Below are 64,935 nucleotides of genomic sequence, written 5' to 3'. Positions count from 1 at the left end.
TGTCGTCAAGTTGAAAATCTACCGCTCCACTTCACCAGTCTGTTTATACCAACCAGAGAGACTAAAAACTCTGCGTTCTACCTGCTTTGCCGTATGTGCCTGATTCATTTTGACCAAAACGTTTCCCATTTGAAGATGTAAACATCGTGACATTTGATGGTGAACACTGAATAAACAATAACAGAATTACATCGAGTCTACAGCACAGAAACAGGCCATTCGGCCCACCTGGTCTATGCCGGCGTTTATGCTCCATACGAGCCTCCTCCCACTTCTCTTCCTCTAACCCTATCAGCATATCCTTCTATTCCTATCTCCCTCATGTGTTTATCCAGCTTCCCCTTAAATGCATCTATGCTATTCGCCTCAACTACTCCTTGTGGTAGTGAGTTCCACATTCTTAACACTCATAGGGAAAGAAATCTCTCCTGAATTCCCTATTGGATTTATTGGTGACTATCTTATATTTATGGCCGCTAGTTTTGGTCCCCCCACAAGTTGAAACATTTTCTCTACATCTATCATCGCAGTAGGGACAGCACAGGAGGCCACCATTCTGCCCATTGTGCCTGTGCCGGCTCTTTGAAACAGCTTTCCAATTAGTCCCATTCCCCTGCTCTTTCCCCATAGCCCTGTATTTTTTTTTCCCTTCACGTATTTATCTAATTCCCTAATGGATCTGCTTCCACCACCCTTTCAGGCAGTACATTCCGGATCATCACAACTCGTAGCATTAAAAAAAAGTTTCCTCATGTTGCCTCTGGCTCTTTTGCCAATCACCTTAAATCTGTGTCCTCTGGTTACTGAACTTTCTGCCACTGGAAACAGTTTCTCCTTATTTACTCTATTAAAACCATTCATGATTTGAACACCTCTATTAAATCTCCCCCGAACCTTCACTGTTGTAAGGAGAACAATCCCAGCTTCTCCACATAACTGAAGTCTCTCATCCCTGGCTCCATTCTAGTAAATCTCCTCTACATCCTCTAGGGCCTTGACATCCTTCCTAAAGTGTGGTGCCCAGAATGGAACACAATACTCCAGCTGAGGCCTAACTAGTATTTTATAAAGGTTTGGCATAACTTCCTTGCTTTTGTACTCTATGCCTGTTAATAAAACCCAGGATCCCATATGCTTTACCAGTCTTCTCATCTTGTCTTGCCACCTTCAAAGATTTGTGTATATGCACCCCCAGGTCTCTCTGTTCCTGCACCCCTTTAAAATTGTACCATTTTGTTTATATTGCCTCTCCTAATTCTTCCTACCAAAATGCATCACTCCACACTTCTCTGCATTAAATTTCATCTGTCATGTGTCTGTCCATTTTACCAGTCTGTCTATGTCCTTCTGAAGTCTGTTACTATCCTTAACATTGCTTACTACATTTCTGAGTTTCGTGCCTTCTGCAAACTTTGAAATTATACCCTCTATACCCAAGTCAAGGACATTATATATCAAAAAGAGCAGTGGTCTTAATACTGACCCCTGGGGAACACCACTGTATACTTCCCTCCAGTCTGAAAAACAACCGTTCACCACTACTCTCTGCTTTCTGTCCCTTAGCCAATTTATCATCCACGCTGCCACTGTCCCTTTAATCCCATGGTCTTTAATTTTGATAAGTGTATTGTGGTATTTTATCAAATGCCTTTTGAAAGTCCATATACACAACATCAAATGCACTATCCTCATCAACCCTCTCCATTACTTCATCAAAGAACTCAAATTAATCCAACATGATTTTCTTTTATCAAATCCGTGCTGACTTTCATTTATTAGCCCAGACTTTTCCCGGTGCCAATTAATTTTGTCCTGGATTATTGTCCCTAAACGTTTCCTCACCACCGACATTAGGCTGACTGACCTGTAATTGCTGGGTTTATCCCTCTCCCCTTTTTTGAACAGGGGTGTAACATTTGCAATCCTCCAGTCTGCCGGCACCGTCCCCATATCTAAGGAGGATTGGAAGATTGTGGCCAGAGCCTCTGCAATTTCCACCCTTCCTTCAGTAACCTCGGATGCATCCCATCCGGACCAGGTGACTTTTCTATTTTGAGTACTGCCAATCTTTTAATTACTTCCTCTTTATCTATTTTTATTCTAACCAATATTGGAAGGTGAACAGCCAGAGGTCGTGATGCATATCGGTACCAACGACATAGATAGAAAGGAGGATGAGGTCCTGCAGGCAGATTTAAGGAGTTAAGAAAGAGATTAATAAGCAGGACCTCAAAAGGTAGCAAACTCCAGGTGTGCTAGCGAATATAGAAATAGGAGAATAGAGAAGATGAATTCATGGCTAGAGAGATGGTGCAGGAGGTCTTTAAATTCCTGGGGCATTGGGACCTGTACAAGCCGGATGGGTTGCACCTCAACTGGGCTGGGACCAATTTCCTTGCGGGGAGGTTGGGGAGGGTTTAAACTAGCTTGGCAGAGAGATGTGAATCTAAGGGCAGATTCAGAAGGGATAGAAGCAGAGCTGGAAATGGAAGGCAGAAAATTAGTAAGAGAGTTTCTTAGACAGAGGAAACAAAGGTTAGAAACTAGACAACAAAGGAGTTTGGCAGTGCTTAATGCAAGGAGTATAATGAATAAGGCAGATGAGCAGAGGGCACAGATAGACACGTGGAAGTATGATACCTTAGCTATTACTGAAACAAGGCTTAAAGAGGCGCAGAAAAGGCAGCTCAACGTTCCTGGTTACAGGGTTTTCAGACGAGATAGTGCAGGGGATATAAAAAGGGGGGAGGGTGGCAATATTGGTTAAAGAAACAATTATGGCTGTGAGAAGGGATAATATGTTAGAAGGATCATCAAATGAGGCCATATGGGTTAAGCTAAAGAACAAAAAAGGGGCAGTCACACTACTGAGAGTGTACTATAGACCTCCAGTCAGAGGGAGATAGAAGAGCAAATATGTAGGTAAATTTCTAAGAAGTGCAAAAACAGTAGGGCAGTAATAGTAGGGGATTTTAACTACCCTAATATTAACTGGGACATTAACAGTGTGAAGGGTAGAGAGGGCACAAAATTCTTAAATTGTATTCAGGAGAACTTTTTTAGCCAGTAGGTAGCAAGCCCAGCAAGAGAGGGGACAGTTCTGGACTTAGTTTTAGGAAATGAAGCTGGGCAGGTGGAAGGAGTATCAGTGGGGGAGCATTTTGTTGGTAGTGATCATAATTCAGTTAGTTTTAGCATAGTTATGGAAAAGGACAAAGATCGAACAGGAGTAAAACTTCTCAATTGGGGAAAGGCCAATTTTACTAAGCTAAGAAGTGATTTAGCAAAAGTGGACTGGTAACAGCTACTTGAAGGTAAATCAATGTCAGAGCAGTGGGAGGCATTCAAGGGGGAGATTCAAGGGTTCAGAGTAAACATGTTCACACAAAGAAAAAGATGGGACTCCCAAATCTAGAGCCCCCTGGATGTCAAGGAGCATACAGGGTAAGATAAGGCAAAAAAGGAAAGCTTATGTCAGACACCGAGAGCTCAATACTACAGAAAGTCTAGAGGAGTATAGAAAGTGCAGGGGTGAAATTAAAAAAGGAAATTAGGAAAGCAAAGAGAGGGCATGAAAAAATACCCAAATATGTTTTATAAATACATTAAGAGCAAGAGGATAACTAAGGAAAGAGTGGGGTCCATTAGAGACCAAAAAGGTAACCTATATGTGGAGGCGGAAGGTATGGTTCTTAATGAATACTTCGTGTTTGTCTTCACAAAAGAGAGGGACATTGTAGTTAAGGAGGAGTGTGAAATATTGGATGGGATAAACTTAGTGAGAGAGGAAGTATTAAGGGGATTAGCATCTTTGAAAGTAGATAAATCACCAGGGCCGGATGAAATGTATCCCAGGCTGTTAAGCAAAGCAAGGGAGGAAATAGCGGAGGCTCTGACCATCATTTTCCAATCCTCACTGGATACAGGCGTGGGAGGACTGCTAACACTGTACCATTGTTTAAAAAGGGGGTGAGGGATAGACCAAGTGATTACAGGCCAGTCAGTCTAACCTCGTTGGTCGGCAAATTATTGGAATCAATTCTGAGGGACAGGATAAACTGTCACTTAGAAAAAATGTAAGGAATCTTACAACACCAGGTTATGGTCCAACAGTTTTATTTGAAAATCACAAGCTTTCAGAGCTTACCTCCTTTGTCAGGTGAGTGAGGGGTTCTGAAATCGCATATCAAATATTAGGCTGGGAGACAGTCACAGCAATCAAAGGTGTCGTTGGTGTTCAGACAGGTTGTGGAGATTCCAAGCTTGTGATTTTCTAATAAAACTGTTGGACTATAACCTGGTGTTGTAAGATTCAGACAGGTTAGCCACGGAAAACATTACATCCCAGTATACGGAATACACAATGGGTCAGATTACACAACAGAGAGAGAAAGAGACCCGAAAGGCAGAGAGAGAGAGAGAATGATCAGTTGTATTAAAAACAGATAACTTTTTATTTTCTCTCCCGCTGGTGGGGTTACGTGTAACGTGACATGAACCCAAGATCCCGGTTGAAGCCGTCCTCATGGATGCGGAACTTGGCTATCAATTTCTGCTCGATGATTTTGCGTTGTCGTGTGTCTCGAAGGCCGCCTTGGAGAACGCTTACCCGAAGATCGGTGGCTGAATGTCCTTGACTGCTGAAGTGTTCCCTGACTGGGAGGGAACCCTCCTGTCTGGCGATTATTGAGCGGTGTCCGTTCATCCGTTGTCGCAGTGTCTGCATGGTCTCGCCGATGTACCATGCTCCGGGGCATCCTTTCCTGCAACGTATGAGGTAGACAACGTTGGCCGAGTCACAGGAGTATGAACCATGTACCTGGTGGGTGGTGTCCTCTCGTGTGATGGTGGTATCTGTGTCGATGATCTGGCATGTCTTGCAGAGGTTGCCGTGGCAGGGTTGTGTGGTGTCATGGACGCTGTTCTCCTGAAAGCTGGGTAATTTGCTGCGAACGATGGTCTGTTTGAGGTTGAGTGGCTGTTTGAAGGCGAGTAGTGGAGGCGTGGGGATGGCCTTAGCGAGGTGTTCGTCGTCATCGATGACATGTTGAAGGCTGCGGAGAACATGGCGTAGTTTCTCCGCTCCGGGGAAGTACTGGACGATGAAGGGTACTCTGTTGGTTGCGTCCCGTGTTTATCTTCTGAGGAGGTCTATGCGATTCTTCACTGTAGCCCGTCGGAACTGTCGATCGACAAGTCGAGCGTCATATCCCGTTCTTACGAGGGCGTCTTTCAGCGTCTGTCGGTGTCCATCGCGTTCCTCCTCATCTGAGCAGATCCTGTGTATTCGCAGGGCCTGTCCATAGGGGATGGCCTCTTTGACATGGTTAGGGTGGAAGCTGGAAAAGTGGAGCATCGTGAGGTTGTCCGTGGGCTTGCGGTAGAGTGAGGTGCTGAGGTGCCAGTCTTTGATGGAGATTCGTGTGTCCAAGAAAGAAACCGATTCTGAGGAGTAGTCCATGGTGAGTTTGATGGTGGGATGGAACTTGTTGATGTTATCGTGTAGTCTCGTCAGTGATTCTTCGCCGTGGGTCCATAGGAAGAAAATGTCGTCGATGTATCTGGTGTATAGCGTTGGTTGGAGGTCCTGTGCAGTGAAGAAGTCGTGCTCGAACTTGTGCATGAAAATGTTGGCGTATTGGGGTGTGAATTTGGTCCCCATGGCTGTTCCGTGTATTTGGGTAAAGAACTGGTTATCGAAGGTGAAGACATTGTGATCCAGGATGAAGCGGATGAGTTGTAGGATGGCGTCTGGAGATTGGCTGTTGTTGGTGTTGAGTATTGATGCTGTCGCAGCGATGCCGTCATCGTGGGGGATACTGGTGTATAGTGCCGAGACGTCCATCGTGGTGAGAAGTGTTCCTGGTTCAACTGGTCCATGGGTGCTGAGTTTTTGTAGGAAGTCTGTAGTGTCGCGACAGAAGCTGGGGGTTTCCTGTACGATGGGTTTCAGGATCCAGAGAGGTTCTCACACAGGGTTCCGTTGCCTGATACGATGGGACGTCCGGGTGTGTTGGCTTTGTGTATCTTTGGGAGGCAGTAGAAGTCTCCCACGCGGGGAGTACGTGGGATGAGAGCGCGTAGGATGCTTTGAAGGTCTGGATCGAAGGTCTTGATCAGTTTGTTGAGCTGGTGGGTGTGTTCTTTGGTCGGATCTGCGAGTAACCGTCTGTAGTGTTCCTGGTTGTCCAGTTGTCGGTATGCTTCTTTGCAATAGTCCGTTCTGTTCTGTATGACGATGGCTCCTCCTTTGTCCGCTGGTTTGATGACGATGTTGCGGTTGGTCTTGAGTGCGTCGATGGCGTTGCGTTGTGCTCGGGTGACATTCTGGACTGTCTTGTGAGTGCGGCTGATGAATCTGGCATTGACGCATCTCCTGACAGCTTCAGCATACATGTCAAGCTGAGGGCAGCGACCCTCCGGAGGAGTCCAGTTTGACTCTTTCTTCTTCGGTTGCTGTACCGCGGATCCCTCTGTCTGCTGTTCACATCATGTCACTTAGAAAGGCAGGGGTTAATCAAGGACAGTCAGCATGGATTTGTTAAGGGACGGTCATGTCTGACTAACTTGATTTAATTTTTTTGAGGAGGTAACAATCCCAACAAGAGGGTTTGAGGGGGGGGTGGAGGGGGGTGCAGTTCTGGATTTAGTTTTATGGAATGACGCTGGGCAGGTGGAAGGAGTATCAGTGGGAGAGCATTTTGCTGGTAGTGATCATGATTCAGTTAGATTTATCATAGTTATGGAAAAGGACAGAACAGGAGTAAAAGTTCTAAATTGAGGAAAGGCCAATTTTTTTTTTATTTATTCGTTCATGGGATGTGGGCGTCGCTGGCGAGGCCGGCATTTATTGCCCATCTCTAATTACCCTAGAGAAGGTGGTGGTGAGCCGCCTTCTTGAACCGCTGCAGTCCGTGTGGTGAAGGTTCTCCCACAGTGCTGTTAGGAAGGGAGTTCCAGGATTTTGACCCAGCGACGATGAAGGAACGGCGATATATTTCCAAGTCGGGATGGTGTGTGACTTGGAGGGGAACGTGTAGGTGGTGTTGTTCCCATGTGCCTGCTGCCCTTGTCCTTCTAGGTGGTAGAGGTCGTGGGTTTGGGAGGTGCTGTCGAAGAAGCCAATTTTACTAAGCTAAGAAGTGATTTAGCAAAAGTGGACTGGAAACAGCTCCTTGAAGGTAAATCAGTGTCAGAGCAGTGGGAGGCATTCAAGGGGGAGATTCAAGGGGTTCAGGGTAAACATGTTCCCACAAAGAAAAAGGATGGGACTCCCAAATCTAGAGTCCCCTGGATGACAAGGAGCACATAGGGTAAGATAAGGCAAAAAAGGGAAGCTTATGTCAGACACCAAGAGCTCAATACTGCAGAAAGCCTAGGAGTATAAAGTGCAGGGTAAAATTAATAAGGAAATTAGAAAAGCAAAGAGAGGGCATGAAAAAAATACTGGCAAGTAAAATCAAGGAAAACCCAAAAGATGTTTTATAAATACATTAAGAGCAAGAGGATAACTAAGGAAAGAGTAGGGAATATTAGAGACCAAAAAGGTAACCTACATGTGGAAGCAGAAGATATGGGTATGGTTCTTAATGAATGCTTTGTGTCTGTCTTCACAAAAAAAAGTGGACGTGCAGAGATTGTAGTTAAGGAGGAGGAGTGTGAAATATTGGATGAGATAAACATAGTGAGAGAGGAAGTATTAAAGGGTTTAGCATCTTTGAAAGTAGATAAATCGCCAGGCCCGGACTTCAAGGGTTAAGTTACGAGGAGAGATTATGCAAATTAGGGTCGTATTTTCTAGAGTTTCGAAGGTTAAGGGGTGATCTTATCGAAGTTTATAAGATATTAAGGGGAACAGATAGGATGGATAGAGAGAAACTATTTCCGCTGGTTGGGGATTTTAGGAGTAGGGGGCACAATCTAAAAATTAGAGCCATACCTTTCCGGAGTGAGATTAGAAAACATTTCTACACACAAAGGGTTGTAGAAGTTTGGAACTCTCTTCCGCAAACAGCAATTGATACTAGATCAATTGCTAAATTTAAATCTGAGATAGATAGCTTTTTGGCAACCAAAGGTATTAAGGGGTATGGGCCAAAGGCAGGTATATGGAGCTAGATCACAGATCAGCTATGATCTTATCAAATGGCGGAGCAGGCACGAGGGGCTGAATGGCCTACTCCTGTTCCTATGTACCTATGTTCCTAACTATATCCCAGACTGCTAAAGAGAAGCAAGGGAGGAAATAGTGGAGGCTTTGACCATCAATTTCCATTCCTCCCTGGCTACAGGCATGGTGCCGCAGGATTGGAGGACTGCTAACGTTGTACAAAAAGGGAGAAAGAGATAGACCAAGTAATTATAGGCCAGTTAGTCTAACCTCGGTGGTGGGCAAATTACTGGAATCGCTTGAGGGACAGCATAAATCGTCATTTAGAAAGGCACTCCTGTGAAGTGCTTGGGGACGCTGAACTACGTTAAAGGCACTAAACAAATGCAAAGTGCAGTCGTTGCAAACAAACAGCACTAAATACAAGTGACCTTTCATAACTTTATAAGGAAACAAACTAATTATGGAGACTGAAAAATTCCCCTTTTCTGAACAGGATATCCTCATGTTTCTTGATCAGAACTCACTATTTCCTTATAGCTTTACCGTAAAACTGAAAAATAAAATTGTCAGTGACCTAGCAAGTACAAAGGTTGCAGGATGAACTCCAGGAGCAAAACCTGACAGTTTGGATGAAGTGATGGTTTAGACAGATGAATCAGCTAATTATAGTAATCTACACAGTAATCTTTAATGCATCACACCTAAATAGTTTGAAAATGAATGTGCATAAGTAACTCTGGTTATTGAAAAGTTGCCCATGTGCTCAGAACTGAACCGATGGGTTTTGTGCTTTTGTATTGTTAAATTGGCTAACTTCTGGGAGGGATGTAGTTTAGCTGTATGAATGATGGGTGTTGTGAGGCAGCAGACAGATATGATGCAAGTTGTTCTGGAAACTGATTCATCACATAGATACTCTTAAAGTAGGTTCCTAGTCAATATTCACACCATGATTTTTTTTTAAAAAGTAGATTTTACTTTTGGGCAAATTTTACAAATTACTACAAGCTAGTTGACATTTCTGACTAGTACACTGGATATACTGGTTGTTGATGGTGAAAGACTTCTTCCCTCCCCTCCATTCTTTAAACTCGAGTTTTCAGGGTTTATACTGGACTTGCACCCTGCATTTCTACAAAGTACACAAGGGAAAACCACATTTCCCCGCCCCCAATGGATGCTGCAATTTCTAGTCTAATTCTACTTTTTTTTTTGTTTAAAGCACTTGGGGAACAGATTAAGAGCAACAGCAATTTGAATTTCTATAGCGAATGATGGGCAATTGTCCATGAGGTTCAGGGCCCATTCTCACCAGCCCTTGGACTTCTAAGCAAGCCTTGTTCTCTCAGCAATCTTTCCACCAGTCTTCTCCATTTTATTTTTACTTTCAAGTCCCAATATGTCACCAATTGAATCTCCTTTCAATTAGTGAATGAAATTGGTGAGAAAGACAGCTTGATAAAAAAAACCCCACAAAACACGGCTCACATAACATTATGACTTCACTTGCTGTCTAGGATCATTGTGGAGAGGGGCCCATTTTAAGAATTCAGGCTAGTGGCAGGGAGCTTCAGCAACTGCACATATTTATGAACAGTGCCCCCACAATCTCAATGTGTGCGATTGCCAGAGCCCTTCAAAATAAAGGATGAGTTTCTAGCGGAAACCCCAGGCAATTTTATGGAGCTCCTTCCCAAATTTTAAAACAGCCAGAGTTAAAAAAAAAATGGAAATAAAACTTGCATTCACATGGCATCGGAGCAGGACACCCCTTTAAATGCTTCACAACTGTAGTGTAATTACATTACATAAGCAAGTCAATAGTTAATTGCTAAGTGGATTTTCCTGACCAATTCTTGCCCTACTCCCACCACCTCAGCTATTCCTATCTCAGAACTATCTTTAATTTCTCACATTATCCCTTCTATTGTCTCAGTACTATCACAGCATCCATTTAACAATGTTTTCCATTTAAGTATCTAAGATTTTTGTTAGGCAAGGGTATTGAGGGATATGGAACCCAAGCTACAGATCAGCCAATGATCTAATTGAATGGGTGAAACAGGCTTGGAGACAACACTGCTGCTCCTATGATACCATTCTATGCTGTTCTGTTCCTTTCTAAAAGATGTTCATCTCTAATTCCTTCCAGTGCTGATGAAGGATTTGAAACATCAGCTTATCTGTTCTCTCCATCTATGCTCACTGATCGGAGCATTTTCAGCACTTTTGTTTCTTGACCCTTTTATTTTTGCTGGCCCAAGTCAAAACCCTTCACTTGACAAGATACAAAATATGTACAGTTTGGATTAAAAAGTGCTACACAGACTGACTTCCAGAGCACCACTGCATAAGGAAGTGTGATCTGGCCAGTGTGAGTGAAGTATTATTTAGAACAATTTGCTCATACCATTTAGTTGTGCACAGCAAGGGATTAGGATGAGCAGGAACTTGCGAGCTCTACTCTCTAATCTACTTTCAGTTTCCAAACTGAGGGAGTTGCAAAGAGTGATAATTTTGAATATCCCAAAATAGGAGTACTATATAGGCCTTCAGCCCATTTGATATTATCCTTCCTGCATATCAAGCACACCATTTTCCCATTACAGCACTAGCTGTTTTAGAGGAGCTGAGTCATTCTTGGCAACTCTGTAGGAAATACAAATGTTAATGCCTACAAAAGAGCAGAAGAACTGGTTATTTATACAGCACCTTTCATGTGCTCAAACCACTGCTCAACCAATACCTTACTTTTGAGGTGTGGCAGCCAATTTGTGCACAGCAAGACATCACAAACTGCAAATGAGAAACAGATTCATTGAACGTTTTCAGTGGTCTTGGTTGAGGGATGAATATTAGCCAGGATACCAGAACACCATACTCTGAATAGTGCTGCAGGAACTTTTGTCCACCTGAACTGGCAGATGGGACCTCAGTTGAACATCCCATTTAAAAGACAGCAGCAGTGACCATGCCGCATTTCCAACCTAGATTTTTTAAAACTCGTTTATGGGATGTGGGTGTCGCTGGCGAGGCCAGCATTTATTGCCCATCCTTAATTGCCCTCGAGAACGTGGTGACGAGCCGCCTTCTTGAACTGCTGCAGTCCGTGTGGTGAAGGTTCTCCCACAGTGCTGTTAGGAAGGGAGTTCCAGGATTTTGACCCAGCGACGATGAAGGAACGACGATATATTTCCAAGTCGGGATGGTGTGTGACTTGGAGGGGAATGTGCAGGTGGTGTTGTTCTCATGTGCCTGCTGCCCTTGTCCTTCTAGGTGGTAGAGGTCACGGGTTTCGGAGTTGCTGTAGTGCATCCTGTGGATGATACATACTGCAGCCACAGTGCGCTGGTGGTGAAGGGAATGAATGTTTAGGGTGGTGGATGGGGTGCCAATGAAGCGATCTGCTTCGCCCTGGATGGTGTCGAGCTTCTCGAGTGTTGTTGGAGCTGCACTCATCCAGGCAAGTGGAGATTATTCCATCACACTCCTGACTTGTGCTTTGTAGATGGTGGAAAGGCTTTGGGGAGTCAGGAGGTGAGTCACTCCCCACAGAATATCCAGCCACTGAAACTGCTCTTGTAGCCACGGTATTTATATGGCTGGTCCAGTTAAGTTTCTGGTCAATAATAACCCCCAGGATGTTGATGGTGGGGGATTCGGCAATGGTAATGCCATTGAATGTCAAGGGGAGGTAGTTAGATCCTCTCTTCTTGGAAATGGTCATTACCTGGCACTTGTTTGACACGAATGTTACTTACCACTTATCAGCCCTAACCTGGATGTTGTCCAGGTCGTACGGCATGCGGGCACAGACTACTACATTATCCGAGGGGTTGTGAATGGAAATGAACACTGCAATCATCAGCGAACATCCCCATTTCTGACCTTATGATGGAGGGAAGGTCATTGATGAAGCAGTTGAAGGTGGTTGGGCCTAGGACACTGCCCTGAAGAACTCCTGCAGCAACGTCCTGGGGCTGAGATGATTGGCCTCCAACAACCACTACCATCTTCCTTTGTGCTAGGTATGACTCCAGCCAATGGAGAGTTTTCCCCCTGATTCCCATTGATTTCAATTTTACTAGGGCTCCTTGGTGCCAAACTCGATCAAATGCTGCCTTGATGTCAAGGGCAGTCACTCTCACCTCACCCCTGGAATTCAGCTCTTTTGTCCATGTTCGGACAAAGGCTGTAATGAGGTCTGGAGCCGAGTGGTCCTGGCAGAACCCAAACTGAGCATCGGTGAGCAGGTTATTGGTGAGTAAGTGCCGCTTGATAGCACTGTCGACGACACCTTCCATCACTTTGCTGATGATTGAGAGTAGACTGATGGGGCGGTAATTGGCCGGATAGGATTTGTCCTGCTTTTTGTGGACAGGACATACCTGGGCAATTTTCCACATTGTCGGGTAGATGCCAGTGTTGTAGCTGTACTGGAACCGCTTGGCTCGAGGCGCAGCTAGTTCTGGAGCACAAGTCTTCAGCACTACAGCCGGGATGTTGTTGGGGCCCATAGCCTTTGCTGTATCCAGTGCACTCAGCCGCTTCTTGATATCACGTGGAGTGAATCGAATTGGCTGAAGACTGGCTTCTGTGATGGCAGGGATATCAGGAGGAGGCAGAGATGGATCATCCACTCGGCACTTCTGGCTGAAGATGGTTGCAAATGCTTCAGCCTTGTCTTCAGCACTCTCGTGCTGGACTCCGCCATCATTGAGGTTGGGGATATTCACGGAGCCTCCTCCTCCCCCCATTAGTTGTTTAATTGTCCACCAATTGGGGATTCTAGGAGTGGGGGGGGTGGGGGGGTACAGTCTAAAAATTAGAGCCAGACCTTTCAGGAGCGAGATTAGAGAACATTGCTACACACAAAGGGTGGTAGAAGTTTGGAACTCTCTTCCGCAAATGGCAATTGATACTAGCTCAATTGCTAAATTTAAATGTGAGATAAATAGCTTTTTGGCAACCAAAGGTATTAAGGGATATGGGCCAAAGGCAGGTATATGGAGCTAGATCACAGATCAGCCACGTTCTTATCAAATGGCAGAGCAGGCACGAGGGGCTGAATGGCCTACTCCTGTTCCTATTTTCCTACCATTCACGACTGGATGTGGCAGGACTGCAGAGCTTTGATCTGATCTGTTGGTTGTGGAATCACTTAACTCTGTCTATAGCATGTTGCTTCCGCTGTTTAGCATGTGTGTCGTCCTGTGTTGTAGCCTCATCTCATTTTTAGGTATGTCTGGTGCTGCTCCTCGATAGCTCAAGTCTTAGGGTGGCATTAAACCTTCTGCCTGAGGCAAAAGATCAGCTCCTTGGATCCTACACAAACTGTCTCATTGTATCAGGAAAAATTCCAACATCTAACCTATATTAGTGAAGGGTATCAGACAAATCTCCCCCCTTCACACACGAGAGATTTGTCTAAGCTATCATACTACCTAAATATTTTAAAAATGATCCTGTACTAACCAGTGAAAAAAATATTGATCACCCAAGCAAAAACTAACAACTTACATTTATATAATTCCTTTAATGCAGAAAAACATCAAGGTTCTGCAGAGTTGTAATCAAAAATAAACAGACCCTGAACCAAAAGGAGAAGATATTAGGAGAGGTGAAAAGTGGGTTTTGAGGATCTAAAAAGGGAGGTGAAGAGGCTTCAGTAGTGAGTGTGTGGGGCCTGGATAACTGAAGGTACAGGTGCCAATGTTAGAGCAAACGAGCAGTGTTTTGGGAGATTTGAATTTATGTTGGGTGGAGGATGGGAAACAGGCCAGGAGTTTTGGAAGAATCAGAGTCTGGATCGGACAAAGCACGGATGAGGGTTTCACCAGCAGATAGGCCAATGCAGGGATGGAGATGATATCACAGAGGTGGAAGTAGGCAGCCTTGGCGATGGAGCGGATACAAGACCATAAGAGATAGGAGCAGGAGTAAGGCATTCGGCCCTGTGAGCCTGCTCAGCCATTCAATGAGATCATGGCTGATCTGATTTTTACCTCAACTCCACTTTCCCCCATATTCTTTGACTCCCTTGCTGGTCAAAAATTTGTCTAACTCAGCCTTGAATGTATACAATGACTCAGCCGCCACAGCTTTTTGGGATAAAGCATGCCAAAGATTCACAACCCTCCGGGAGAAGAAACTCCTCCTCATTTCCATCTTAAACAGGTGACCCCTTATTCTGAGACTATGCCCCCTAGTTTTAGATTCCCCCATGACAGGTAACATCCTTTCAGCATCTACCCTATCAAGTCCCCTCAGAATCTTATATGTTTCAATAAGATCTCCTCTCATTCTTCTAAACTCCAATGAGTATAGACCCAACCTGTTCAATCTTTCCTCATAAGACAACCCTTCCATACCCAGAACCAACCTAGTGAACCGTCTCTGAACTGCCTCCAATGCAAGTATGTCCTTCCTTAAATAAGGGCACCTGAACTGTACACAGTACTGCAGGTGTGGTCTCACCAGCACCCTGTACGGTTGGAGCATGAGTTCTCTGCTTTTATACTCCATCCCCCTAGAAATAAAGGCCAATATCCCATTTGCCTTCTGGATTACCTGCTGCACTTGTACATTGACTTTTTGTGTTTCACGTACGAGGACATCCAGATCCCTCTGTACCGCAGCATTGTGTAGTATTTCTCCATTCAAATAATATTTCGCTTTTTTATTTTTCCCCTCCCAAAGTGGATGACTTCACGTTTTCCCACATTATATTCCATCTGCCAAATTTTTGGCCCACTTAACCGGTCAATATCCCTTTGCAGACACTGTGTCCTCATCACAACTTGCTTTTCCACCTATTTTTGTATCATCAGCAAATTTGGCCACAAGACACTCTGTTCCTTCATCCAAGTCATTGATATATATTGTAAATAGTTGAGGGCCAGCACTGAGCCCTGCGGCACCCCACTAGTTACAGTTTGCCATTTTGAAAATGACCCTTTTATCCCGACTCTTTGTTTTCTGTTAGTCAGCCAATCCTCTATCCATGCCAGTATAGCTAACTGGTCTATAGTTACCTGCTTTCTATCTCACTCCCTTCTTGAATAGGGGTGTTACGTTTGAGGTTTTCCAATCCGCTGGAACCTTTCCAGAATCTAGTGAACTCTGGAAGATTACAACCAATGCATCCACTATCTCTGTAGCCACTTCCTTTAAGACCCTCGGATGCAAGCCCTCAGTTCTAGGGGATTTGTCAGCCTTTAGACCCATTAGTTTACCTAGTACTTTTTCCTCTAGTGATTGTTTTTAGTTCCTCCCTCCCCTTTGCCCCTTGATTTTCTACTATTATTATTAGTGTCTTCTACTGTGAAGACAGATACAAAATATCTGTTCAATTGCTCTGCCATTTCCATGTCTCATCCTTTAATGGATGAATGTTTACTTTAGCTACCCCCTTTCTTTTTAATATACTTGTAGAAGCTTTTACTGTCAGTTTTTACATTTCTTGCTAGTTTACTCAATTTATTATCTCCCTCTATTATTCTTTTAGTCATCCTTTGCTGGTTTTTAAAGTTTTCCCAAGCTTCAGGCTTACTAGTAATCTTTGCCATGTTGTATTTTTATTTTAACCTAGTACCATCCTTTACTCCCTTAGTTAGTTCACCCTTTTTATGGAGTCTTTCCTCCTAACTGATTTTTGTTTGAGTCAAAAAATATCTTTAAATGAATCCACTGCTTATCCACCATCATACCATCTAATCTGTTCACCCAGTCCACTTTAGCCAATTCCACCCTCATTCTTTTATAATGGCCCTTATTTAAGTTTAAGTTTAATACAGTAATTTCAGATCCAAGAGCCTCGCTCTCAAACTGGATGTGAAATTCTATCATGTTATGATCACTGCTTCCTAAGGGATCCTTTACTTTGAGAGCATTAATTAATCTTGTTTTATTACCCATTACCAGATCCAAAATGGCCTGTTCCCTGACATATTGGGGTCAGAAGTTAAGCTCTGGGGCAAATAGGACATCAAGGTCGTGAACAGCCGAGGACGAGGACGAGGAGAAACAGAAGCGGTGGTGAGGGTAGAGTTTGTGGTGAGGACTGATGACTGCACAATTTGGTCTTCCCAACATTTAACAGAGGAACTTGCAGCTCATCAACAACTGAATGTCAGGTGAGTAGTTTGACAGCAGAGGTAGTGAAGGGGGTCAAGACAGGCAGAGCTGATCCCATGTCTGCATACAATGCCACCAAGGGGCAACATCTCAATAAGGAAGAGGAGGGGGATGACTAAGGATGGATCCTCAGATGACTTGAGGTAATGCTGGGGGTGGGGGAGTGTGTAAGAGAATGAAGATTGGCACGAACTTAGGAAGTGACATCACATTCAAGGACTTAAATTAGGGCTGGAGATAGGGCCTCAGTTTACAAAGACAAAGGGGGCACAGGTGGAGGTTTTTTTTGGAATATAAAAAAGGGTGACAACAATTTTGAAAGGGAACCATTTCCTTTAGAATGACAGCTGACATTAGGGCCAGGAAGGGAAGTTTTGTCATCAGCAATTAGTGGGAATATGGTCATGGGAACAATAGATGGGGCATATGGACAAGATCAGCTCAGAGCATGAGGGGAGAAAACAGCAGAGCTAGTTGAACAGATGGTGACAAAGTCATCCACGAGCTCAACAGCAGGACCACAATAGAATAGTGCAACACAACTTAATTGTCAAGAGACAAAGACCAAGTCAGACACACAATTATCACAGCAACACTACTTTGACTACCACTGCAATACGAGTATGAGAAGGTTTGATATCGTTTATAGAGTGGCTCTCATACAGATGTATCAGAATGCCTTACAATTGAGGTATAGGACACAATGGACAATAAGTATGGAAAAAGAATAAGGATCCAAAAAAGGTATTGATGCAGGGTTTTGAGGACACTTTAAAAAGTAGGAAAGTTGATAAGGTGGAAGAAACTGGGTAAAAAATTCCAGAGGTAGGAATGAGTGGCTGACATATTTCCAATTTTACACAAGCTGCTGGATGTTACATGTATCAGAAACCAAGCAATAGCATGATTACAGCAGGGTACATGCTTTGACCAGGGAATCATCATCCCCATCGCACACCCTCCAATGTGAAAATACAATGAGTACTATGCTTTTCACATCAAACCTACCCAAATTACAACAGCAAATGAAGGGGAACTAGAACTAGTTACTAGGTTTTCTCTCAATGCTGATAGCCCAGATATCCATGGAAGGATGCAGAAGAGATTCATTATGATCTCAGGATGAGACGCTTTAGTTATGGGGAGAGACCAGAAAAGCTGAAGCTCTTGTAGGAGAAAGTCGAGGAGAGCCAATAGTGGCTTTCAAAATTATGAAGGGTTTTAGGTAAATAGGGAAAAAATGCCACATCCAGTCGTGAATGGTGGTGGACAATTAAACAACTAACAGGAGGAGGAGGCTATGCAAACATCGCCATCAATGACGGCGGAGTCCAGCATGTGAGTGCAAAAGAAAAGGCTGAAGCGTTTGCAACCAACCATCTTCAGCCAGAAGTGCCGAGTGGATGATCCATCTCAGCCTCCTCCCGATATCCCCACCATCACAGAAGCCAGTCTTCAGCCAATTCGATTCACTCCACGTGATATCAAGAAGCGGCTGAGTGCACTGGATACAGCAAAGGCTATGGGCCCCTGACAACATCCCGGCTGTAGTGCTGAAGACTTGTGCTCCAGAACTAGCTGCACCTCTAGCCAAGCGGTTCCAGTACAGCTACAACACTGGCATCTACCCGACAAAGTGGAAAATTGCCCAGGTATGTCCTGTCCACAAAAAGCAGGACAAATCCAATCCGGCCAATTACCGCCCCATCAGTCTACTCTCAATCAGCAGCAAAGTGATGGAAGGTGTTGTCGACTGTGCTATCAAGCGGCACTTGCTCAGTTTGGGTTCCGCCAGGACCACTCGGCTCCAGACCTCATTACAGCCTTGGTCCAGACATGGACAAAAGAGCTGAATTCCAGAGGTAAAGTGAGAGTGACTGCCCTTGACATCAAGGCAGCATTTGACCAAGTGTGGCACCAAGGAGCCTTAGTAAAATTGAAGTCAACGGGAATCAAGGGGGAAAACTCTCCAGTGGCTGGAGTCATACCTAGCACAAAGGAAGATGGTAGTGGTTGTTGGAGGCCAATCATCTCAGCCCCAGGGCATTGCTGCAGGAGTTCCTCAGGGCAGTGTCCTAGGCCCAACCATCTTCAGCTGCTTCATCAATGACCTTCCCTCCATCATAATGTCAGAAATGGGGATGTTCGCTGATGATTGCACAGTGTTCAGTTCCATTCGCAACCCCTCAGATAATGAAGCAGTCAGAGCCTGCATGCAGCAAGACCTGGACAACATCCAGACTTGGGCCGATAAGTGGCAAGTAACATTCGCATCAGACAAGTGCCAGGCAATGACCATCTCCAAGAGAGGATCTAACTACCTTCCCTTGACATTCAACGGCATTACCATTGCCGAATCCCCCACCATCAACATCCTGGGGGTCACCATTGACCAGAAACTTAACTGGACAGCCATATAAATACTGTGGCTACAAGAGCAGGTCAGAGGCTGGGTATCCTGTGGCGAGTGACTCACCTCCTGACTCCCCAAAGCCTTTCCACCATCTACAAACGCACAAGTCAGGTGTGTGATGGAATACTCTGCACTTGCCTGGATGAGTGCAGCTCCAACAACACTCAAGCAGCTCGACACCATCCAGGACAAAGCAGCCTGCTTGATTGGCACCCCATCCACCACCCTAAACATTCACTCCCTTCACCACCGGCGCACTGTGGCTGCAGTGTGCACCATCCACAGGATGCACTGCAGCAACTCGCCAAGGCTTTTTAGACAGCGCCTCCTAAACCTGCGAACTCTACCACCTAGAAGAGCATGGGAACACCACCACCTGCACGTTCCCCTCCAAGTCACACACCATCCCGACTTGGAAATATATCGCCGTTCCTTCATCGTCGCTGGGTCAAAATCCTGGAACTCCCTTCCTAACAGCACTGTGGGAGAACCTTCACCACACGGACTGCAGCGGTTCAAGGCGGCGGCTCACCACCACCCCCCTCCAGGGCAATTAGGGATGGGCAATAAATGCTGACCTCACCAGCGGCGCCCACGTCCCATGAATGAATAATAAAAAATATTTCCACTGGTGAGTGTCAGTAGCTAGAAGACATGAAGTTAAGATCACCAAAAAGCATAAAAGGGAGACAAGTAGAATTAATTTTCAGAGGATTGTTAGGACATGGAATGCCTGAATAGAAACAGGGATGGGAGCAGAATCAATAATTCTTAGAAAAGGAAAGCCCATAAATATTTGGAAAAGAAAAATTGAGGGTATTGGAAAAGGGATTAAGTGGATAGCTCAACCAATATCGGTGAAATGGGTAGACTGGCTTCTTGTATTGTACAAAATGTTTCCATGAGCAGAATCAACGCAAGATAAATCCTCTTCACATTAGCTAATGAATGACCTTGATACTAACACGACCAACTGCATGTTATTCTCCATATGGCATAGTTTAACTTGCATTCTATTAAAATATTGCGTTATTTAATAAATTTAAATCCACCATGGCATTCAGCACTTGGGATATTGTTCGATACACAGAGATTATTAAATGATACAATTTTCTGTAAGAGCAGGTACAGCACAGGAAGCAGCCATTGTGCCTGTACCAGCTCATTGAACGAACTATCCAATTAGTCCCATTACCCTGAAAACTCTCCCCCCCCCAGTATTTATTCAATTCCTTTTGAAAGTAGAAGAATCTTCTTCCACCGCCCTTTCAGGCAGTGCATTCCAGATCATAACTCAGTGTAAAAAAATGTTTCCTCGTGTCCCCCTCTGGCTCTTTTGCCGATCACCTTAAATCTGTGTCCTCCGGTTACCGGCCCTTCTGCCACTGGAAACAGTTTCTCCTTACTTACTCTATCAAAACCATTCAAGATTTTGAGCACCTCGATCAAATCTCTCCTTAACCTTCTCTGTTTTGAGAACAACCCTAACGTTTGCAGTCTCTCCACATAACTGAAGTCCCTCATCCCTGGTACCATTCTAGTAAATCTCTTCTGCACCCTCTCTAAGGCCTTCATGAGAGAAGGAGGCCAAACAAGAAAGTGCTAGGAATTGTCAAAGTATTAGCAGACCACCACATACACTTAGCATCCTCCATCTATTAAATGGGAATGTTTGTATTAACCTGGTTAATACATGGATTAAAATAGATACACATCCCAAGCATTCTAGTATTAAAGTGGACAATAATTTATCTATTTTCAGTGCCATGGGAATCATAGAAGTTACAACATGGAAACAGGCCCTTCGGCCCAACATGTCCATGTCGCCCAGTTTATACCACTAAGCTAGTCCCAATTGCCTGCACTTGGCCCATATCCCTCTATACCCATCTTACCCATGTAACTGTCCAAATGCTTTTTAAAAGACAAAATTGTACCCGCCTCTACTACTGCCTCTGGCAGCTCGTTCCAGACACTCACCACCCTTTGAGTGAAAAAATTGCCCCTCTGGACCCTTTTGTATCTCTCCCCTCTCACCTTAAATCTGTGCCCCCTCGTTATAGACTCCCCTACCTTTGGGAAAAGATTTTGACTATCGACCTCATCTATGCCCCTCATTATTTTATAGACTTCTATAAGATCACCCTTTAACCTCCTACTCTCCAGGGAAAAAAGTCCCAGTCTATCTAACCTCTCCCTATAAGTCAAACCATCAAGTCCCGGTAGCATCCCAGTAAATCTTTTCTGCACTCTTTCTAGTTTAATAATATCCTTTCTATAATAGGGTGACCAGAACTGTACACAGTATTCCAAGTGTGGCCTCACCAATGCCCTGTACAACTTCAACAAGACATCCCAACTCCTGCATTCAATGTTCTGACCAATGAAACCAAGCATGCCGAATGCCGCCTTCACCACCCTATCCACCTGTGACTCCACTTTCAAGGAGCTATGAACCTGTACTCCTAGATCTCTTTGTTCTATAATTCTCCCCAACGCCCTACCATTAACGGAGTAGGTCCTGGCCCGATTCGATCTCCCAAAATGCATCACCTCACATTTATCTAAATTAAACTCCATCTGCCATTCATCAGCCCACTGGCCCAATTTATCAAGATCCCGTTGCAATCCTAGATAACCTTCTTCACTGTCCACAATGCCACCAATCTTGGTGTCATCTGCAAACTTACTAACCATGCCTCCTAAATTCTCATCCAAATCATTAATATAAATAACAAACAACAGCGGACCCAGCACCGATCCCTGAGGCACACCGCTGGACACAGGCATCCAGTTTGAAAAACAACCCTCTGCAACCACCCTCTGTCTTCTGTTGTCAATCCAATTTTGTATCCAATTGGATACCTCACCTTGGATCCCGTGAGATTTAACCTTATGTAACAACCTACCATGCGGTACCTTGTCAAAGGCTTTGCTGAAGTCTACTGCACAGCCCTCATCTAACTTCTTGGTTACCCCTTCAAAAAACTCAAATTCGTGAGACATGATTTTCCTCTCACAAAACCATGCTGACTGTTCCTAATTAGTCCCTGCCTCTCCAAATGCCTGTTGATCCTGTCCCTCAGAATACCCTCCAACAACTTACCCACTACAGATGTCAGGCTCACCGGTCTGTAGTTGCCAGGCTTTTCCCTGCCTCCCTTCTTAAACAAAGGCACAACATTTGCTACCTTCCAATCTTCAGGCACCTCACCTGTAGCTGTTGATTCAAATATCTCTGCTAGGGGACCCGCAATTTCCTCCCTAACCTCCCATAACGTCCTGGGATACATTTCATCAGGTCCCGGAGATTTATCTACCTTGGTGCGCGTTACGACTTCCAGCACCTCCCTCTCTGTAATATGTACACTCCTCAAGACATCACTATTTCCCCAAGTTCCCTAACATCCATGCCTTTCTCAACCGTAAATACCGATGTGAAATATTCATTCAGGATCTCACCCATCTCTTGTGGTTCCGCACATAGATGACCTTGTTGATCCTTAAGAGGCCCTACTCTCTCCCTAGTTACTCTTTTGCCCTTTATGTATTGGTAGAAGCTCTTTGGATTCTCCTTTGCCTTATCTGCCAAAGCAATCTCATGTCCCCTTTTCGCCCTCCTGATTTCTCTCTTAACTCTACTCCGACAATCTCTATACTCTTCAAGGGATCCACTTGATCCCAGCTGCCTATGCATGTCATATGCCTCCTCCTTCTTTTTGACTAGGGCCTCAATCTCCCGAGTCATCCAAGGTTCCCTACTTCTACCAGCCTTGCCCTTCACTTTATAAGGAATGTGCTTACCCTGAACCCTGGTTAACACACTTTTGAAAGCCTCCCACTTACCAGACGTCCCTTTGCCTGCCAACAGACTCTCCCAATCAACTTCTGAAAGTTCCTGTCTAATACCATCAAAATTGGCCTTTCCCCAATTTAGAATTTTAACTTTTGGGCCAGACCTATCCTTCTCCATAGCTATCTTAAAACTAATGGAATTATGATCACTGGTCCCAAAGTGATCCCTCACTAACACTTCTGTCACCTGCCCTTCCTTATTTCCCAAGAGGAGGTAAAGTTTTGCCCCCTCTCTAGTCGGGCCATCCACATACTGAATGAGAAATTCCTCCTGAATACACTCAACAAATTTCTCCCCATCCAAGCCCCTAATGCTATGGCTGTCCCAGTCAATGTTGGGAAAGTTAAAGTCCCCTACTATTACCACCCTATTTTTTCTTGCAGCTGTCTGTAATCTCCTTACATATTTGCTCCTCAATTTCCCGTTGACTATTTGGGGGTCTGTAGTACAATCCTATCAAAGTGATCTCTCCCTTCTTATTTTTCAGTTCTACTCAGACTCAGTGGGCGAACCCTCGGATATATCCCCTCACTACTGCCGTGATGTTCTCTCTAATCAAGAACGCAACTCCCCCTCCTCCTCTATCTTTCCTATAGCATCTGTACCCTGGAATATTTAGCTGCCAGTCCTGCCCCTCCCTTAGCCATGTTTCAGTAATAGCTATAACATCCCAGTCCCATGTACCCATCCATGCCCTGAGTTCATCTGCCTTGCCCATCAGACCATCTGTCCGGTCATGTTTTGTACACTCTCCCTTACTGCCTTTTGTTTCTGTCACCACTTTATTTCCCACTGACTTCCTGCATCGGTTCCCATCCCCCTGCCACATTAGTTTAAACCCTCCCCAACAGCACTAGCAAACACTCCCCCGAGGACATTGGTTCCAGTCCTGCCCAGATGCAGACCGTCCAATTTGTACTGGTCCCACCTCCCCCAGAACCGGTTCCAATGGCCCAGGAATTTGAATCCCTCCCTCTTGCACCATCTCTCAAGCCACGTATTCATCCTAGCTATCCTGTCATTCCTACTCTGACTAGCCCGTGGCACTGGTAGCAATCCTGAGATTACTACCCTTGAGGTCCTACTTTTTAGTTTAACTCCTAACTCCCTAAATTCAGCTTGTAGGACCTCATCCTGTTTTTTACCTATATCGTTGGTGCCTATATGCACCACGACAACTGGCTGTTCACCCTCCCCCTCCAGAATGTCCTGCAGCTGCTCCGAGACATCCTTGACCCTTGCACCAATTAAATGCATCCGTCAATAGATTAGTTAGATACGGTGCAAATGCGCTTCAGGAAATGGGATGGCAGATGCATTTCAAATATAGCTTTACAAGCACTAACCCCAAAAGTGTTACTGGAAGGATACAAAAGGAGTTTAAACAAATGCATTGAACATTCATACACATTTCTCTGATTGCACAATTAAAAAAGGGCCATGGATCTGTGTTTTATATATTGCCAGAGTAGACATTCTGTAGATGATGCCCCACAACATCTCTTCCACAGGACAGGCCTCGGGGGCATTTATCTGCTGACAGGTCATGAGTTAATTCTTCTTTTAATAAGTTTTTTTAAAAAAAAAAATCTAGGCTGACACTTAGTGCAGCACTCCCTCAGTATGAGGGTCAGAGGTGCAGTCTTTCGGATGAGATAAGATCTGCCCGCTCAGGTGGATTTAAAGATCTTACAGCATATATCAAAGAGCAAGGGAGTTCTCCCTGGTATCCTGGCCAACATTTATCCCTCAACACCTAAAAACAGATCATCTCATTTATCTCTCTGCTGTTTGTGGGATCTTGCTGTGTGAAAATTGGCTGCCGCATTTCCTACATTACAACTGTGGCCACACTTCGAAAGTACTTCCAAAGTGCTTTACAGCCAATGAACGTCCAGAGATGGTGAAAGGCACTGTATAAATGCAAATCTTTAAGTTTGTTGTCACAGTTATCAGCTGGTACCATTACCTCTGGAGTTCCCCCAAGGATCCATCCCTGGCCCCCTCATCTACAGACTGCCACTTGGCAGCATCCAAAGACATGGGGGCAGATTCCACATGTAGGCGGACAACACCCAGCTCTACTTCACCACCACCTCTGACCCCTCCACTGCCTCGGTGGCCAGACTGCTCATCTCATCAGTCCTGGTTGTAGTTTGCACCAGTTAAAAACACTGGAAGACTGAAGCCATCATCTTCAAACCCCACCACAAAGCCTGTTCCTTCACCAGATTCCAACTTCCTCCCGACCACCATGAACCAGACTGTTCATAACCTCTGTCCTATGTGAACTTGAGTTGAGCATACAACCATTTGTTCTGCATCACAAAAAACCACCTACTTTCACCTCCATACATTACTTGCCTCTGCCCATTGGCTGCTGAAAAATCCCTCATCTATGCCTTTTATCACCTCTAAACTCTACAATTTCAATGCCCTCCAGGCTGGCCTCCCATCCTACACCCTTCATAAACTTCAGCTCATCTAAAACTGATGCCTGTACCTTATCCCACACCAAGTCTTGCACACTCATCTACATTGGCTCCTAGTCCACCAACTTAAATCTAAAAAATCATCTTGCGTTTAAATACCTACATGGGCTCACCTTCTCAAGCCCTTCTTGCATCCCTTACTATCTGCCCCACCATTGGCAGCAGTGCCTTCAGCTATCCAGGCCTTATGATTGACATTCTCTCAAACCTCTCCCTCCTTCTCTAAGGGGCTCTTCCACCTTGGATCAACCCAACAACGTTTGGTTTGTTGTCCACTTTTATCCAATTACCCTTCTGTGAAGCACCTTGGGACACGGTTCTACATTTAAAAAAAAGGATCTGCAATATTTTAGATTTTCCTTGTGCTTTATGCAGCCTATTTTCTATGTCGTTCCACTTAATGTTGCCTTGTACAGAGTAGGCAAGAGAGTGAGATTCAGAAAGGGACTGTGCATGCATGGGAACAAAAATACTAAAATCAGGTGACTTAGAACATTTATAACCCAAAAGATACTCAAATTTCAAACGTTTACATTTTATTAAAACAACTTAAAAATATTTAACCTACTGAAAATTCTAACCTCACTACAGACTCATACATGAAAAAAAGATTAAGCATTCTGGTGTGTTTTTTTTTTAAAACTATCAAGTCTTCAAACAAACTTTAAATCACACCTTCAGCATTGTACACATTAATTGGTGCCAATAGTACAACTGGTCAATGTTACATGCAATAGGACAAGAGCTTCCAATCGCAAACTTGAAAAGCAGCTGAACTGCACTGGTCTTGTTAGTGAAGATGCATTCATTGCTTGCCCATATCCTGCCACCTGACTGCACTCTTCCCTCAACCCCCTCAGAAATGCTACAAATGCACCATTGCAACAGAAATGTTCTACATATGCATTCCTTTTATGAAGCCCAGTGCAACTCGCCCATTACAAAAGCAGAGTCATACCCATCTGGCTTAAATGCCTGTTATAAATGCCAACTTGCATTGGAATTCTGCTTCATTAGCAGTGTTCCTAAAGCCAATGCGGTATTGGAGGAAAGCAATTCAAACTAGATAATTGCATATATACCTTTAGTTTCCTCAGAAAGCAACTTCTAATAGCTAGTGGTTGGATGCTTGAAATGCTAGCTTTCAAAGGCCCAGGTCCATGTTATCTCATTGTTGGCCATCAGGATAGCAGTTGGAGCTCTGTGTCACTCATTTTGCTCAGGATGTTACAGCTTAACAGTTAAGAAGTCAGACAGCCAGTTTAAGAGGATTTTCCATTTCTGGAAATGCTTGTAACAAAATGAACTAGAAATTTTGACTCTGTTCCATCTCTTTCAATCCTGGCAGCTTGTTCAACAGGAGATTCTCAAATGGATATCTGATGATTTCTATATTAAAAACCACGTGCACACCTCAGTACAAGATTTCATTCGCAATACTTATTTGCAGCCTTGTGTTCAGGTCAAACTGGTCAATGAGTGATTCACTAACATACCCCCAGATCATTCTTCAAATTTGTGCATTATAAAAGCTTTCAAAATATTTCAATTAAAAAAGTTGTGAATGTGAGCAGTGTCAAATATGCACATTTACAATTGTCAGTATTGAGCACTCCCAGTTCAAATGCAGGTTAATTTTTCCTCCATTGCAACAATGCTTTAATTTCCAAAAGCAACTCCTATACTGTGAATATATAAGCTTACCATCCCAGTGAGATTACAGTGACAAATAAAGGGCAGCATCCAACTGTGAGCCAGCAGCCAAGAACTTGGATTGAACTTTAGAACCCAACTAGTGGGACTGGATTTAAAACCATGCCCCCAAAAAGAGAGGACAATGCACCAATTATTAATCCTCCTCCACACCTCCCCCAAGCCCTTATTTCAAGCAAATAAACAAACATTCATTTTGAAAAGCTGTGCAGCAACAAGTCCACATACACAGGAAAAAAATACATCAAATGCAAAGACTAGTAAATGCTCACCAACCCAATTACATGGTTACATTTTTGGAAGTTAATCAGCATAGATTAGTGAGTGATAAAAATATTTAACTCAAAGCAGTTTGTTGACATCAATATAAGCCACACACATTGAAAATTCCTTTGGCGATTTAGTTTCTGAAGGGGAATGCAATGATTCATTTGGTTCGTAACTACAATTAACCTGAACAGTGCATCAGATGCCATCTCTGCAGCACCTTCAGTTATTACAGCAGAGTTTGGAATTAAAGACAAGTACCCCAGATAGTCAAAAGGTGAGTAGCTGCCTGTACATCACTTCTCTCAGCTATGTACAAGTGGCCATGTCCCTTTATCCAAGCCAGTTATAAACACCTCAGTGGAGAACATGGACCAATGCCCACCAGACAACAGTTATTACTGCACAGGCCCCATTATTAATTACAGCTACCATTTTAGTGTTTGGCCACCTCAGGAAGTCCACTGTAATAGGTGCACTCTACTGGATGCTGGTAGTGAGGCAAACACTAATCTGGAAACAAGATCACCAGGCAGAAGAGTCATTTCACTTGGTTCCATTTTATTGCAGCAACACAACTAATGATTCCAAATCCCAATTAAGTTGGCTGGCCTGTGACATATTCCTAAAACAAAGTCAATGGTGACAATTTGAAAATGTGATACTGCAACTATAATTACATTATATATGGCCCTAGAAAGCCTTGTATGACCAAGAGTCTGAACACAAAGGCCAAATGTCCCCAACTTAAGAATATCAGCTTGACCTTCAAACAAAATCATCTTCCAAGGCAATAGCAAAACCAAGTAGGATCAGTTAGATCTTTTCACTTCTCCAGATCTTCATGGCTCAAAAGAATAATTCACATCTACTTCATGGAGTCTGTAACTTTCCTGGTTTACCTGTTTACACAAAAAACGATCACTAGAATCATAGAAAGGTTACAGCATGGAAGGAGGCCATTTGGCCAATCATGTCTGCGCCGGCTCTGTGCAAGAGCAATTCAGCTAGTCCCACTCCCCTACCCTATCCCTGTACCCCAGCAATTTTTTTGCTTTCAAGTACTTATCCAGTGCCCCTTTGAAAGCCATGATTGATTCTGCCTCCACCACCCCCTCAGGCAGTGCATTCCAGATCCTAACCGCTGGCTGTGTAAAAGTTTTTCCCTCATGTCATCTTTGATTCTTTTGCCAATAACCTTAAATCTGTGTCCTCTGGTCCTTGACCCTTCCACCAATGGGAACAGTTTCTCTCTCTACTCTGTCTAGGCCCTTCATGATTTTGAACACCTCTATCAAATCTCCTTGCAACCTTCTCTGTCCCAAGGAGAACAACCCCAGCTTCTCCAGTCTATCCACATAAAGGCCCTCATCCCTGGAATCATTCTAGTAAATCTCTTCTGCACCTTTTCTTAGGCCTTCAATCTTTCCTAAAGTGCAGTGCCCAGAACTGGACACAATACTTCAGTTGTGGTCAAACCAGTGTTTTATAAAGGTTCATTGTGACTTCCTTGCTTTTGTACTCTATGCCTCTATTTATAAAGTGGAAGATCCTGTATGCTTTTTTAAACTGCTTTCTCATCCTTCTCTGCCACTGTCAACAATGTGTGCATATATACCCCTAGATCTCTGTTCCTGTACCCCTTTTGGAGTTGTACCCCTCTAATTTATATTGCCTCTTCTCATTCTTCCTACCAAAATGTATCACTTCATATTTTTCTGCATTAAATTTCATCTGCCGTGTGTCTGCCCATGCCACCAGCCTGTCTATATCCTCACTGTTTACGACCCTTCCAAGTTTTGTCTCATCTGGAAATCTGGAGCAAAACTATGTAGTGTTCTACGCAAAGAAATTTAGAACACATTAGTACTGCATTTGCACGAATAAATCCAGGTAGATGAAGCAAGTAGATTTGTATCCAAGTCTCTTGCGTCAGCCACAGTCCAAGTATCTGCAGTTTAATGCACATTCTATTACTACCAACTCTAAAAGAGCCACATTTTAACAAAGCTTTTGAAAACAACCATATCCTGGGTGAAAAACTGAATTCTAGAAACAAACTGCAGAGACTTATTCCAGCTATCAATTCTACCCAGAAGCCCATTAGACAACCAGAAGAATTGCTCAGTGTACATCTCTCCACAGACTGAACCCAAGGAAAATAATCCTTGATCTGCTATATTGCATTGTAATTCTATTTGTTGAATACTGTATCCTTCCTATGGATTGAAAAAGTGGTGGGGTATGATCTAGTTATTGCAACCCTGCTGAATTATGCAGTTACTAATTTAATTAAATCTGTGTACTGGTTGTTTAAAGTAGTCAAAAAAAGGTGAGTCATACAATCTTTAGCAACACAGCAAAGTGGTTTCTGTTTCACCATAACTAAAACTTGCATTTAGGAGATATGGAAAACTTGGGAAAGAATGCAGGTTAGGGGGGTGTGGGCAGATGCAGTATCATTTGAAGTAAGCCAAATGGAAATGTTCAGTGGAGAACATGGTCAGTGTTGACACCACTAGAACTTTTAGGGGGTGGGTGGATGGAAAAACGAAATTAAAATGGGCACACAAGCAGTAGAACATACTGAATAAAACACAAGGTAATGAATGTGTACCATTCGTCGTTTAGGCCACAGCTGGTATTAATCTGTTTTGTGGGGAATTCCAGGATATCGACCCAGTGGAGGGGCAGGGAGAGGTCGCAGGAGTCACGGGGGAGGTCGCAGGGAGGAAGAGGTCCCATCAAAGTAACTTGGCATTTGCTACAGTGGAGCCATGGTGCGCGAATGGATAAAGATTTCAGTGATGCGCTCGGTCCTGGATGGTGTTACGCTTCTTGAGTCACTGGACTTAAGTTTTATAGATTGAGGCATTGCTGGGTCCAGATGTTGATCCAGCCTCTGCCCTGCTAGTGGCCAATGTTGATATCATGTGTGAAGACTTGGTAATGGTTCTAAATTCCAGATGCAATCTATAGTTTATATTTTTCCCTAGAAGTATTTACTTTTTCACTTGCAGAACTGTTTTAATGCTGTACTAAATTATATTAGTAAAGTGCCCCGCTAGTGGTAGAAAAAGCTCCTGCAGCCTGCACTATATCTATACAGGTTGAACAAAGAGGCTCTTAATTTCTGGTCAAGCACTATCAGCAATTTTGTACACCAGGAAGTTAAACACTGCTAATGTTACCAACATATCAGAGGGACAATAAACAAAGTTAAAAGTTCATTCGAATCCATACTGGATTAACTTTTACTATTTCGTGAATTGGATGTTGTGATCCACATACATTTCAGTTAAAGCAAGTTCACTGCACCCAGCTTACAGTATGAAAAAGAGGTGATTGACTGTATATTGTGGTCATGTCACCAGGACAATGTTTGAGGTGCTCCAAATCAAAATACCAACCTGCACAAGTGGCACTGAACAGATAAAGTAATTGCGCATTATAAATGCTCTTAGGTGGATGTAAAAGATCCCATACCACTATTTTGAAGAGCAGGGAAGTTCGTCCCGGTGTCCTGGCCAATGTTCCTCCCTCAACCATCACAAACAGATTATCTGGTCATCACACTGCTGTGCGCAAATTGGCTGCAATGTTTCTCTACACCAGTGACTACACTTGTGGGGTGGCCAGAGGACGTGAAATGTGCTCTATAATACAATCTCATTTTGGTTTCATGCTTCTAATAGAAGTGTGTGTACCTCAGTCATGTTCAGTACATTTCTATAGGTTATTAAAAAATATAATGTGCTACATAAAAAAAGCACAATGGAATAGCTTAAAAGCTGAAGTTTGATCCAAAAATGCCTGTTCTTGTAATAGTTGTCAAATAGAATTTCTACAAACACAAACTGCACCTTTCTCTTGCCCCAAAATGGAGAAACCCCAGTTAGTTTGAGATCTTGTGACATCTTGATCCAGCAACTTGAATTTAGACAGCTCCTTCCATGTAGGAAGTGTCCAAAGTTGGTTGACAGTATGAAGTGGACAATGAGCAGGTCAGAAAGTAGGAGAGCAGGCTGAAGACAAAATCAGGAGTGGAAGGGGGTAGGCAAAGAAATGTAACGATAGAACAGAACAAAAAAATTGCAGATGCTTTAAATCTGAAAATTGTCCAGTCAGGCAGCATGTGGAAAAACATTTTCAGGCCTTGAGGCAGGAGCTAAAAGCCTTAAATGGTCAAATGCTGCCTGACCTGAGTGTTTCCCTGTCATTACAAAAAAGTTAGTCCATTTACACATAGCTGGCAAAACTAACTCACTAAAGTTTATAGATAATGCTTTTACCTTGATGCTGGGTGGAAAGAAGAGTTTTAAAGGCTCACCTCTGACAGCGGTAAGTGGACACTAGCATTCTCACACTCAACATCCCATGCTTCGAACGTGCAACTTTTCTGGCATGCAGCACAGAACCTGTATTTCCAGCACTAAAACCAAGGAGGCCATATTTCAATATTTGATTTTTTTTAAAAATTCATAAAAACTTGTGATTTATTACATATATGGCACTCAGGTTTTAAAATGAACCCTGAATAGTTGCCTGCAGTTCTACATTTAATGCCGATTGCTGGCTTCAAATCTAAACCTTATTTCTGGATGTTGTCTCGGCTCAGAACAACCCGTTTCTCTAGACTCTACAGTAACTGAAGTCTTCCATCCCTGGTACCATTCTAGCAAGTCTCCTCTGCATCCTTTAAAGCCTTGACATCCTCCCTAAAAAATGTGTTATATCATCAATCATTTGCTGCCCTTTTACCATGATGCTTGAGGAAATTTATGCCTGATTATTGCCAAGCAATGGGGTGACACTGTAGTAAAAAGGGTAATTTCTTTATTGATTAATTTAGCCTGGGGAAAGAGGGGCAAACAGCAGTGAAGTCCAACTCTTGTCCCTATCCTGCAGTTAACCTGGACCAGAGCTGCAGTGCACTCAACCGCTGCATATTTACAGCAGTGCTGGACCTATTTCAAGTACACCCATCAACCTAATATTTCTAGGAGAAAAAAATTCCACCTGCTTTTAGTCGCAGTTGGTGGCCTACTTGGCAAGGTGTGAGGACAGTATCTTCAAGATTCAATAAACACCCATAATACTGTCCACTCATGCAACATGTTACATTGTGGAAAAATAGCTATGCCAATTAAACACCTGGTTATGGTCAGGATGAGCAACTAATGTAGCCTTTCCAGCAAACACCCATGATTTTTTCTTTAAGTATTTATATTAGTAATACTTAACAGGAATGAACAGACCAAAAAATCTGAGGTTTTATACTTCACAGCATTGGCTCCTGCACAAGTGAATGACACAATGTCGAACTCAATGTTAAGAAAACTCTGCTGTTCACTTTCACTCACTAGAAAAGCCAGCACTGGGACAAAGAGGATCGCCAGACCACACAGCAGGATGATTGCGATCCCAAATCCCGGGAAATGAATGTGTTCATATGGTCGGTCTAGTCTTGTAGCTGAAAAATAAATTTAATATTTAGATTTTACATATCCAATGCTATTTTTTGACAAGCTCCAAATTAAGCTTTGCATCACAATTGGCAAGTTGAACTCACACCAGTTATTACAATTACATTAGTTGTCTCTGTCGATTAGCCCTTTGGCAGAGACCATGCAGCAGCTGAACCCCACACTCCAGGGATTGTCAAAGTATAGATGATCTGCACTACATCAAGAAAACAATTTTATTCCATCTACACAAAACTCTGGTTGTATTTATAATAACTGAATGTTGGATCAGTTCAATGCGAGCAGGCATTATCCAAGAGTTTTAACTTCCATACCAAAAAAAAGCGAATGACTCATCTGGGGAGGGGAAAGGCAGACAGCAGCAGCACAGAGGGCGGCCCATTCAGCTGTGCTGGCTCTATGCAAGAGCAATCCAGCTAGTCCCACTCCCCCACCCTATCCCCGTAGCCCTGCAATTTTTTCCTTTCAAGTATCGTCCAGTTCCCTTTTGAAGGCCATGATTGAATCTGCCTCCACCACCCCCTCGGGCAGTGCATTCCAGATCCTAACCACTCGCTGTGTGAAAAAAAGTTTTTCCCTCATGTCACCTTTGATTCTTTTGCCAATCACCTTAAATCTGTGTCCTCTGGTTCTTGACCCTTCTGCCAATGGAAACAGTTGCTCTCTATCTAGACCTCTCAATTTTGAATACCTCTGTCAAATCTCCTCTCCACCTTCTCTGTTCCAAGGAGAACAACCCCAGCTTCTCCAGTCTATCCACATACCTAAAGCCCCTCATCCCTGGAATCATTCTAGTAACTTTTTCTGCACCATCTCTAAGGGCTTCACATTTTTCCTAAAGTGCGGTGCCCAGAACAGGACAAAATATTCCAGTTGTGGCCAAACCAGTGTTTTATAAAAAGGTTCATCATGACTTCCTTGCTTTTGTACTCTTATGCCTCCATTTATAAAGCCCAGGATCCTGCATGCTTTTTTTAAAAAACACTTTCTCAACCAGTCCTGCCACCTTCAATGATTTGTGTACATAAACCCCCAGCTCTGTTCCTGTATCCCTTTTAGAATTGCACCCTTTAGTTTATATTGTCTCCTCTTGTTCTTCCTACCAAAATGTTTCACTATTTACTCTCAAACCCCTTAATACTTTTGAACACCTATTAAATCTTCCCTTAACCTGCTCGGAGAACGATCCCAGTTTCTGAATATTGTTTTTAAAAAAAATCAGCTCCAACAATCTCAAATCTTTACTCAATGGAATGAATTGATTTGAGATCATTAAAGTTGATTTTTTTAAAAAAATGCTGTTATAGGTTTTTCCATTGGTATCTGCTTTAAATAACTGCAAGTAAAATACTGTAATGAACTCATGAACCCCTAGAGGGCACTGCTATACTATTCCACTGCTGCTGCAACAGGATTTTGAAGGATATTGGATTCTCTCCGTCAGAACAGCAATGTGGGAGTTTAAACTTGGAAGTGGCCATGTCTTGCAAGTTGCTCTGCAATATCAGTTTTTCAAATGAAGTCTGCCAAGGAGAGTCAAAAAGATCACATCAGCTGGCAAGGGATTCATTTTGGTACAATTAGCATAGAGTCTCATGCAGCATCTTCAGACACCCAAAGGGTAGGGAGTATGCAGATATTATGCACCATCCACAGGGAAAGGGTGGCTGGACACCCGGCAGACCTTTGCAATACTTTTGGGAGGTGCTGGACAGGATTGTCCTCTTGGATTATCCATCAATGAGGAAAGGTATATTCTGGAATATTTAAAACGAGACACATTATGATCCACTTTAGAAAAAAAAAAGAACTTTCATTTATATGGCACCTTTCATGACCCCAGGACATTTCAAAGCACTTCACAGCAAATAAAGTACTTTTGAGGTGTAGTTGCTGTTGTAATAGAGAAATGAAGCAGCAAGGTCCCACAGAGATAAGTGACCAGATACTGAGATTTTGGTTGAGGGATAAATATTGGCCAGGACACCAGGAAAACTCCTCTGCTCTTTCAATAGTGCCCTGGAATCTTAGTTCACCCAAGGCGGCAGACGGGTACTCGGTTTAACATCTTATTCGAGAGACAGCACCGTACGACAGTGCAGCACTCCCTCAGTGCACTTGAACATGTGCTCAAATCTCTGGAGTGGGACTTGAACTCATGACCTTCCGACTCAGTGGTACCAGAGTGAAGGCAGATACCAAATGCAATTCCACAGCGAGAAATGCTTCAATATTTCCATATACATTGTACACTGACTAGGTTTTGGAAAGTTTATTCCCAGTTCAGGTGTCACCACTAATGAGTCGGCTCAGCTATTCCAGGTCCACATGTCATCAAGACAGCTCAGGTCTATTTAAAGATTGAGATACACAAAAGTGCACAGCAGGCGGTTATAAAAAAAAATTCCACTCTTGGGGTAACGCAGTCACTAGTAAGGCCAGCATTTATTGCCCATCCCTAGTTCCCCTTGAGAAGGTGGTGGTGAGTCTTGTACTGCTGCAGTCAGCATAGGGGAAGTATCTTCACCACACTGTTTGGTAGAGTGTTCCACGGTCAAATGTGCATCAAAATGTCAGGCCACATACAGCTCCCTCATTTTAAAGATAGATTGTGAATGCTCTTCAGTTGACTAGCAGAACCACTCAGTCTAAATGAAGACTTGCAGCATATGGAAGCTTCTTGGGAGTGGCCAAATCACTGATTTGCATCCAAACTTTCAAAAATTACACTTTCCCAGTCCCCACTGCAATAAAAGCTGCATCTGTGTGCTAACTATACAAACTTTGAACTTCACTGCAGCTCAGTTGCCACTAAACTGCAAGGGCATCTCCTAGCATCTTAACCAAAAGCCATCCCTCAGTCATTAGGAACATATTCAGCCCCTTGAGCCTGCTCCGCCGTTTGATAAGATCATGGCTGATCTGTGATCTAACTCCATATACCTGCTTTTGGCCCATACCCCTTAATACCTTTGGTTGCCAAAAAGCTATCCATCTCAGATTAAATTTAGCAATCGAGCTAGTATCAATTGCCATTTGCGGAAGAGAGTTCCAAACTTCTACCACCCTTTGTGTGTAGAAATGTTTTCTATTCTCGCTCCTGAAAGGTCTGGCTCTAATTTATTTATTTTTTTAAAAAAAAGACTGTGCCCCCTACTCCTAGTATCCCCAACCAGTGGAAATAGTTTCTCTCTATCCACCCTATCTGTTCCCCTTATTATCTTATAAACTTCAATCAGATCACCCCTTAACCTTCTAAACTCCAGAGAATACAACCCCAATGTGTAATCTCTCCTAACTTAACCCTTGAAGTCCAGGTATCATTCTAGTAAACCTACGCTGCACTCCCTCCAAGGCCAATATGTCCTTCTGAAGGTGCGGTGCCCAGAACTGCTCACAGTACTCCAGGTGCGGTCTAACCAGGGTTTTGTATACATAAGAACATAAGAAATTGGAGCAGGAGTAGGCCAATCGGCCCCTCGAGCCTGCTCCGCCATTCAATAAGATCATGGCTGATCTGATCCCAACCACAAATCTAAAGAACACAAGAAGTCGGAGCAGGACCCGGCCACATAGCCCCTGGGCCCTCTCCGCCACCCACAGGGCATTGACCGATCCGAACTCAGCTTCATGTCCAATTTCCTGCCCGCTCCCCATAACCCCTAATTCCCTTTTCTTCTAGGAAACTGTCTATTTCTGTTTTAAATTTATCTAATGATGTAGCTTCCACAGCTTCCTGGGGCAGCAAATTCCACAGACCTACCACCCTCTGAGTGAAGAAGTTTCTCCTCATCTCAGTTTTGAAAGAGCAGCCCCTTATTCTAAGATTATGCCCCCTAGTTCTAGTTTCACCCATCCTTGGGAACATCCTTACCGCATCCACCCGATCAAGCCCCTTCACAATCTTATATGTTTCAATAAGATCGCCTCTCATTCTTCTGAACTCCAATGAGTAGAGTCCCAATCTACTCAACCTCTCCTCATATGTCCGCCCCCTCATCCCCGGGATTAACCGAGTGAACCTTCTTTGTACTGCCTCGAGAGCAAGTATGTCTTTTCTTAAGTATGGAGACCAAAACTGTATGCAGTATTCCAGGTGCGGTCTCACCAATACCTTATATAACTGCAGCAATACCTCCTTGTTTTTATATTCTATCCCCTTAGCAATAAAAGCCAACATTCCGTTGGCTTTCTTGATCACCTGCTGCACCTGCATACCAACTTTGATTTTCTTGCACTAGGACCCCCAGATCCCTTTGTACTGCAGTACTTTCCAGTCTCTTGCCATTAAGAAAATAACTTGCTCTCTGATTTTTCCTGCCAAAGTGCATAACCTCACATTTTCCAATATTATATTGCATCTGCCAAATCTCCGCCCACTCACCCAGCCTGTCTATATCCCCTTGCAGGTTTTTTATGTCCTCCTCACTCTCTACTTTCCCTCCCATCTTTGTATCATCTGCAAATTTTGATATGTTGCACTCGGTCCCCTCCTCCAAATCGTTAATATAGATTGTAAAGAGTTGGGGACCCAGCACCGACCCCTGTGGAACACCACTGGTTACTGGTTGCCAGTCCGAAAATGAACCATTCATCCCAACTCTCTGCTTCCTGTTCGATAACCAATCCTCCACCCATGCCAGAATATTACCCCCAATCCCGTGATTTTTTATCTTAAGTAATAATCTTTTATGTGGCACCTTGTCGAATGCCTTCTGGAAGTCTAAATACACTACGTCCACTGGTTCCCCTTTATCCACCCTATACGTTATATCCTCGAAGAACTCAAGCAAATTTGTCAGACATGACTTCCCCTTCATAAAGCCATGCTGACTTTGTCCTATTAAATTATGCTTATCTAAATGTTCCGTTACTGTCTCCTTAATAATAGACTCCAAAATTTTACCCACCACAGATGTTAAGCTAACTGGCCTATAATTTCCAGCCTTCTGCCTACTACCCTTTTTAAATAACGGTGTTACATTAGCAGTTTTCCAATCTGCCGGGACCTCTCCTGAGTCCAGGGAATTTTGGAAAACTATCACCAAAGCATCCACAATCCCTACTGCCACTTCCCTCAAGACCCTAGGATGGAAGCAATCAGGTCCAGGGGATTTATCCGCCTTGAGTCCCATTATTTTACTGAGTACCATCTCCTGAGTGATTTTAATCGTATTTAGCTCCTCCCCCCCCCCCCCCCCCGAGAGTCCCCTGTTTGTCCAGTGTTGGGATATTCTTAGTGTCCTCTACTGTAAAGACTGAAACAAAATATTTGTTCAGCATTTTTGCCATCTCCATGTTTCCCACCATTAATTTCCCGGTCTCATCCTCTAAGGGACCTATGTTTGCCTTAGCCACCCTTTTTCTTTTTATATAACTATAGAAACTCTTGCTATCTGTTTTTATATTTTTTGCTAATTTCTTTTCATAATCTAACTTCCCTTTCTTAATCAATCCTTTAGTTACTTTTTGCTGTCTTTTGAAGAATTCCCAATCTTCTATCCTCCCACTAAGTTTGGCTACCTTATATGTCCTTGTTTTTAGTCGGATACTATCCTTGATTTCTTTACTTAGCCACGGATGGCTGTCATTTCTTTTACACCCTTTTTTCCTCAGCATAACTTCTGCCCCCTTGTACTCCAGATATAAAGGCCAGCATTCCATTCGCCTTCTGATTATTTTCTGCACCTGTTTATGACACTTCAATGATCTATGTATTTGGACATCCACTGTTTGTAAACTTTTTACCATTTAGAAAGTACCCTGTTCTATCCTTTTTTGATCCAAAGTAGAACAGATCATCTGACTATTTCTCATTACTGTTTGTGGGAGCTTGCAGTGTATCCCTACACTGCAATGTGGAATACACTTCAAAAGCACTTCAGGACATAGAGGTTGTGAAAGGCATTATAGAAATGAAAGTTTTTTTCTCTCTTCCTCCCCCCCCCCCCCCCCCCCCCCCCAACATTGTGACTGAGCAATGGTGGCATTGCATTGTTTAAAAATGTAGTGCTCAGTGAACACTAAATTTAAGTTATTGTACTGAAGTACTCCAGCACCAAAAACTGGTCATGTACCAGGCAAACAAAGCTCTCCATACAAGAGATAGCATTTGAAGACTTGAGATGCCATTTTATTTAAACAGTCAATTGAGAGTACAAGGATTATAAACTGGACAAATTTGGCTGTAATTTAGGATAACTGCTGTGCACAGTGTCAAAAACAAATTCAAATACAAGCTTTAACAGTAAAAGGTTAAGTTTTGCTTCACATTCCAAAACACAAGGACTATTTAGAATACAAGACACTAGTAATAGTGGCAGCTCACCATATTGTTATTCAGCCAACCACCCAATCAGAAAACAGCACATCTTCCATTTACCCACTGATTTTAGAAGTTATTCTCTGGAGAGCTCATTTCAGTGGGGAGGTTTTGTGGGCTGAAGAGTGCCTGTCACCTCCCAACTGTTACAAAGGAGATAAAAATAGCCCACAAATTATGATAACGTGGCAATAGAACAATGATTGTCAGCTAATGTTAATGGAACAGTCAAAACCACAAGGGGGGGGGGGGGGAAGGGAGATGAGTGACTAAAGCAGTGAAACACTCTGGCATTTGCTGTAGTCAGCAGTGTGAATAGCACCATCCGATTGTTTTGAAAGCAGTATGTGCTACTGGATGATATGCTCACTTGTGAAGAAATACATTGGCAGACCAAGAATTAACCTTTTGAATGAGACTCACATTCTTGGTAGGTGCTGTGGAGGATAATAGAAGTTGGACTAGTAGCAGCTCAACATCTACTTTGTAGATGACCAGAGGATGTTTGAATGTGATTTAACATGAGGGGCTGGACAATGCATTATTGGACCAATATCCAATTTATATTGCAGCACTACTTCAAGGCGGCTGAAGCAATATAAAAAAGGAGGCTGTCCGTGTACCCCATGAACAGATGGTCTTGCCTAAAGGCAAGTAGCTGCTACAGGACTCACAAATTGCCCATACAGGCCAGAGAGATAGACATTGCTGCCCTGTGCAGATGAGAAAAAAAACAATTGGACAGCCAGCTAGGGCAGAATAGTAGAAATGGATGACTTTTCTGGTAGGGTGAGGCAGGCAAGAATAAAACACCATTGCCCCAAATTATAAGTGGGGTAAAGCTCATGATTGAATAACCTGTGCAACCTGGATTGTTGGGCTATAACATTCTCTAATTCAGTGATCAGAACCAACATGGCCAACAGAAGATTCTTTACCCAACAAGCCCAAGATGGACCTTTACTCACTGATGGGACCAAATTTCACAGTTGAGGTTCAACAGCAATCTCCCCAGGACCTGTGAACTGTTCCTTCATCTCCCAAAACAGATACTGGACAATGTTCAGTCATGTCAAATGGATTTATTTCCAAAACTCATTAGACAGACACTGGACACTCCAGGTTTTAGCCCTGGGGAACTGCAGACATTGTAATGTCTTTAATTACATAGGAAATTAAAGGTTTCTACTGCATCACCACCAGGATCAAGAAAGTACCAGGGGCATATCCCAGGGCACAAGTTGTTGGGAAGAGAAAAAGAAATTCATGTAAAGCTATGGTTAAGGGATACCATCGCAGGTGTGGTATTGGTACACAGTAAGAAAATTAGTGGAAGGCTTGTTTATTTCCTAAATTAGAGGTTTACAAACTATGGTAATCTATTGTTTTAAACAATAAATCTAGTTTATAGTGCAAGAAATCTGATCAAGATCCCTCAAGTCCTACTCAAAGCTACATATGACCACAAGGGTAATTCTCAATCCAAGGCAATGCTACATTACTGGACATTCTACGCATAAAATCACACTCTGGTACATGGAGGGCCAGGGCTTGTTTACAGGAACTGTTGGCACAGAGCATGAGCAAAGCAAAAGGTTAAAGCCTAAAAAATGCAAGCCAGCAGTTGACTGTTCAGGGCAGGTGCGCTCCTTAAAGTGGAACAGTCAGACCTGAAGGCAGCACATAAGGAAATGTCAAGTACTAGAGATGGCAATTCCTGGGACTCAGTATTGCTTTAAGAAAACTTTCCATCCTTTTCACAAAAAAATGGCAAGCTTTTAACCTAAAAAAGACATGAATTGGACACTTAGTATTGGCCAATTCTTTTTGTGGGGTTGGCAAGCTGAGGCGACAAATAAAGTGCAACCATACATGATGGCGCTCAGGTACTTAGATACCAGATCCCAAATGGTTGCTTCGACCAGGAAAGGTCCAAATTAGCACAAGTTTCATTATGCAGACGGCCTCAAAATTTAAGTCTTTCTTTTAAAATTATGGGGAGGTAGCACCTTCAAAACTAAATTACAAAAGAAAAGAATTGGCTGGAATTTTGCTGACATCAAGATGGATAGAAAAGTATTATTCCAAGCCTCAAAAGGTGTACATTTAATTCCTAGAGCACCTCACCTAAGACAGATATACAAAATCAATCTAATTTTGTCTAAACTTTTAGAAATGGAGTAGTTGTCTCTTACACTTTAGAAGAACTGATTTAAATTGCAACAATTCACTGGTCTTCAGCTCAAATCATGAAGTCCAACCCAAAAGGATGAGATACAGGCTGACCAAGTACACCTTATTGAGTTGTATCAGGTGTAAACTGAACTGACATCACGAACAAAGAAAGCAGCCACAATGCCACGTGTGGCAGCTGGAATATATATACACAGCTGCCAGAATTCCATCATATTATGAAAATAAGGTAATGAGGAAACGCCTTCAATGAAACCATGGAAACAAAAGATTGTCTACTCAAGGCAGTTAGTCCCATAGAATCAGCAAGCTCCTGTGGGAATTGTGTCTCCAACCAAGCCCCAAGCATTGCTGAAACCCTAATTAGCTGCAGTCTCCACTGGGACCCATTACCTTGTGTAAAGAAAACTCCAACAGCCATCTTTACCCAATATTGCTATTGGGTAAAGTAAATAAGCCCGAGTGCTTTTGGTATCAGTTAAGACAACTGCACATCAAATTCAACATTGCTTAGTTCCTAACTTGTTTGAAAAAAAGCCAGTTTTATCTGGGGTGGAAACAAAATGAATGGCTGATTTCCTTCTGTTATTCCAGGTGAGGAGAGAATTGGCTGCAATGGTCAGATAGCTCAACACATCCTCCAGGCTCAAGAATCGTACTTGGATTTTAAAAAAAGGTACCAGAGAAATGATTAGGACCTATAGAAATGGTATCTCAGAGAAGGAGGTGGGGAGTGAGAAAGAGTGAGGAGAGAAGTGTAAATTGGCCAAGAAAAAGCAACTTCATTTTGAAAGCATTGATTGCATGATGAATGGCACTTTTTAAAAAAAAGTCAGGAATGCACCCAATTTGGGTGCCAGTTTAGGGCTCAGTATAAAAAAGATTGTTTCATAGAGTCATAGAGTTATACAGCACGGATAGAGGCCCTTCGGCCCATCGTGTCCGCGCCGGCCATCAGCCCTGTCTAATCCCATATTCCAGCATTTGGTCCGTAGCCTTGTATGCTATGGCATTTCAAGTGCTCATCCAAATGCTTCTTGAATGTTGTGAGGGTTCCTGCCTCCACAACCCTTTCAGGCAGTGAGTGCCAGACTCCAACCACCCTCTGGGTGAAAAAGTTCTCTCAAATCCCCTCTAAACCTCCCACCTTTTACCTTGAATCTATGTCCCCTTGTTATAGAACCCTCAACGAAGGGAAAAAGCTCCTTAGTATCCATCCTATCTGTGCCCCTCATAATTTTGTACACCTCAATCATGTCCCCCCTCAGCCTCCTCTGCTCCAAGGAAAACAAACCCAATCTTCCCAGTCTCTCTTCATAGCTGAAGCGCTCCAGCCCTGGTAACATCCTGGTGAATCTCCTCTGCACCCTCTCCAAAGCGATCACATCCTTCCTGTAGTGTGGCGACCAGAACTGCACACAGTACTCCAGCTGTGGCCTAACCAGTGTTTTATACAGCTCCATCATAACCTCCTTGCTCTTATATTCATGCCTCAGCTAATAAAGGCAAGTATCCCATATGCCTTCTTTACCACCTTATCTACCTGTTCCGCCGCCTTCAGGGATCTGTGAACTTGCACACCAAGATCCCTCATAACAGCTCAGGATATAAAATAGTTTCCATTGACTGGAAAGTCTCATTTGCACAAATTTCACCCAGTCTGAACAAAGAACCAAGCTCTACAAAAGGCAACAGCCAAACAGGAATATCTTACACATGCACAGGAAGCCAGGTTAAGCATCATGCCAAGAGAAATAACCCAGGTAACTGTAAAAGTCTCACATCCATAATGTTATCTGCAGTTGAGCCAATCAAAAAGGTGTCAAGTACTTGCAAATTACTTCACTTTAGAGCTACAGGAAAGATTTCCAAGTGTATGGAGGCTCTCCTATCCCCACCCAACCATGTTGGTTTTAAACCAATACAACAGAGAAAAGGTTATTTAATTTCTTTAGCAGTGCCGTCCATGGTTGGCACCTGTTTTATTTTCTGAAAGCTGCAAAACTGGACACAAGATAAAAGCCAATGCAATCTTTTGCCCCATTCACCAATGTGGGCTGTCATGACTGTTTTTTGGCCCTATCTGCACTTCAGGGCCAGATCAAATCAATAGCCACACATGGGTTGAAAAATAACCATGGGTGACAAGATTCTACCCATTCAAAAAGGGGACTTAAAAAATTTGTTCATGGGATGTGGGCGTTGCTGGCGAGGCCAGTATTTATTGCCCATCCCTAATTGCCCTCGAGAAGGTGGTGGTGAGCTGCCTTCTTGAACCACTGCAGTCCGTGTGGTGAAGGTTCTCCCAGTGCTGTTTTAGGAAGGGAGTTCCAGGATTTTGAACCAGCGACGATGAAGGAAAGGCAATATATTTCCAAGTTGGGATGGTGTGTGACTTGGAGGGGAACGTGCAGGTGGTGTTGTTCCCATGTGCCTGCTGCTCTTGTCCTTCTAGGTGGTAGAGGTCGCAGGTTTTGGAGGTGCTGTCGAAGAAGCCTTGGCGAGTTGCTGCAGTGCATCCTGTGGATGGTACACACTGCAGCCACTGTGCACCGGTGATGAAGGGAGTGAATGTTTAGGGTGGTGGATGGGGTGCCAATCAAGCGGGCTGCTTTATCTTGGATGGTGTTGAGCTTCTTTAGTGTTGTTGGAGCTGCACTCTCCACTTGCTTGGATGAGTATTCCATCACACTCCTGACTTGTGCCTTGTAGATGGTGGAAAGGCTTTGGGGAGTCAGGAGGTGAGTCACTCACCACAGAACACACAGCCTCTGACCTGCTCTCGTAGCCACAGTATTTATACTTCTGGTCCAGTTAAGTTTCTGGTCAATGGTGACCCCCAGGATGTTGATGGTGGGGGATTCGGTGATGGTAATGCCGTTGAATGTCAAGGGGAGGTAGTTAGATCCTCTCTTGTTGGAGATGGTCATTGCCTGGCACTTGTCTGGAGCGAATGTTACTTGCCACTTATGAGCCCAAGCCTGGATGTTGTCCAGGTCTTGCTGCACGTGGGCTCGGACAGCTTCATTATTTGAGGGGTTGCGAATGGAACTGAACACTGTGCAATCATCAGCAAACATCCCCATTTCTGACCTTATGATGGAGGGAAGGTCATTGATGAAGCAGCTGAAGATGGTTGGGCCTAGGACACTGCCCTGAGGAACTCCTGCAGCAATGTCCTGGGCTGAGAGGATTGGCCTCCAATGACCACTACCATCTTCCTTTGTGCTAGGTACGACTCCAGCCACTGGAGAGTTTTCCCCGATTCCCATTGACTTCAATTTTACTAGGGCTCCTTGGTGCCACACTCGGTCAAATGCTGCCTTGATGTCAAGGGCAGTCATTCTCACCTCACCTCTGGAATTCAGCTCTTTTGTCCATGTTTGGACAAAGGCTGTAATGAGGTCTGGAGCAGAGTGGTCCTGGCGGAACCCAAACTGAGCATCGGTGAGCAGGTTATTGTGAGTAAGTGCCGCTTGATAGCACTGTCGACGACACCTTCCATCACTTTGCTGATGATTGAGAGTAGACTGATGGGGCAATAATTAGCCAGATTGGATTTGTCCTGCTTTTTGTGGACAGGACATACCTGGGCAATTTTCCACATTGTCGGGTAGATGCCAGTGTTGTAGCTGTACTGGAACCGCTTGGCTAGAGGCGCAGCTAGTTCTGGAGCACAAGTCTTCAGCACTACAGCTGGGATGTTGTCGGGGCCCATAGCCTTTGCTGTATCCAGTGCACTCAGCCGTTTCTTGATATCACGTGGAGTGAATCGAATTGGCTGAAGACTGGCTTCTGTGATGGTGGGGATATCGGGAGGTGGCTGAGATGGATCATCCACTCGGCACTTCTGGCTGAAGATGGTTGCAAACGCTTCAGCCTTGTCCTTTGCACTCACGTGCTGGACTCCATCATTGATGATGGATGTTTGCAGAGCCTGCTCCTCCTGTTAGTTGTTTAATTGTCCACCACCATTCATGACTGGATGTGGCAGGACTGGGAACTGGGGAAATGCTGACAAACCAAGTCTACAGGCCAAGTTGGAAACTGCACAGATCAGCAGGCCAAACAGAGGCAGATGACGGGTGAAATAGGTTCTTCGGAGTGAAATGCTGTGTGGGGAGGAGAGAGTGCATCCCCCTGTGGCTCTGCCAGAAGGCAGTAGGTAGTGTTTGACTATTCGTTAATACAGCAAGATTAGCTGGATGCTCTTCCATATTGCAAGGTTTAGTCAAAAAGCCACCAAATCCCACGAGGGTTGTTTAGAGAATTAGGCAGCAGGAACAGTTTAGATGCAACATTGCAGGCCCTGATTTTATTTGATTAGTTGGTGGCACTTTGATCATGAATAGTATTAGAGTCATTTGAAAGGGAATGGTTTTCTTGAAAACAAAAAAGGCAAGTCAGATTGCTTCACACTTGCAAGAAAACAACTCAACATTAATATGCCTTCACAAAACTGAAGGGACAATCACAAACAAATGAAAATGCAGCTGTGAAGACTTGAATCTGGGTTGTAATCTCTTCCAGATTTGGCTACCCACAAAAAAAGGATCCTTTATCCAGGGGTGTGAGCTTGATTCAAACCTCAATGTTAAAAAGGACATTTTACTTACCGATTGCACAATTGCCCCACAATTTGCCTCTCCACACCCAGTCATTAGCAGCACATTGAGTGAACAAATCATTATCTTCTCAAAAAAAATCAAGTGAAAATGGAGCTCAATGTTAGAACTGATCTTCACAGTATTTTGGGTTGACTTTATACTGTGAATATAGATCATGGGAAAGTGAGTCACACAAACCTTTGATACACTGGCCAAGAAACATTAAGTTAACCAATAAAGCAGAAAACAAATGTAAATCAAGAGGTTATGACAATCCATTAAACAAACTGATTTATTTTGCCAATGTTTTCATGTTATTTTTAAACTCAAATCAAAAAAAAGGCAGCGCTCAAATCCTCTTACCTCCGACAGTGAAAGAGTAAGCGTCAACTTTAAAGTCCGTCCCTGCCAAAAAACCCTTCGAGTCAACAGAGTTAAAGAATACATCCAACACTTCATCGCTTGCTGGTGGAGTATTCAGGAATACCAGGTCACTTGTTGAAATCACAGATCCACTCCTTTGGTTTGGGAAATGTGGTTTGTTTTGGGGAGGGGCACACAATATAAAAATAAAAATCACTAGTTGCTGATTTTACAACAAACAAAAATCATAAACCTAACATTTAAATGAGACGACATTCAAGGGTGGCCCAAAGTTGAAACATTACTGAGTTAATGCCTTGTTTTCCAGCAGGCAAACTAAATGTTAAAGGTATTAGCACAAAGTAACCATTGCTCCTTTCACAATATCATGGGTGAAAGAGTGGATTTGCAAAAAAACTTTAAAAGTTTAAAATTGGATTTTGTCAATTTAAAAAGCCTCACTTTCCAAGTGTTTCAGGAAATAAGGAAACCCTTATTTTAATGGGTGTAATTAGTGAGTATCATTTAGCAATATACCCATAATACAGCTCATTGAATACATTTAAGACATCTTGTCATTGAATTTGATGCTGAACAATGTCCTAAGCTATGCATACTTCAAACTTCTAGTATCACACATGGAAATTGTTGCATTCAATGGCTTCATACATATAATGCATACACAGACCTTAGGGCAAAGAACAGTGCAGATTTGGGGTTTTAAAAACAAAGCAGTTTTTAAAAAATGAATCATTTGTACCAAAATTACAGGAAATTGCAGTAGAAATTGGTAAAAAAGTGATTCATAATCCTCAAGAACTTCCAAAGAAGTGAGTGAGTGACTAATTTAAAATAAAACAGCAGACAGAAAACCTACAACAGTTCCCAGAATGAGAGAAGTTAGTGTATAAAAACACTATTATTGCAATACGCACAAGTATTTCTGGCTCTTGCTTAATGCAACATCTACCAGGTAGAAGCATGGACTTCCCAAGTAGCTCAATGGGGAACTGCACTGACCAGCTAGGAAAGTCTTTTGTTTGATCCCTTGTCTGTGCTAAGTTAGCCAATCTCGTTTGTATAGTGCTGGGCATTCCTTCGCCCCCTCACTCAGTAGAGCTTGAATTCAAGTTTTTGGGAGGAGGTGGGGGAAGGAGAGAGATAAAGAGGGGACGGTGCAAGGAATAAGGTTCCATTCCCAAATTTCTCCAGCAATCCCTACTGAAAGGGCTCACACTACTGTGCGCAAAAGGAATCAATATGGCCACGGTAACCATCCAGGCTTACACGAAGAGACAATACAAAAGGATACCAGCACCTAAGCAGCCATTCCTCTGCTGAGGCTAGCACTCAAGTGTCCCTACAATCCTGGCTTTCTCGTCCCTTTTTTAAAAAATGTTAAAATTAAGCCAATTGGTTTAAGACAAAGAAAATACATAGTTACAGCACTGTACACAGGGTAAGATTTCCACAGGAGCTGCTGGCAATGCCCACAATTTACCAGCATCTAGTCAGATGAGTTGACCTGTGCACATTACTATCAAGGGCTGCTTTGAATTGATCAAGTTTCATACATTTCAACTTCCTTTTGAAAGATAGTAGCATTTCATAATTTGAGCATCACTTACTCTTCAAATAATTTGAACTGTGACATTGTATTTTGATTTTTAAAAACAATTCCCACCATCATATACATTGCTTGTTTTTTTTCAAATTACTGGTAATTTGAAGTTTTTAAGCACAAAAAAAAATTTTAATTAGTAGATTACCAAGGATTCTGCTGTAATTATACCTGCAATGTCCGAGCCTCTTCCTCCAATTCTGAGGACATTAACCTTACGCCTAAATTCATAGTTCCTTTGAGGGGGAAGTGGAATTTAACTTCCCTATACCACTTCAAACCAAGTCACAAAGCCTTGACATTTTGAAAAGGGATCTAATCTAAACTCCATTAACCAAAATCAAACTAATAATTGGTATTGCTCAAGATTTTGAAACTCATTTAATATGAAACAATTAGATGTCATAGCTGTAATGGGAGAACCTCAAACACTTACCCAAATTGGCTTATCACTGCTTGCATGAAATGGCTATATTTCTGCTTCAGGATTGTCTGTAACTAAGAGAAGACATTTAATAGATGTATAATTTCCATTAAAACCAAAACACACTATTTGGTGGCCAAGCAAAAAATTTAGCATCGGAGGTCTAAGAGGCCAGAAAACTTGGATGTCACCCAGAACCTGTGATCTCCAAGCCAATAAGCAACATCAAGCACAAGGAACTCAGATTTTCCACATCTGAAACAAAGCGGTCTCAAAAAACCCATAGTGCTGCTTGCAAAAACAATAAAAATCTGAACTATGTAACCTATAGATCTTATACCACTCAAACTGCCAGTCAAGGAAAGTAGATTTTTGTGTGCAAATAGATTGTTAATTAGGCAAGACACAGTTACTGAGCCACAGATTAGGACGGTTCAAGATTCAATTTCTAGTCTGTGCCAAGTTAGCTGTACCCAGGCAGGGCAGTGGTAACAAAGTTACTTTTATTAGGGAGATAAAAATTGGTCAATCATCTTATTCACTACACAGTAGTCACTGCTGGAAGTGTGCATGTGCAGATAGGATTGAGCTCAGGTCTGATGATGCCATTAGTCAAATAACCCAATATCACCATCTAGGTTCATGCATAAAGAATGGGAAAATAGACAGCAGCTAGCAACTGTGGAACTATATTGTAGCAAGGAATCAACACCATCTGGAGGAGACAATTGGTGGGTGGAAAAAGTGGTTTAGTCAAATTAATATACATAATCTCCACCCAGTACAGCACTTGGCCACTCCCAATGTCCAGCTAAATTAGCTGATGAGGTCAAGGTGCTGCTAAATTCAGTTCTTTCACAGAATTCTTCAATTGGAGAGATTTTCTATGAACCATCAGAAACATTCTTGCCATCATTTGATTCAACACATGAAACAGAGGGGCAACATAGATCCAACAGAAGATTTGCTGGCTGCGAAATGTTCTTCACATCCTAAAAAAGTTTCAGGATAGCCATTAGGTTTCTGAATGTCCAGATGGAGAGCAAAAATGAACAGCAGACACAAGTATAGACTACAACTTAGCTGAGCATAGTGCTTAAATATTTACATTCTACCTCACTTGTGGCAAGCGAAGACTACACAAGAACTGAGGAAATGCCAATCTCCCACCACCCTTGAAAGTGTGAAATACACTAAATTGCCTTTTACATCCAGTAAACTGATTCCAAATCTTCCTCCCCAACCCCCCAAAACCACACACAGCTTATCACTGCTACCTAAATGTAGACAGCTATCTATATTCCTTTAATATCAGTGCTATGGAACTTTGGATGTACCATGCCCTGGATAAGTAACTTCTGTAGATAAGTCAAGCCCTATTGATACAGACCAACACATAGGCAGATGGTGCAAGGTCTCATCCTACCCATCAGTCAGATGCATACACAAAGAGCATCATATGCAAAAGATATTGGAGATGTCAAACTGGCTGCTATGTTTGCTTCCAAAACAGTGACTACACTTCAAAAAAAAGTAATTATCTGCAAAGTGCTTTGGGACTTCCTGAGGATGTGAAAGGAACTATATTAGTTCTTGATCCATCTCAAGTTCTAACATTTTCTCAATTGTATTATGTATTTATTGTATTGTGCATTACATGTGTAGTGTAACAAAAATACTCCAATTTGTGCACCAATTTACCAGATCACAAATATCAATCCACAAGACACAGGAAGAATCATACCAAGTAGTGCAGCTAGTTGTAATATGGGCATCACCCCCACATTAGGCAAGGACCATTCAGGGAAGTGAGTAGCAAAAGCAGAACACAAAGCATTACACATCAGAAGCAGAAGGAAGGGTCCTAAACAACTTCAAATACCAGAAAAGGATACGTGACAAGTCAGCTTTGAAGCCAGCTATTGAATTTTGTTGGAACTTACTGCCTGTGTCACAGCTTTGCCAAGGCTGCAAAAATACACAGACCGTGAATCTCTGAGTGTAGTATTATATTCTTGGTTGGTGATTATAAAGGAAACTGGAAGGACTCCAAAGTTCATGCCAGATCCTAGGAATACATAGAAGAGTCATTAAAAAAAAAGCACGTGAATGCAATTTGACCCATTATCAAAGTACAAAAAAAACTTCCCATCTAATGTAGTGATTTAGAATTTATAGCCTTAACAGTTAGATGTAATGCAGCTTTAATGAAGGATGTTGGGCCCCGTGTATTTGAAGTGTACAAGGATAAAGAATTTTAAAAAGTCACTAACTCCACTGCCAAGAAAACCCACACTAATACTACTGCCACCTCTACATATTTGAGAGCAACTTCCCACCCCCACAAACAAGAGGCCATCAGGTTTGGAAAAGCACTGGTCAATGATCACAGGTTAGTCATTTATGCTTACCAGGCCATTGGCTATTTCCTTTGCCAGAATCAATTATACATCTGAAACCACATGCATGAGACTTGTCCACAGGTTACAGGACACCAGTTGTTTCAAATGCAATCAACAAGTTGATCAATAGTTAAGCTGCCCACATTTTGGTTTCTACTGCATTTCAGCACTTCCTATCCAAACCCCAATTTAGAACTAAAATTGAACAGTCCTCAGGGAGGGCTTCATTCTTCAGAACCATGCAACTACTAAAAAAGTTAGCTCTCTGGAAAGATCTTAAGCTCTAGGATAAACTGGTTAAGTTTATGGGAGCCATAAATGTCAACCATTCTCATTTCTGTATGTTCATTAATTGCTATATAGGTTGATATTTGGTAGATGACAACAATTTGCAGTTATATAGTACCTTTAACATAGTAAAACATCCAAAGTGCTTCACAGGAGCAAACAAAATTTGACACCAAGTCACATTAGGACAAGTGACCAAACCCTTCGTCAAACAGGTAAGCTTTAATGAGCATCTTAAAAAAGGAGAGAGATAGAGGCAGAGAGATTTAAGGAGGGAATTCCAGAGCATAGGGCCTAGGCAGCTGAAGGCACGGCCACCAATAGAAGAGTGATGAAAAAGTGATTTGGATATGTAAAAGTTCCTGAACTCAAAAAAGGAGCCAGTGATCTAATTATGTCCTCTTATACCCAAGCTGGTATTCCATTATGTTTTTGTTGGGAACAGTTACTAAGCTTCTATTGAGATATTTAAGCCTTTGTTGTAAATGGCTCCCATGTACTGTTTTTATTTGCATCCTATCTGTCAACTAGATACCAACTCATAAGTGACAGAATAAGTATTGTATCAGAAATGGCCAGATAATAAATTCATGAGGGGTTTAGATGTACAGATTGTCAAGTACAATTATTGTAAATCAGGAAAAGGTTACATTTCAAACATCAAAAGTTTAGTCTCAGCATGCAAAAAAGTTGCCAACAGTTTTTATTGGTTTATAATGATTTTTTTGGTGTTAAATGCTTCACTGAGTTACAGGAGCTTTATTAAAAGCACTTACCATTTGAAATTACTAATCTGACATTCAGTGTCTCACTAATGAAATGTTTGTAGCTATGTGGCTAAATGCAGCAGTGTCTTAAACATACAGCTCTACAATTACAAATTCTGCACCACGCAGGCACTGAAAGGGACCAATGTTTAAACAGCAACCATTCCAATTAATTACTGCAATAACCAAGGCATGATCACAAGTCTGAGCAGTTATCATGGACATTGCTAGTATGTTCAGCCACTTCCTACATTCACCTGTAATTTTATCTTGGAAGCATGATCATGTGGGACTCAGTGCTAAAATTGACATGCTTGATTTTATACATTACCAATATTTGGGTGTGTCTATGGTAACAAATTCAAGAGTCACAGGCAAATCAGTGAAGCCATATTTGGTCAATCATGAAACTTACCATTTACTTTCAGGGACCTCAGATCCACAGAATTATTAACAAGATTGTTAAGCAGCTGCAGTGCCTCAGCATCATCAGCATGTACATAGGTATTCAGGAGGGCTGTTCCCTGAATATTCACATCTCCTTGGATACGTCTGCAAGCACATAATAGTCAAATACAACTGGCAAACCCCACATCCACAGACTTTCCAATTCACACTTTTAGCTTTTCAAAATGTACTAGAGATCTTATTAAATTGGATTTTCAAACTGAACAATTGATACATCTTTCAAGATGAGCAATATTTGTAACTTCAAAGTTCCTAATCCATTATAGCAACAAATGTAGGCCAATTTAGATAGCATCAACAAAATAGTAAAATTGATGTACAATTTCACTCTTCACATTTGAATGCAGCAGCACAAGAAAGTTACATTTCAAAGAACTGACCACAGCTACAATTATGGCCAGAGAGTAAGGAGCTAGTTATTTATAGGGCATTGTTTTGTGTTCTGCTAGTACTTTAATGCACCCAGTTTCTTAAAAGCATCAGATAAGAGGGCTTTGAGGTCGATAGCCTACAGTTACACCAAATGGAGTTTTTGCACTTGTTTTCACTAGTGATTTGGTTGAATAATCTCTAACAATGGCCTGCTGTCAATTTGGTTGAATGATTACCAGTATCACTTGATGTTAAGTCATTTAATTAGCTATTAAAACTTAGTTGAAGTAATCATTGAAGGAATATTCCATTACTGCCTGATAAAATTAGTCATCCATGCAAAAATTCACTCAATGTAGGTAGCATTTTTTATTAATTATATAAAGACTTTTCACAAAATGCACAAAGAAAATGGGTGCAAATATTTTTTACACACAAGATACTCATGCAAAGATTTGTTATGAAATATGATCACTTTGAAAGTCACATGGCACTGACTCATGCTAGACAACCTCCCTTAGCAACTCAGCATTGATACAAGCCAAAAATATAGTCACCAATAAATCCAAAAGGGAATTCAGGAGAAACTTCTTTACCCAAATATTAAGAATGTGCTACCACAATGAGGCAAATAGCATAGATGCATTAAGGGAAGCCAGATAAGCACAAGGATAGAAGGCTATGCTGATGGGGGTTAGATGAAGAGGGGTGGAGGAGGCTTGTGTGGAGCACAACTGCCAGCATAGACCAGTTGGGCCAAATAGCCTGTTTCTGTGTAATTCTATGATACCACTTTCCAAATGATTCCTTTTACAAAAAGGGGCCCAGTCTTGAAAACCCATTCCAGTTGTCAGCTATTGACCATTTTAAATTCACACCCAGTCACAGCTGAGTGACAATCACACATGGGTTATGAGCTCAAGCAACTTGTTATTCTTTAGCTGGATACTTCATTTCCTTCCCATATGGATTTTCATTGTTTGACTTTTTATAGCAAGATTAATAATACCTGCTTCTTGCCATAGCAGGGTCAAAGGTGACTGCAAGTGGTTTCATTTACAAAGTTTACAAATTCAACACCATAAATATCTTGGTATAGCAAAATGCATCTTAAACTCATGGTCACAATATTTAGTACTTACAATCCTAATTTTCTTCCTTTCATGTGAATAGTTGGCTACTTTAGTAATCATTGTGAAAATCAAATTGTAAGCAGTGCTCAATATAAAAATTGTCAAGCCACAGGAGTGTACTGACCAATAATTTTAAGGCTCCAACAACCTTTGAAGTCACCCTACACAGTGTGGACAGCCTTATCAGAAGCCCCTGATCAAGTTACAGCCAGATAGGCCATTCCCCTCACCACCCTGAATTTCCTGAAATATTATTTTACTCCCATCTCAGGCTGTGGGAGGTTTCCTGCAATGTGATGTTTGACATGCCCATTATGAAGGCCAGCTGAGGATTGCATTTGCCAGAGGGGCCCCTCTTTTGGGGCTTTGAATGTCAAAGCAGTGATTAACTAACTTTTAAGGTGCTTTACATTAAGCAGTTGTTGCCTTGTCTGTGGTTTTGGCAAGGAACATTCATCTTGCTCAATTGACCTTCAGTTGAAAGCATACTCACAAGACTCGTTCAATATTAAACTCTTGGACCAGGTACCTTTCTTCCAGGGTTTCTACAACCTTGTAAAACAAAGTTAAGACTTTTAAAAAAAATCTGGGAAACAGTTTCTAATATTTAAACATACCTTTAATTCAAATTTGGAACAATGTTTTCGTCTCCATACTTAAGAAAAGACATACTTGCTCTCGAGGCAGTACAAAGAAGGTTCACTCGGTTAATCCCGGGGATGAGGGGGCGGACATATGAGGAGAGGTTGAGTAGATTGGGACTCTACTCATTGGAGTTCAGAAGAATGAGAGGCGATCTTATTGAAACATATAAGATTGTGAAGGGGCTTGATCGGGTGGATGCAGTAAGGATGTTCCCAAAGATGGGTGAAACTAGAACTAGGGGGCATAATCTTAGAATAAGGGGCTGCTCTTTCAAAACTGAGATGAGGAGAAACTTCTTCACTCAGAGGGTGGTAGGTCTGTGGAATTTGCTGCCCCAGGAAGCTGTGGAAGCTACATCATTAAATAAATTTAAAACAGAAATAGACAGTTTTCTAGAAGTAAAGGGAATTAGGGGTTATGGGGAGCGGGCAGGAAATTGGACATGAAGCTGAGTTCGGATCGGTCAATGCCCTGTGGGTGGCGCAGAGGGCCCAGGTATGATCAGTAAGTTCGCTGATGATACAAAGATTGGTAGGGTGGTAAATAGCGAGGAGGATAGCCTCAGTCTGCAGGACGATATAGATGGGTTGGTCAGATGGGCGGAACAGTGGCAAATGGAATTTAACCCGGAAAAGTGCGAGGTGATGCACTTTGGAGGGACTAACAAGGCAAGGGAATACACAATGAATGGGAGGACCCTAGGCAAGACAGAGGGTCAGAGGGATCTTGGTGTGCAAGTTCACAGATCCCTGAAGGCGGCGGAACAGGTAGATAAGGTGGTAAAGAAGGCATATGGGATACTTGCCTTTATTAGCCGAGGCATAGAATATAAGAGCAAGGAGGTTATGATGGAGCTGTATAAAACACTGGTTAGGCCACAGCTGGAGTACTGTGTGCAGTTCTGGTCGCCACACTACAGGAAGGATGTGATCGCTTTGGAGAGGGTGCAGAGGAGATTCACCAGGATGTTACCAGGGCTGGAGCGCTTCAGCTATGAAGAGAGACTGGGAAGATTGGGTTTGTTTTCCTTGGAGCAGAGGAGGCTGAGGGGGGACATGATTGAGGTGTACAAAATTATGAGGGGCACAGATAGGATGGATACTAAGGAGCTTTTTCCCTTCGTTGAGGGTTCTATAACAAGGGGACATAGATTCAAGGTAAAAGGCGGGAGGTTTAGAGGGGATTTGAGAAAGAACTTTTTCACCCAGAGGGTGGTTGGAGTCTGGAACTCACTGCCTGAAAGGGTTGTGGAGGCAGGAACCCTCAACATTCAAGAAGCATTTGGATGAGCACTTGAAATGCCATAGCATACAAGGCTACGGACCAAATGCTGGAATATGGGATTAGAGTAGACAGGGCTGATGGCCGGCGCGGACACGATGGGCCGAAGGGCCTCTATCCGTGCTGTATAACTCTATGACTCTATGACTCTATGGCTGTGTGGCCGGGTCCTGCTCCTACTTCTTGTGTTCTTTAGATTTGAGGTTAGGATCAGATCAGCCATGATCTTATTGAATGGCAGAGCAGGCTCGAGGGACCGATTGGCCTACTCCTGCTCCTATTTCTTATGTTCTTATGTTCTTATCTGTACCATTTTATTTTAAATAGGCTTAATTCTGGCCACTGGATAACAAATTAGAGGCAAAAACAAAAATTGAACCGGAGTAGACCACACATTTGCATAAACTTAAATTGTGGGCAACTAGAACATAATCACCACCCTTCACATACCCAGGGCACAGTTAATCACCCAATTTATATGGTGCCTTTTAACAGAAAACACCACAAGGTGCTTTATTAGGAGGGGTGGGGATAAAAAGGAAAGATAGAATAGATGATAGTGTACTGAACTAGTAATCCAGTGGCCTAGACTAACAATCCAGAGAACACTAGTTCAAATCCCACCATAGCAGTTGAGAATTTGACTTCAATTTAAGCTAGTATCAGTAAAAGTGATCATGAAGCTGTTGAATTGTCATAAAAACTCAACTAATGCCCTTTAGGGAAGGAAACCTGCCGTCCTTACCTGGTCTGGCCTACATGTGACTCCAGTCCCACACCATAAGTGGTGTCACTATCCTCTGAAGTGGCCTAGTAAACCATTCACTTATTAGGGATGGGCAATAAATGTAGGCCTTGCCAGTGACACCCATATCCCAAGAATACATAATTCTCATCTGCAGCTTAATGTCTTAAGTCACATTAAAAAAAATTCTTCCTTGGAGCTAATTTGAACAATGTGCCTGAAAAGGTACAAGTTTAAAATGGAGTTGATCAGACCAATTAATGGAATGGTCACATACATGAATGTTTTTAATCTTCACTGAGTAGTTGACTTGGGACATTCTCTTAATTTTAAAAAAAGGTTCTATATAAATGCAAGTTACAAAATAAGTAACTTTTTTAAAAAAGGTACTGCAGGCACAAATCCTTACACCCAAACATGTTAATTGGCAAAGTTATAAGTGCAGTTTCCCATAAACCAAAGGTTTAGTTTTTGGCTACCAAACACAGCACAGGTAAATCTCAAGTTATCCAGATGTTTGGTGCAGAATACATACCCAACTGCTCAGACGTTGAAGGCACTCCTGATAAGACATTGGCTTGTCAGAGCATGGACCAAACCCTATGCTCAAAGCTGTAAATTCTATGAGCATTTTTTCAGGTTCCATGTTTGCTAGGCTATAACCTGACAAAAACAAAAGAATCAAAAACAAACTGTAAACTCTTCCAAATTAATAGAATGATTGATCAGCCAAATTAATTACTCTATAGCAAGTTAGAGGCAAGTAACCAATAGTATGGAAGATTGATTCTACACTTACCATGATTGATCTTGATACTGCCAAGGCTGAAGCACCACAAAGGCATTGAAATTGGTACACTGCAAGTCAGCGCTATTTTAAGTCAGGATTATTGTATTATAAGTGTAGCATGCCAATAGGGTAAATATCCAGATATTTTGCTGCCCTACCATGGTGCCATCCCTTTTATTGAGCATGGATGGTGCAACACTATGAACTTTTCTACACTCCTTCCTAGCACTGAAGCATGTGCTTCATCTGTGTGAGGCAAAGGAGGAGATTGCGGGGGCTCGGACACATATATTCAGAACCTCTGGCCACAGGGGATGTGCCAGAGGACTGGAGAACCGCTAATGTAATACCATTATTCAAGAAGGGGAGTAGGGAAAAACCGGGGAACTACAGGCCAGTGAGCCTAACATCAGTGGTAGGAAAATTATTGGAAAAAATTCTGAGGGACAAAATTAGTCTCCACTTGGAGAAGCAAGGATTAATCAGGGATAGTCAACATGGCTTTGTCAAGGGAAGATCATGTCTGACTAATTTGATTGAATTTTTTGAGGGGGTGACTAGGCGTGTGGATGAGGGTAACGCAGTGGATGTGGTATACATGGATTTCAGTAAGGCCTTCGATAAAGTCCCCCACAGGAGACTGGTCAAGAAGGTACGAGCCCATGGAATCCAGGGTGCCTTGGCACTTTGGATACAAAACTGGCTTAGTGGCAGAGGCAGAGGGTGATGGTCGAAGGTTGTTTTTGTGACTGGAAGCCTGTGGCCAGTGGGGTACCACAGGGATCGGTGCTGGGTCCCTTGCTGTTTGTGGTCTACATTAATGACTTGGATATGAATGTAAAAGGTATGATCAGTAAGTTCGCTGATGATACAAAGATTGGTAGGGTGGTAAATAGCGAGGAGGATAGCCTCAGTCTGCAGGACGATATAGATGGGTTGGTCAGATGGGCGGAACAGTGGCAAATGGAATTTAACCCGGAAAAGTGCGAGGTGATGCACTTTGGAGGGACTAACAAGGCAAGGGAATACACAATGAATGGGAGGACCCTAGGCAAGACAGAGGGTCAGAGGGATCTTGGTGTGCAAGTTCACAGATCCCTGAAGGCGGCGGAACAGGTAGATAAGGTGGTAAAGAAGGCATATGGGATACTTGCCTTTATTAGCCGAGGCATAGAATATAAGAGCAAGGAGGTTATGATGGAGCTGTATAAAACACTGGTTAGGCCACAGCTGGAGTACTGTGTGCAGTTCTGGTCGCCACACTACAGGAAGGATGTGATCGCTTTGGAGAGGGTGCAGAGGAGATTCACCAGGATGTTACCAGGGCTGGAGCGCTTCAGCTATGAAGAGAGACTGGGAAGATTGGGTTTGTTTTCCTTGGAGCAGAGGAGGCTGAGGGGGGACATGATTGAGGTGTACAAAATTATGAGGGGCACAGATAGGATGGATACTAAGGAGCTTTTTCCCTTCGTTGAGGGTTCTATAACAAGGGGACATAGATTCAAGGTAAAAGGCGGGAGGTTTAGAGGGGATTTGAGAAAGAACTTTTTCACCCAGAGGGTGGTTGGAGTCTGGAACTCACTGCCTGAAAGGGTTGTGGAGGCAGGAACCCTCAACATTCAAGAAGCATTTGGATGAGCACTTGAAATGCCATAGCATACAAGGCTACAGACCAAATGCTGGAATATGGGATTAGAGTAGACAGGGCTGATGGCCGGCGCGGACACGATGGGCCGAAGGGCCTCTATCCATGCTGTATAACTCTATGACTCTATCTTCCATCGAGGTGAAGAAACTCATCAAGAACATTTCATACCCTCCAACCTTTCTCTTCCCACCCAATCTTTGTAAAATTAAATCCAAAGTGCCAATGGCCCAAGGCAGCTTAAAGCATTTGAACAAGATGGTGGTTCAGAAATCTGAAATACTTTTCTTCAATAGCTGCCATAGAAAATACTTCTGCCATATTGAGACTTTGATGTAAAGTAATGGAGCCTAGCAGTGTTTGAAGCATACATTTATTTTTGATAAGTATTTTCATGAACAATGAACCTCAAACAAGTTAGCGAGAAAAAAAAATCCAACATTTGAAAGTTTGATAAAACATCAATATTCCCACAAGTCATTTCTCTATTTACTCAACCGTCCCCAAAGAGCTCGTTAGTGCCGAGTGCAGTTTGGATTATTTACACCTCAAAATCACAGCTGTCTGTGGACTCAGAAAATCTAGGATTTACTGTTTGGGGATAACAACCCTAGACATCAAGAATCAAAACCTAAGGAAAACCAGTTAGCTCAAGACTGAACTTCATTCCAACCCTGCAGAATTTAATGGTAGTACAGTTAACTGCTTCTCCATGTAGTAAACTTGTTTAAATTATAGGTACATCAGGCCTTGAAGTTTATGCCACTCCAAACAGCATCGAGAGTGTGTTGGAACCATCTCCCCATTTGATTTCTTCACCTAAGTTAGTTCATGGAGGGGCTAATAATATCCAGGCTTGAAGTTTAACCCCTCTGGATAGGAGTCTAACATGACAGCCATCACACTATCCATTTATAATGAAAGAAAATCAAATCACTCACCATTGCAAACAACAGAGCTAGCATTAATCACCAAATCAGTTGGAACCAGATCTTTATGGTACACATGTGTAAGCACTGTTCGAACGACATCTGAACTACTGGGCAAGGCAGCATGCTCCTGGAACACCACTTCACTCTCAACTTTAATAGACCCATTCCTGTGTAATAAGGCATAACAGCCATAGTGAGTTTCTAATCCATAATATCTTTTACTACTTGGTTTTGGAATCACACAAGTCTCTAACTTTGACACTCAGGAACTAATTAGGCCCTCAAGGCTATACAAATAGTCGTTCTATAACAAATACATCTTTAGCAAAATACACTCTTCGGATTCACATCAATTCAGAAAGGCAGCGGACAAGCAAGTGGCCCATTATGACAAATTGAAGAGTTAGCTTGGGATGACCATTCTTTAATTTAATTGAAAAACAAAGCAAATTTGTTGTTCAATCACCTTAAGAATTTTCTCATTCCTGCAACTAAGCCATAACCACATCAATATATAGAGTAGAAATGAAATAAAACTTCAAACATTGGAATTCATACAAAGCTTGTACTCCAAAGTTGTCTCTAGCTAGGAGTGCCCCATCACTCCGCTTCAATTCCAATTTCTGCCCTCTCAAAAAGGGTGAATCATGCTGGGCTACGTCCTGCCATTGTCCTGCCAAGCAGTCTGGACAGGTCAGAGCAGCATGTAGAGAGAGAATCAAGACAAGGGCAGGATCAGGCTCAGCTATAATGCCCAAACACACAGGAGTCATAAACTGAAATGACAACTGTTTCTTCTCTTTAGCCTAGGAAGCCAATTGTAGTGTCACCCCAACATTGGCCCAGCTGCCATCAAGCTCTACTTGATGCAAACCAGCAAGATGGAGGTCTCAAACAGTCCCTCCACCACCAGCTTTAGTATCTTAGGTATTTGCTGATTTATTCTGACACTTTGTTGATGTGCACCTATAACATTTTCACATCAACGTGCAATTGGCAGTATAACTGCACCCTTAAAAGCAGGCTAGGGATTGAATCTAGGACCATTCTGAGCTGTGTTAACTCAGCCCATCACATGGTACATTTACAAACAGACCCAAGACAACCAACTTAAGTGGGAACTAGAGTAACCAGGCACAACTGGGACATAGTGGCCCAGTCTTATGAAAGACGCGTATATGTGAATTCAGTAAGATACAGTCCCTTAAGTGGGGGATTTTACTGATTTAATTGAATTCATTTATTTAATTGACCTTTGAAGTGAAATAATACAAACCAGTACCTGTTGTGCTTGAATACAAATTTAGTTTGCACTGTACACATTAGCATCCCATATTGGGCACAAATTCATTAATTTGATTAAAATAGGAATCACTGAAAGAAACAAACAAAATTGCTTTCTATTGAAGTGTGCAGTCTTTAAGCAATCCAGCTGCAAGTCTTTTGCATTCAGCTTGATAGAGTCTGACTAGAAGTGATAAAACCCAAAAAAAGCATTGAAAGTAATTTCTACTTACACAAAACTAAGAATCTTGGTTCTGAGAAAGCTGTCACCATAGCGAGCATAAAAGATGGCGTCCAGCTGAAATAAAGCAAATCTGTAATTTTGTCAGCTGTATAATTGGCAATAAACATGTTATCTTGCACCCCATACTGAAGTAATTTATATTTCAACTTCTTGGCCGTTTGAATGAAATTCGTGGGGCACATCAGCTCCTCCCAATCGCCATCTACAGAGCAGGAATCTACAGTCCCTCTATTGGCTCAAGTTAAATGCATCAGCTTCATAGAATCATACAGCAGAGGAGGCCATTCAGCCCTGCTCTTTGAAAAAAGAACTAGCCAATTAGTCTCATTTCCCTGCTCTTTCCCCATAGCCCCGCAATCACCCCCCACAAAGTATTTGTCCAATTCCCTTTTGAAGAACAGAATTAAAAGTGCTGTGGGTTTGGTCCCCACTCAACTTATATGCATGTTGGAGTAGTGGTACAACCTTCCACTCCATGATTTAGTTTAATTCTGCTGCATACTATCTCCTTACTTCCAGCTTCTTTGCAAGCAGGCAAATATAACCAAAATTCAACCCCAAAGAAAGCTACAGTGCAACTACTGATTAGTTTGATATAATGGACTAGGTCTAAAATAGAATGTCTGACTTTATGAACAAGAGGCCCACATAATTGGGGAGGGGGGGGGGGAAGAAGAGTGGCAGAGGAGAGTATATTATCCTTTGAGTTAGTTGATAAAACTTGCTGACACATGCAATGCTTACATTTGATAAAAAGCAGCATATAATTAGATTATTTTTAATTTTCTGGCACTTCAAAATGAAGAGTATAATGCCTCTAAAAAAAGGCAAGTCAATGCTATTTCTTTTCTCAGGAACAATTGTATGTTGTCAAATAGCCTCAAGAGATTATGCAAACAACCATGATGGCAACCTGAGCCAGCTCAATACAATTTTTAGCAATACTCATTTTAAAATATCAGAGGGAAACTGCATACTTACAGTTTCTCTCACAACCATCTCCAGCTCTTGGTAGGCTTTCGAAGAGCTATTACTCAAAGAGTCTGTATAACTTAGACCCAGGATACCAAACTGCAATAGAAAGCGATTGTAGATAACCGAAGAAGCACTTTGTCCAATCTGGGGAAGTGGTGACATGGTCTTACTTGACTGAATTGTAAAACTGGTGGCTTCAGATTTGATTCCAACACTAGTTGTCATTGTAAAAGGCTGTACCTCAGACACATTGGGTTTCAAATAGATGTTATTAGTTGGTGAACTTGTAAAGGGATCCTGATGGCTCGTACTGTCCAATGAAGTGGACAGCTTCTCAAAAAGGTTTGGTTTCCAGTTGGTGGGAGCAGATGGCAAAGCCTTAGAAGCATTTGGCAGAAGGTTGGTGGTAAATGAAGTTGTAGAGAAATACTCTTCAGGGCTGCTAGGTGGCTCGTCAGAAATGGAGAATTCTTCCTCCAAAACAGTTAGCTGCATATGTGGCATTGCCATGGAAAATTCTGCCTCAGAGCTATTAAATGGCCAATTGGTAGCTGTAGAAGTGATGTATTCTCCCTCAGAAACATCTGGCAGCCAGGTGGTAGCAACAGATGATGCAGCTGTGGAATATTCTCCCTCAGAAACATCTGGCAGCCAGGTGGTAGCAACAGATGATGCAGCTGTGGAATATTCTCCCTCAGAAACATCCAGCAGCCAGGTGGTAGCAACAGATGATGCAGCTGTGGAATATTCTCCCTCAGAAACATCCAGCAGCCAGCTGGTAGCAACAGAGGCAGCAGAGTATTCTGCCTCAGAAATATCTGGTGATTGCCAGTTATCAGCAGTAGATGGCAAAGTGGTGAAAAACGTGTCCCCAGAGCTACTGAATGACTCTATTGAGTTAGAAGACCACAAATATGTAGAGAGCTGCTTAATGGTATCCGAGTGCCAGCTGGTTGCATCAGTTTGCAAATGTGGCATGAAGTCTGGCTCTGCACTAAATGTATTAAGAGTCGACTCCATTGTGAACAGTATGGATCCCTGCTTAGTTTTGATTTGTTCAACGGGTGTCAATTTGAAAGTGCTAGACTCGGCACCTTCTGAAGAAACAGTGTACGACTCCATTTCATCAAAAAGGTGTGTACTGTCGCGAGCAGATGAACTTTGCAAATTGCCTTTTATATCAAGTATTGGAATTCCCTCAGATTTAAGCATAGACTGGGTTGAAAATTTAAACACAGGGGTGGTCACCTCTCTGTGCCAAGCTGGTTTCTCATCTTCACTGGATATTTCAATTGGGAAAGGAGTGGTAGATGCTGAGTCTAAAGGTTTGCCCTGTTCGTTAACCATATGTTTATCAGAGTGGTTAGATGCAGCCATTTCTGTTGTCTCTGTAGACACTAAGTCTGACATTACACCAGGCAAGTGCACACTAGAAAGGGATGATTTTTCTTTATCTTCAGGTGCAGTGCTCTGTCCCATTGCTCTACTTTGCAAAAAGAGATTCATTTCATTGTTAATACTTAAACCCATGGCTGTGGTTAAAGATTTGTCAGCAAGTTGTAATGGAAATCCTTGCTTCCCAGGCTTTCTAATTAAAGCTGTAGATTTGATTAATGGCTGGTCTTCGGCTGAAGGCGGACTCATCAGAGCGAGTGTAATGGATAGTGATGACTGCTCCTTTGATAAATCAGTGTGTGTCTCAACTGGAGCATCTGCTGGTAGTAATTGATCCATAACAGCCTGCTCCACTGGTGCTCCAAGCAGACTCCCTAAGAAAGAAAAAGGACTGCAGTAATAGTCTGTCAGAAGTTAGTTTTTCTTTTATCTTAAATTTTCTTCCCTTGAAACATCTTAATGGAGGCCACTTGGAGTTCATGTAAATGTCAATTATGACTGTTTGAACATTATATACAAATAGTTTTAAAGCTGTGAACTGCACTAGCCAATCTCCTATATGATTGGAGTGTTGACCTGGTCCTCTCAATTGTGGGCACTGGGGTGGACACAGAAGGAAGTGGGGAGGGATACAAGGAAATGATCAGAGATGGCCTAGTCAGTGATTGAGCTGATGGGAATAGAGAGGCCATGTGAGATGACAAAGTCAAGGGGATGGCCATGAACTCAGGAGAAAGGGCAAGGCAAGTTGAAATCAGAGAATGAGTCATCGTTCAGTGCAGCAGTAGAAGAAAAGATCTGAGAGAAATGCAGGGTGGGGCTTGAGATCAAGGATTTTAAAAAGGAGGGTGAAATAAGGAGGTGTTCAAAAAAAAGTGTCAGGAGTAGGGGAAGACCACAGTAAGGTTTGGTGATAAGCACTATACCACCAGTGGTTTGGACAGGACAGAAGGTATTGCCAGGCAGAGATGCTTCAGTAAGGGGCAAGGGGTCATTACCCATGAACCAAGTTTCAGTCAAGGTAACAATGTCAATGCAAATATCCACAATAAGGTCATGGATGGCAAGGGCCTTGTTTGCAAATGAACGGACATTCTGGAGGGAGATGCGGAGAGGGGCAGCGATAGTTGATCCGCTGGCAGAGTCTAAGGAGTCATTGGTGAGATGGGAAGGAGGTTGGCAATCTTAGCCCCCAGTAGTACACTGGTTGAGAGGTCAGTGAGAAACAAGAATGGGGTAGTTTGGGTTGCTGCTCAGAGGCAATGATGAGTGCCTTGATGGGCCCAGAGAATGCAGAGAGGCAGAGGAAGCTGTGGGCTTATCCAAGGAGTCAAGATCCAGAAAGGCAGATTACCTGAATGGTGATAGATTAGGAAAAGGGGAGGTGTAACGAGACCTGAGTGCCCTTGTACTCCAGTCGCTGAAAGCAAGCATTCAGGTGCAGCAAGCAGTTATGGTAGGTTGGCCTTCATTGCAAGAGGATTTGAGTACAGGAGCAGAGATGTCTTACTGCAGTTATACAGGGCCTTGGTGAGACCACATCTGGAGTATTGTATGCAGTTT

At 42.7% G+C, this 64,935-nt stretch overlaps 2 protein-coding genes across 2 annotated transcripts; both read right to left on the bottom strand.

Annotated features, from left to right (window-relative positions):
- Nucleotides 1-25,524: 25,524 nt before the first annotated feature.
- LOC137304651 (uncharacterized) lies at nucleotides 25,525-56,758 on the bottom strand. The gene is made up of 9 exons (XM_067973296.1): nucleotides 56,643-56,758; nucleotides 53,930-53,988; nucleotides 51,879-52,015; nucleotides 49,950-50,074; nucleotides 48,019-48,080; nucleotides 45,962-46,116; nucleotides 32,354-32,463; nucleotides 31,321-31,422; nucleotides 25,525-27,892 (listed from the first exon to the last, which is right to left on the bottom strand). Exons 1-9 carry the CDS (start codon nucleotides 56,751-56,753, stop codon nucleotides 27,833-27,835), a joined length of 921 nt encoding a protein of 306 aa, XP_067829397.1. The 5' UTR covers nucleotides 56,754-56,758; the 3' UTR covers nucleotides 25,525-27,832.
- Nucleotides 56,759-63,734, bottom strand: LOC137304599 (mucin-1-like). Its single transcript, XM_067973241.1, has 4 exons — nucleotides 61,984-63,734; nucleotides 60,992-61,056; nucleotides 59,484-59,641; nucleotides 56,759-56,763 (listed from the first exon to the last, which is right to left on the bottom strand). The coding sequence occupies exons 1-4, from the start codon at nucleotides 63,709-63,711 to the stop codon at nucleotides 56,759-56,761; spliced, it is 1,956 nt and encodes a 651-aa protein (XP_067829342.1). The 5' UTR covers nucleotides 63,712-63,734.
- Nucleotides 63,735-64,935: the final 1,201 nt, after the last annotated feature.

The sequence above is a fragment of the Heptranchias perlo genome, chromosome 38 (genome assembly GCF_035084215.1).
Source record: "Heptranchias perlo isolate sHepPer1 chromosome 38, sHepPer1.hap1, whole genome shotgun sequence".
Taxonomy (NCBI): Eukaryota; Metazoa; Chordata; class Chondrichthyes; order Hexanchiformes; family Hexanchidae; genus Heptranchias; species Heptranchias perlo.
Note: the sequence above shows the minus strand (reverse complement) of the source record. Positions and strands in the feature narration are given on the sequence as shown.

Coding starts and splice junctions, on each gene's coding strand:
- LOC137304651 (XM_067973296.1), bottom strand. CDS start 56,753: ATGGAACCTGAAAAAATGCTCATAGAATTTACAGCTTTGAGCATAGGG. Junction 53,989..56,642: donor TTCAACGTCTGAGCAGTTGG/GTATGTATTCTG, acceptor TTGTTTTACAAG/GTTGTAGAAACCCTGGAAGA. Junction 46,117..48,018: donor GCAGTGATAAGCCAATTTGG/GTAAGTGTTTGA, acceptor CCCAAACCAAAG/GAGTGGATCTGTGATTTCAA.
- LOC137304599 (XM_067973241.1), bottom strand. CDS start 63,711: ATGGATCAATTACTACCAGCAGATGCTCCAGTTGAGACACACACTGAT. Junction 61,057..61,983: donor AGATGGTTGTGAGAGAAACT/GTAAGTATGCAG, acceptor GCTTTATTTCAG/CTGGACGCCATCTTTTATGC. Junction 59,642..60,991: donor ACCAAGATTCTTAGTTTTGT/GTAAGTAGAAAT, acceptor CTTATTACACAG/GAATGGGTCTATTAAAGTTG.